The 72,089-nt window shown below is 46.6% G+C and overlaps 1 protein-coding gene across 1 annotated transcript; it reads right to left on the bottom strand.

Moving 5' to 3' along the window:
• Positions 1–2,436: 2,436 nt before the first annotated feature.
• Positions 2,437–42,410, bottom strand: LOC138261187 (transforming growth factor beta activator LRRC32-like). Its single transcript, XM_069209919.1, has 2 exons — positions 42,243–42,410; positions 2,437–18,087 (listed from the first exon to the last, which is right to left on the bottom strand). The coding sequence occupies exons 1-2, from the start codon at positions 42,375–42,377 to the stop codon at positions 16,120–16,122; spliced, it is 2,103 nt and encodes a 700-aa protein (XP_069066020.1). The 5' UTR covers positions 42,378–42,410; the 3' UTR covers positions 2,437–16,119.
• Between the last annotated feature and the right edge of the window lie 29,679 nt (positions 42,411–72,089).

The following is a 72,089-nucleotide window of genomic DNA, read 5'->3' on the forward strand; positions in this document are numbered from 1 at the left end:
AAATAGAAAGGATTATTTCAACACTGGGTGAGAGTTAGTCATCTCATCAGTGTCCAGGCTTGTTTGTGTTTTTTTAGGAGTAGATTGACTTGGTATATCTTAAGGCATCCAAGACCTTTCCCGGATCCAAAGCAATGATGATCAAATTCATCCAGGATGGTGTCAGAAGTGTGGATGGGTTCTGGAATATTTGTGTTGACTGATAGTGGCCATAAGAAATGAGATGATGGTTCTGGAAATAGTTTTTAGGATTTTATGACTGATGGCATCCCAGAAGATTGATTAATTTTGTCTGCTTTCTGTAGACTGGTTTTCAGGTTCTTCCCAAATTAGCTATTTTTCATCTTTTCTTTTCTTCAAAGAAATTGTCCCCCCTATTGATAAGTATTTTGTAAGTAATCACCCTCTTGTTATATAGCATAATGAAGGAGCAACCACGTGCAGGTCTTGCGTCAAAGCTCAGACCCATTGTACAGTATTCTGCAGGGTTATCTAGTCCGTGTTGTTCAGGAACCCCCAGGGAACCTCCATTCATTGCTCCTCTACTAGTCACATATGTTTCAGTGGTGAACAACTTAAAGCTCCACTGGTCACATCCTCCTTGCAACACCTCGGTCTGTGTTGACTAAACATTATCAACTCTTGCCTTGAACAAGAGCAGTTTCTGAAACACCTCAAGGCTAGCCAAGGTTAAATCTCAAGGTTAGCCAAGGTTGAATCTCAAGTTAGCCAAGATTGAATCTGAAAGCTAGCTAAGATTGAATGTCAAGCTAGCCAAGGTCAAATCTCAGGGTTAGCCAATGTTGAATCTCAAATTAGCCAAGCTTGAATCTCAAGCTGGCTAAGGTTAAATCTCAAAATTAGCCAAGGATGAATCTCAAGATATCCAAGATTGAATCTCAAGGTTAGCAAAGGCTGAATCTCAAGGTTAGCCAAGGTTGAATATCAAGTTAACCAAGATTGAATCTCAAGGTTAGCCAAGGTTGAATCCCAAGGTTAGCCATGGTTGAATCTCAAGTTGTCCAAGGTTGAAAATCAAGTTAGCCAAGATTGAATCTCAAGGTTAGCCAAGGTTGAATCTCAAGGTTAGCCAAGGTTGAATCTCAAGTTAGCCAAGGTTGAATCTCAAGGTTAGCCAAGGTTGAATCTCTTCTGAAAATCTAAAGCCAAACCTTTGGACTTTTTCTAATTTCTAATCTCTCCTTATTAGGCCAAATGATTGAAAGTTGTGTTGCCACTGAACATTGCTGTTCTCACAAATTAATAACTAGTGCTTTCCAAACAGTTTTCAGACTAGGCTACCACTACTCAAGTGGTGGTCAAAGCTTTACATTTTATGAACAAAGGGTATCAACGAACGAGTGCCGAAAATAGTTTACCTCCTTCCTCCAACATCATGTTCAGGGGCTGAAGCCAGAAAACCTGTTACTGTGCCTTATGGCGTATGTCACAGCTCAGTCGTCCTCCATCCATCCCCATTTACAAGAATACCAATATTGTAGTTGTAATTGTATTTATATAGCACTTATTTCCTCTGACATTGCATCAAAGCGCTTTTCGGTGAGCAGCACACTATTCTAAAACCAAAAAAGGATTAGTGGTGGATTAATATAGGTAAATATGAGATAATTTGAGTGGTGTTTTTAGTTGGATTGAATAGGATAATGGACGGATAGAAAAGGGAAGAGTCTAGAAAGTGCTATTTGGGAGATCACAGTAGAAATATGAGGTTTGGGATGAGTAAGGGAAGAGATGGAAGAGGGAAAAAATCTAGACATGGATTAGGGAGATCATACTAGTAAAATGAGATTTGGGATGAGTCAAAGGAGGGATACATGAGGGAAGAAATTAGAAAGGGTTGTTTGGGAGGTCATAGTAGTAAAATGAGGTTTGGAGTGATCCAAGAACAGATAGAGGAGGGAAGAGTCTAGAAAGGGTTATTTTGGAGACCATAGTAGTAGAAAGAGGTTTGGATGAATTAGAGAGTGGAGGCAGAGGCTATATTGAAGAGCTATAAGGTGAGACACACAGTAGTGCAAATGATAGAGTCAGAAGGTTTTTTGTTTATTCAACAGTAGGAGTAAGTAATAAATACATAGATACATAAGAACAAACAAATGGTATACATGTATAAGCAAGATAATATATTGAGATTTAAAGTAGTATTTTATAAACTGAGACTTTCAAGTGCTGCTGTGCTTTAAGCTAATTTATTTGCAAATTTCTAGAACTAATATTTTTTAAATTTTACATTTTCCTCAATATTTAAATAGTGAAGCACTTGTGATAAATAAAACAGAGACCCATAAGCATGTATTCAAATAACTGACATGATAACTAGGCAGTGACCTATGTAGATGTTAATATATATATATATATATAAAATATATATATGCATATAAAACCATAAATATTATATACATGTTTTAAGCAGTCCTGAAGAGTACATATTTTAAACCCATAATTATTAGACTTATTTGTACAAAGAAATACGCATATCTAGATACATACACATAATCAAATTATTAATGTTTATATGCACAGGGATATGCTGTACATTAGTGTTGGAGTATGAGTATATCAGATCAAGTCTCTGGATTGTTAATGAATAACAAGAGATCAGTCTTGGTAACATTCGTTTTTTAACAGTGCATATAGGTCCAACAGTTATGTACTATTTCACGTGCATGGAATGATGGCACAACTCTGTCGTACTTGTGTTACTTCTGGCATACATTGAAATGCAAGCCAGAGCAGTAGGTGATGCCAATGCTTGTTGGAGATTGAGGCCTGGTACACGATAGTGTGACTCTCTGGAAGTCACACACTGGACCTGTTGCTCTTAGTGTGGATGGCAAGGGTGAAAAATCTGACTGATCAGTGAGGTTGCAGTTAAGGAAATTCAGAGAGATGGGATCTCTTTGGAGAGAAGGGTTGTTTGGGTTTAACTTTATAAAGGATCTACAAATAGAAATGGAAGTGTTCTGAACTAGGGCTACCATAAGTGTGTTGATGGGTCACTGTGTGTCTGGTGTGTAACTAGTCTAAGCTAGAGGGATGTAGCGCTGTCATATCTCTGGGACAGGCTAAGGAAATAGGAGGTGTTATTGTATTGGTCGTTGCATATCTGAGTCATTGAAAGAAACATAGTGGCAGATTTTCAAGCCCCTTGTGCCCCTGGTGCGTCACTTTTCATGTTGTTCCGGTGGCGCAGAGTGCAGACCCACATCTACGAGGCCACAAAAAGCCACTTTGCGTGGCTTTTCATGGCCTCATAAATTTCTTGTAAGGCAACGTCACTGTGTTGCCTTACACTGCATCAGGAAGGCGTTTCATGGGTGTTGGAGTGGGTGCAGAAAAATACTCACATTTCTCACAAGGGCATCCAGTAGCAACGCCAGCCTGCTTTCAGTATGCCTAAAACATGCTAAGGACGCAAGATGTTACCACGGTAGCTCTTCTTGGCAACATTCACCTTGTCCACTGTGACAATAACATGATGAAAGGAGTAGGACATGGACTGCAAATCCAGGGGAATAAGATCAGGACCTTCTCAGAGAGGTCCAGGCTGTTGTGTATTATGATGACCGAGTCAGTGAAACTCTGGCCACCTTTGTGTGGTGACAACATAAAGAAGCAGCTGAATTACAGTTGAAGATGTCTTTTATTCATGAAATAAGGATCCCACGTCCACACTCCTGTCTCCATGAATTCCAAGCTGCGACTGAATCAAGCCGGGGTTGGAAACCATGGAGGACCTTTGCTGTGCAGGAGAACATGTTAGATGTAACAAGGATCGAGACGGTATCTCGATAACACATTAACTGTAAATACATCAAAAGTAAAGAGGGACAAAACATCAGCACATTACACCACTACACCTGGTGTGAACTGCATGCTATAAGTTTAAATCTTGACAGGTTAGTTGAGTACCACTATACCAGGGCATAGTAATACTGACTTGGTAATTGTAACACTTGCTGCCTGTCCAGAAAATGTTGAAGAGCTTTATGAAACACTACAGATAAACAAGGTATTATTAGAGTATGCAAATACCCTTCTGATGAGCCTTCCGAAAAATGTTTAGCCACACTAATACAAAATGGTGTTAACTTTATTATTCACACTCACAGTTGTGACCACTCTCCGTTGTGTCGCACGTCACTGTTTGAACTCTTCTGCCTCACCTACAAAGCAGTGCACCACTGCATGCCCAGCAGTCTAGCTCACAAGGTCCCTTCCAAAAGTAGAGTCAACAGACTGTACAGCAAAGATGAACCTGGCCTGAACAATCACTCTCTACAAAATGCAACACATTCTCTCACACCCTTTCACAGTGAACGCCAAGAGAATGTCAACTGCCCTTCCTCTACAAGCAGACTGCAACACATCCCTTCTCTCCTTCAGTAAGGGGGTAGAAACATTTATCTTACAGAGGTTCTTATAAGAAATATACACAGTTAATCACCTTTCTTCCAAGCTCATATAAAAACAAGCATTGGGAAAGAAGTGGTTGTAGAGGGGTGTGGCAGAGAATGTTATGTACTGGAGTGGCATAGTGCAGAGTCGAAGAATGGTAAACACTGGCGTGATATAGAGTAGAGTGGACTGGTGTAGATTACATTGGTGTAGAGTGTTGCAGCGTATAGTGGTGTAGTGTGTAGTGGCATTGAGTGCAGCAGCTATTAGTTTGGTTGCGTACAATGCAGCATTGTAGAAGGCAGTAGCATAGATTAGAGTGGTGCATAATAGAGTGCACTAGTGCAGAGTGGAGTGGTGCAGAGTTGAGTAGAGTAGAGTGGTGCAGAGTACAGTGGCACAGAATTGAGCGGCACATGGTAGAGTAGACTAGAGGGGTATAGAGTGTGGTGGCACAAAGTGCAGTGGCGTAGAATGCAGAGTAGAGTAGAGTGGCATACAGTGCAGTGGCATACAGTGGTGCAAAGTAGGGTAGCATAGAGAGGTGCAGAGTACAGTATAGTGTCATAGAGTGGAGTGCTCCATAGATATGAAGGTTAGAGTGCAGTTGCGTAGAGTGGCATAGAGTGTAATGGTGTAGAGTAAAGTGGACTAGAGTGCAGTGGCATAGAGTTCAGTGGTACAGAGTAGATTGGAGTGGCGTACAATAGATTGGTGTACAGTGCAGGGGCATAGAGTTGAGTGTTACAGAGTAAAGTGCATTGGCATAGAGTGTATTGTGGCATAGGGTACAGTGTTACAGAGTGTCGTAGAGTACAGCACCGTAGAGTGGAATTGTGCAGAGTAGATTGCGTGGCCTAGGCTAGAGTGATGTAGAGTGCAGTGGCAAAAGTGCCGTGGTGTAGAGTGGCAAAGAGTGCATTTGCATAGAGTATAGCGTTACAGGGTAGAGTAGAGAGACACAGCATTAAGTGGCATAGAGTACAGTGGGGTAAAGTGGAGTGGTGCAGAGTACAGTGGTGTGGAACGGTGCAAAGTGGAGTGGTGCAGAGTGGAATGCAGTGGTGTCAAGTGAAGCAGAGTAGAGTGGAGTGGCGAAGAGCGGTGTATGCTTGGTATGGTAGAGCACTACGATTACAGACAAAACATTTTCAATTGAAATGACCATTACATTTGCACAGACATACAGTTTTACTAATAATCTATACAGTGCGCAAACACAAATGTGTAGAAATTGATTCACCTAGGGTAATAAATTGTTTGATCATATTAAAAAAAATGTTTCCAACACATTTTCAAAATTAACAAAAAATGTGCTTCATTGTGTTCCTAATTCTGATATTTTCTTTACAGAAAGGGAGCAGTGGAAGGATACTGTAAATGTTTTGGCAAGGGAAGGGCCAAACTCAAGCTGGACTGTACAGCCTAAAACAAATAAAGCCAGCAAATGGAAAACAAGAAAATGTGAGCTACAAACCACATCACCAATGACAAGCAACGGGCAGAATGCATTCCTAGGTCAACTTTCTGAATATCCCCAAGATGTCTTTAGCAAACCAGGCAGATGTGCTGTCTGGTAGGCTGTGACCTAAAAAGGACCAGCAAAGGACTGAAACTCCCTAGGGTCCTGTGTGACAACCTTTTTCTCATGTTAACATTTGGGCAGATCTGGTATGTTTTCTGGTACAGGAAAGCCATATCATGATGCCCCTGGTCAGTGTTCTGCAGGAATATGGTTTGTTGTTCACTAACAGAAGTCTAGGCTCTGTTAGGGTTCTGGTGTCCTCCCAAAGTGGCATCATTTTCACCTTAACAGACTACACTACTCATGCTGAGACTAGGTAACGATTAACGGTTTGTGGCTTCTGATTCCAGAAATGGGTGCAGTAATTTTTACCTGAGCCTCACTGGAGGTGTGGGGGAGGGTGGGCTTAGTAAATGTTTATAGTAGGTCATAACTGGACCTTCTCATGCCCCTTGAGTACATGTTGCATGTGAGCACTTGGATACAAGTGAGATGGGTTATCCAGGTTGGGATACTCCCTGTAGATATGCAGTCCCTGAGGTCAGTGGGTGAGGTAAAGGGTTAGTGAATGACTGCTGACGGGCCCTAGCAAGCAGCATTCTGTCTTCTTGCAATCACTCAAGACTATCCTAGATGCTCAATAGTGTCTGTCCTCCAAGGAGGCCAAGACCTTCAGTGCCTCTGGCTCACTACAGAGGGTTTTTATAAATCTGGGAATAATGTCTGATAAAAATGTTGTTTATTACTCAACAGGGACACCCCTACTGTAGATTGAATAGCAGAAATAGTATGTTCATAAACCTATACTGAGGCAGAAAATGATTAAAACATTCTTCATTCACGCAAAAGTATTACATAATTTGGAATTGTAAAATGCACATAATTCCAAGTAGAAATAAAAATAAGTAACTGACGACATGTTTTGGTCTCCTTACAGTTTATCAGAGTAGTACAGCAGCGCCCAGGTTGAAACAAGGCACCCAGTCAAATCACTTTCATCGTTAAACTGAATACTGTGGCAACATATCAGTTTACAGTGTTTAATTTGTGCTTGTTGTTTTGGGTGGAGAGCACCGGCACTTATTTTTGAGAGCAGGCACTTGTTTTTCTGCATCAAGCATTTACTGCGAGCAAAAGGCACATATGGGAAAGACAGAGGAAGAGAAAAAAGAAAAAGCGTCACAATGGGAGAAAGCAGAAAGCTGCAAAAGTGAGCTGAAGGGACAGGGAGCGGCTGTAAATAGATTGAAGAGGCTGGAGATGGCTTCAGGATTACGCTACCTCAGTTGCAGCAGCCCCGCCTTTGGGCACCGGCACCGTTTTATTTACAAATTAAACACTGACTGTTTACATTTGAATAGCTAGATCAGGCTTTTTCTGCCACTTAGGAGTCGGAGGGACTTTCCTTCTTCAGGTGACCATATGGACTTGCATACAGGATTTGTTTTTGTATTTCAGTTTGAATGAAAGGCACACAATACTGCTGCATGGGTAGTCTTTGGCTAAAGCACCCAGTTATAATGCGACTGCTATAAACTCGGGTCTAACACTGATCTCACACCCTTGTTTTGGATTCATGCAGCATATAGGGTGGGTCATGAGAATTTTTAACTTCTGTTACTTTCAGTTCAGCCAGAGTTGGTTACATTGCTTTTCCAGCTAATTGACCTTGCTACATTTTAGTACATGATATTCAGAGCCCAAGTACCACATACATTGGGTGCATACTTCGGAGACAGTTGAGCTAACTCTCCAGGATATTACTTCATTGCATGGTCTTTCTTTGGGAATGTGTATTGCCCTGTTTTGTGCAATGGTTATCAAGTTGTTATGCTGCTGAGTTAACTTTACTAGTTTGTGCTGTGAGAGCAATAAACGTACTATACCAATTAAATAAACAGAAACTTAAGATGTGCCCCTTGTAATGCCGGCAGCAGCGCTTGAACACTATTGACAGGTGGTGTTGGGCATTTGCTGTCTAACTTATTGTAAATTGGCATCAAGCCCCAGTGCCAGGATGCCCACAGGTTTGGTAGATGGAAGGATATCTCGCCCCATCGCTCAGCAGCACACAGCAAGTTCAAGATCCCAGTACTTTATGGGGTGAACACAAAAGTAAACAACTTAACCTGATACTAGGTAAAGGCCTTTACATTTTATTTAATAAATACCAAATCCAAGTTGCACATTACAGATAGATAAGTAAACAGGTTCTGTGTCAATCCGGCAATTGTTGTCTGAAACAAGGCATATGTGAAAATCTAGAAATCTATTAAAAAAAGAATAAAGCAATAAAGAATAAAAATAGTAGACAATTATTTTTTTACGTTACATTAGGTTATCAATAATAAAAATCGAATGTTCATGATAAAGAGTGTAGTAATGATTAAAATATGGAATGAACTATTACCCTAACCTTAACTCTAACAATTAAACTGAAAATAACCTGCCTCTAAAAATCTAATCATTATTATTACATTTACCCTACCACATCCTTAATACTAACTCTTGCTCCATCCCTAACTACTCCACTAGCCCCAAGACTAACCCTATTTATATCTTACCAAAGCCATCACGTGTTCTTTTTTTGTTCATGGTCACCTCGATATTTTCAGTAATGTTTAAATGTACTTGTTTTTAAATGATCCTAGTTCTTCACTATTCCTTCTCATATACCCTCCTTTTCTATTAATCTTATTACATCGCTTTATTTTGAGGTCTTTCTTTTCACATAATGCCTCAAACCACCCTACATGGCTGGTGCCCACTGACTGTGAAATTTCCGTGGATGGGGAGGTGATGATGTCAGACATGAGGACCACGGGGGGCTCAGTCCAGAACATAGACTAGCGCGTGCAGCTTGGTCTTCGATGATGCAACCCGTGGACGAGAAAGGAGATCGGCATATGTTATTCAACAGAGTGGAGGGAGAATCTAACCGGAAATACTTAAAACGAGGAGGTGCCCAAAACATTGCAAATTTACACCAAATTCGGGACAAAAATTGTGAATGTCTGATGCAGCTTCAAGATAGACTTGAGCAGAACTTTGTAAATGTCAGGTCTCTAAATTCACTCAAGCATAAAACGGTATGGATGGAGAGTACATTGTCTGGGTTGCTACAACGTTTTCTCAAGTTAATGTTTGTGAATCACTACACCAATATTTAGATTAACAAACAGTTTCTAGTGCCTGGCTTGGGAGAGTTGTTCGGTGCACCTTAGAATTCCATTACAGATAGGCACTAATTTAGTAACATTTGCACAGCATCACATCTCGATGTGCCAGAACCATACTGGAGATGTTGAAGTCCAAATGCAGTCCCCTGAGATTTGTTGACAACTGGTTGTCCTATCAGACAGCAACAGAGTATTCTCTGTCTCACCCCAGTGCTATTAGCTTCTTTCACAGTTCTTGGTCACCCAAGTACTTGGCCTTCTAGGAGATTGAGGTCATGAGGTGGTTATCTTCCATGTGGTGCTCTTTGTTCCACACTTCAGCGTTTCAGAGTCAGTAGTGTTCAGCCAACCAGGCCACTGTTGCCCCAACATAGTTTGAAACAAGGAGAGGTCCATCTGAGCATATAGATGCTTTTTCTACTGGAAGATCTGACTATCACCCACCCTGTCCTCTCATGCCTGTACCCACTCATGGGATGAAGGATAGCCTCTTCTACTCTTCCGGTAAACATGATGCTTCTCACTGTAGAAACAAATAAGACAGGCCCAGCGATGGGATAAAGACAAATTCCAATCAGAAATTCAAGGATGTTCTGGAAGAGATAGTATGGCAGACAGCCATCGGGCATGCGAGGAAGCCACAGACACATGTTCCTGGCAGACAGCGATCTGCATGCGAGGAGGCCACAGGCACATGTTCATGGCAGACAGCAATCTGCATGCGAGGAGGCCACAGGCACATGTTCATGGCAGACAGCGATCTGCATGCGAGGAGGCCACAGGCACATGTTCATGGCAGACAGTCATTGGGCAAGCGAGGAGGGCACAGGCACATGTTCAGACAGTCATTGGGCAAGCGAGGAGGGCACAGGCACATGTTCATGGCAGACACCCATCGGGCACATGAGGAGGCCAGAGGCATATGTTCATGGCAGACAGACATTGGGCAAGCGAGGAGGCCAGAGGCACACATTTGTGGCAGACAGCCATTGGGCACGTGAGGAGGTCACAGGCACGCGGTCATGACATGGCAATTGCTAATGAGTGTGTAGTCTTTAAAGGGCAAATTTCATCTATCATTTTTGTAGGCAAATACATCTATACAAACTCACAAATTAACAACTGTCTCTTTTCCACTGGAAATGTGTCAGAGAAAAGCAAGGAGGGAGGAAGGTGATGGATACCAAATGTTGGGAAAAAATTCACCCAAGTTATATTCGAAACTAAAATAAGTTGATCCACGGATGTTGATTCACCAGAGCTCCAGTTATAATGGAAGGTGACATCAAGTGCCCTTTGATCCTCGCTTGACTCAATGAATACACAGGAAGTTCACAACATTTTTAAGCTTGATTATGTGTTATCACAAGAAGATACAGCGCTCAGTTTCTGTAACGCAAGGCATCACTGTAGGTGACATCACAGAAATGGATGATTAAGTATTATGTTGAGTTAACTGAAATACTCTGAAATGTCATTGTAGCACATGAAAATACTCAAAAACAAATAAACGAAGGACTATTAACCCAAACCCTATGGAATTGTTCCTAAAGAATGCCAGAATTAGTGTTCTTAGAAAACATGGCTAAGATACTCATTTTAAGATTACTGCTAGTAAATAGTGTACTAACTTGGTGAATGTGGTTTTTATGTAACACGAAGGTGTCCTAAGAGCGCCATACTCAAGCATCAGATTTTATTACACAAGGTCACACTAGTTTTCAAGTTCGAGGAGATGAAGTCATTTGTCCAGAAACACAGAATGTGAGACTGATGCGAGGACTCAAACCTACGGCCATATGTACAAACACATTTTCCCATAGACACAGAATGGGTAAAACCCTTTGCTACATCTGGCTCCTAGTTCCCTGTTCCAAAGTCAGGATCTCTGGCCGCTAGGCAGTATCTTCTCACCAGGTAGACGGGGCCAGCATCCGCTGCTACATCCTGGGATGACTCATACTAGCAGCAGAGTCAGTTATTCTACCATTGCTGTTGGTGCTCATATCCAGAGGTGGCCCTGATGCTGAACGGGGCCTTGTACAAACAGGAAGGCGCAGATTGGGCCATGTCTTTTATGTGTCAGAAGTGTAACAGCACAGAATGCGCCCACGTTTTAAATCTATATTCACCCTCTCTTAACAAACCTACTATTGCAGAGATGAGACTGAGATGTGGACTGCTTGCGGTTCTGGAGAGGTATCACAAATACCACTAAATTGGTAGACTTATTATAACCAACATATACTTTCACAAAAGTAATATTTCCTGAACATATTTTGCTGGGTGATGAATTGAGCAACCTTGAAACCTCTGTGTTAGAAATGGGGATACTGGTTCCCTAAGCCAGGCAGAACCCATCACTCTAGTCAGGGCAAGTCAAACTACACGACCTAAATTAACCTGTGCTCACCCTCTGATAGACTGACACAGAGCAGGCCGGCATAACTTAGAAGGCAATGTGTAAACTATTTGTGCAACTCACAAAGTAATAACAAGGACACAACAAAAATACTCCACACAGGTTTATAAAAATAGTGTTTATCTGATTGAAATAAATCCAGTTAGTATCTCTCAAGATAGTAACTTTTTAGGTAAATCAAAAAGCAGTGTTTAAAATGGGGCTCATCTTAGAGCCTTTACGTAATTAGTGATTGTGTTAGCTGCGAGGAGTGCAGTGAAAAGGTTTCGGGACCACTTGGTCCGGTCAGAGTAGTTAGGCCAAATGAAAGTGAACTGGCATTAGCTGTGAGGAGCTCAGCAAAATCCTTTAGACCACTCGGGTCTGGCGGTAAAACAAAGAATCTGTACTGCTGGATGGTGGGGCTGCTGGACAGTGAGTTGTACTGCCGCATGGCTCCGCAGCACAGATGGGGTGGAGCAAGCAGCAGGTGCTGTTGGCGGTTTCATGGAGAAAGGCATGTGCACGCTCAGAGTGCCGAGGGTGTCTGACCGACCGGGAGGGACACCTACTTAGGCCAAGACGGGAAGCGCTGTTCTTCCGACGCTCATTCCCAGCAAGGAACGCTCCTCCTCTGGAGCTTGAAAATGGAAGCGCTAATTCCGCTGGCAAGCAGAGAACAACAAGGGCTCACTTGAGTCACTTGGTGTGCGGTGCAGAGGTGGGGCACCGCGCTCACTCTGAAGGTGTGCCGGCCACGCTCCTACAACTCAAAGAGCTAGTCTTGGTCGCAGGAGTGCAGGGCTGAAAGCATGAGGTCTTTGATATCCTTGAGACCTCGAGGTAAAACAAAAGGCAATCCAGAAAGCCCTTGGAGAAACTCTGGAGAGATGATTAGTCCTTGGGGTGCAGAGCAGAGATCAGCAGGGCAGCACCGCAGGGCAGCAGTTCCTGGGAACAGTCAGATCTGTCAGAGTGGCGATTCTGGCACACCACAATCTTTACTCCAGCAGAGGTTCCTTGAGTCCTGAAGTCTACTGATTTAGTGGGTCAAGGGACCAGGTACTTACACTAGAAAGGGCCTTTGATGTGGGGGAGGTCTACAAAGAATTTCTGTAGAGTGCTCTGGTCCCCAGTTCAGCCTCGGCTCCAGACTATCAGTAGGGGGTAATCAGGCTCTTTGTGAGGGCTCTGGTCACTACCCTTTAAGATGTAAGTGTGAGCCCTTCCCAACCTCCTTCCCAGGAAGACCTATGAGTATGTAGATGAATGCAGATGTAATTGTGTATCCTGGGTTGTGGGTGTCTGAAGGGAATGTACAAGTGTAGCTGTCACCTAGCCCAAGTCAGATATGTATTGGAGATAGGCTGCAGGCACACAGGGCAGAGAGTGCAGAGAAAAGTAGCATTTCTAAAATAGTAATAATAAATACGACTTTACCAGTAAAGAGGATTTATTATTAACATTTCAATGGTACTAAACATGATGCAGCTACTCCTCTAAGATAAGGAATTACAGATTAACTATATTACAGGGAATTCTCAATGCTGGTCTATGAGAGGGGCAGGCCTCGCAGTAATGAAAAATGACTTTAGGAGTCATTACTAGGACATTAAAAACTTACAGGTACATGCCTCCCCTTTTGCTTACATGGCACCCGGCCCTATGGGCTACCTAGGGCATACATTAGGGGTGACTTATACTTAAGAAAAGGGGAGTTCTTGGTTTGACAAGAGGTCTTAGATGCCAAGTCGGGGTTGGCAGTGAGACTGCACACATATGCTCTGCAGTGGCAGGCCTGAGACATGTTTACAGAGCTACTTAAGTGGGTGGCACAATCAGTGCTGCATGCCCACTAGTAGCATTTAATGTACAGGTCCTGGGTATATGGTATACCACTTGACAAGGGACTTACAGGTGAATTAAATATATCTATTGTGTATACACCAATGTTACCATGTTTTAGGGGAGAAGCACATGCACTTTAGCGCTGATCAGCAGTGGTGAAGTGTTCAGAGTCCTAAAGTCAACAAAAAGATACAGCAACAAAACAGGAGGTAAAGACGAACAAGTCTGGGGTAGGACCACCATACGTATGCCAGGTCTAATGCTCTATCTTAAAGTGAACCTCAGCTTTAGGTTTACAGCCTTAAAGCATGAACCAAACACACATATAAATTCCTATCCGTCTTGATGATGCTAACACAATTGATGCGGTTTAGTGAACAGCCACACATAAAAAAGTCATAAAACAGACAACTAACTACCTACAGTTTTGTTTTTACAACAGCACTTATTGCTCACACATTTCCAAGGACGCCCTGTTTCTTTCAAAAGTCCCTTTCACCAGAACCACATCACACTACTATAATATAGGCTTCTCTTGGATCTTAGCCAATAATGACCAACAACAGACACCAAAGTCTTGAGGACACCGCAGCCTGTGTACACTGGCACTTTCCTAAGTGGCGAATGTGTCAGATGCCTTACTGCAGAGAGTATCTGGGGGCAACAGACTGCAGGCAGCCCTAGCACTGCTTGATGTGCTAGTAGTTTCTGCCCGTACCCATGGCTGCAGTCTTTGCATGTTGCACCTACTCTAAAAAGAAATACTGGCAGTACTGGTGAATCACTCACAGCTCTGCCATACACCTTACTAATGACCAGCAGCACCCACCCACTGTTCTTTCAGTTCTGGGACACACAGGCAGCTCTGTATTGCTCACGCCTAACATGAAACCACCCCCCAAGCCCTGCTGTCCTGCGAAACTCAGGCCTCACCCTAAAGTGTTTTTCACCATGGCTTATATGCGGGAAACATGCCAGTCTTGCATGAAATTGAAATGTATCACAGACATGTCAGAAGTATGGTGCTTTAAAAATGTAGTGCAGCAGCAAAATTAATATATATAGGAGGAAATAGAAAAACTTAAATATAAACACTCAGTGTTACTGGCATCAATTTAGCCTGCTGTAGCGGGCTATCCCGACCATTAAAGGCCCGCTCCAGCATTAAAAGCCCAAGTGGGCCTTTAATGGCCGGTATAACCCAGCTACGGCCTATGAGGCTAATAATGAGGGCAGAATGTTCTAATTAGTAAAACAAAGACCTCGGAAGCCAGAGCACCAAAGCCTATGTTTTCCAGCTCTTGCTGTGAATGTTCTACAGCTAACAGTGCGCACAGGACCAATGGCTGTGAAAGGGGGCTGAAGTCAGCCCCTGGTTCTCCCATGGCTCAGATAAACTGTTTTATCTTGTTCAGCCTGGCCAGGGAGATCCAGGAGCTGAGCAGCATTCGCGCTCCCTCCTGCCAAGGCTCAGGTGAGTCTGTGAGCTATGATGGGTGGGGGAGGCTCCGGAGCACCACAGCCTCCGCCTTTCGCTCTCCCTTGCCCACGCCATATACTTGGAGAAACAGGGAAAAGAGAAAAACAGAGGCTGTGGACTTGAACATTGAAAGGTTGAGGGCAGCGGGCCTTTATCAGTTTATACAGCCTGCCGCTGCTTCATTCTCTTCAATGGAGCTACCAACATTCCCATGTTCTCATAATGTGGTTCCAAAATCCCTACTTTCTGTAAATTCTGGAAGCGGAAGTCACAGGACCACAACAATAGCTATAGAGACACAATTTGTATTTCTTTCTCCTGTGCAGTCCAATCTGAACAGTGGCATGGCAACGTCGCCATGGGCCGGGGTGCCAACAAAGAAAATGCCCCACCACCCATCTATTGCATGAGTTGTAAAATACAGTTACAATTCGGGTTCAGTGGGCCTCTATGAAACAGGGCACATGGTGCCACTGTACCTGCTGCACTACAGATAGCTAACCCCATCGGGCTCTATATAAAGACTGGGCCCTTCTTTTTGCAAAGGTCATTTTGTAGGTCTAAAGCAGGAGTCTCCAACGTTTTCTGTACTAAGAGCTACATATGTTCAACAAAAGTCATCCTGAGTGACTAACAAATGGGGTTGTTGTTGTAATAGTCACCACGTCGGACAAGGAAACATTAGTGGACGCCTTCTACAAGATTGCCAGTATCAGGGACCTCAGTGCATCAGAAACATTGAAAAAATGCTTCTCGTGGGTGACACATAACAGACCCAGCTGCAGTGCCCGTATCACCAATGCAGACACGCTTGCGGCATTACGCAAGGGTGCCGGCGTTGGCGCTGGCAGCGCACAGTGCGCCAGTGCAAGGAGGGAGCAGAGGTGCACCATTTCTTAGCAGAGATGGGACATTTCTCCTCTGTTTCACACAACGTAGCACAGCAAATTGCCTTGCTTCATTACCCTGCGTCAAACATGAGTAAATCTGCCCCTTGGTACTGTACTAGAGAGGACAGTACTAAGCCAGCCAACAAAATACATTGATTTACTTCATTAATGTAATCTGCACCAGAGGATTCTCTGCCAAAGGAATTACCGCTGTGTTGTAGCATGGTAATGGTAATTCCTATTGCGAAGAATCAATATACTTGAAAGGGAAATCACTTTACCATTGCTCTTATGAGGATTTTGCAGTACCATTAAGAGCTAAATCAGACCCAAATTCTGCATCTGATGACAAGCTACTGTACATTCCTTGCCATGTTCTATAATTTGGTCAGTCTATCTGCTGGACTTCCTTCTACTTTCTTCTCTGTGGATGGCTGATAAGATGAAGAGGCCACTCTGTGGCCCCTGAAACTCAGGGACGTTGATGGCCCCCTTTTTTTCAGATAGAGACCCATGCCACAGAGCAGAACGAGGGGAACCAGTATGGCTACCAAGAGATAGCTAGGACTAACTGGGTGAGGACAGAGCCCCATCTGATTACTGTCCACTCTTGCGAGGTGGACTCCACTCATGCGGTGTGGCACACACTCCACTTCGGCCAGATCAAGCACATTCACTTTTGCTGCCTGAAGGCGCTCCAGCCAGGCAAGATGGCAGCATTTGAGGGGGTTGCCACTAATAAACAGGGACACCAATGTGCCAGACAAGCTTTCTGCCAACTGGTACTGGAACAATTCCAGGCGGTTGTTACGCACGTTCAGCCATTCAAGAGGTGAACACTCAAGGCTGGGTGGCAACAGGTCCATCTGGTTGGCCGACAAGTCCAACACATGCAGTGTCTTGAGGCAGGGGATCCCTATGTCACTGGAGTGTAACTGGTTTCCCCTAAGGGAGAGTGTCTGTAGGGAAAGTTCCAACCCACTAAGTGAGTCCCTGTTCAAGACCAGCCCTTCATTTTCAGAGAAGTCCAATGAGATCAGAGTGGTTTGGTTGAACGTGGTAGGAGGCACTACGCTCATTCCATTGGCACGTAAACTCAGGTGCTTAAGGCTGGATAGGCCAGACAAGGATGTACAGCTGGGATCCTCCCTTTTTGCGTTTCTGTCCACACAAAGCATAATACTGTTCTGAGAAAGATCCATGATCTCAAGTTTTGGAGTAACCTCAAAGAGCCAGCGTGGTACTACTTGTATGTCATTACCTTGGAGATTCAGGTTTCTCAAGGACTCAAGTTTTAGCATATACCACGCCAGCTGCCTGACATCCCCCCGTAGTGATGGCGTGCTGCCAGTCGTGGAGTCGGGGGTGAGATCCTGAAGGCAATTCATAGCCATGTTCAGAATTTGGAGCCTGTTCAAATTACGAAGAAAATGAATCGGGAAGGAAGTCAGCCTGTTCCAGCTGAGGTCTAAGTGCTTTAGTGATGCTAACGCAGTTCTTCTGAGCATGATATAGGACAAGTCATGCCATGAGGTGTCATCGTACCACAGTGCAGTGTCAGAGAGCTCCTCTTCGTCTGCTGGGTTGGGCTCCAGAGCACCCATGCGGTTGCCAGATAAGTTGAGGTGTTGAATGCTGTGTGCTATGGGCAGTGCTGGAAAGCTGCGCAGGCGGTTGTGGCTCAGGTCCAGCACCCGGAGCTCATGGTGTTCTTCAGTCTCACCGGCAACAAAGATCTCCAGCGCATTGGAGCTCAGATTGAGAATCCGCAGCTGTGGGAGACTGAAGCGGGCAATGCAGCGGAGGTGGTTCTTAGCGAGGATCAGCTCATGCAGTTCCACCAAGCTCTCGAAGGTCCCCGCATCTATCTCCAGAACAAAGCTGCTGGTGAGGTTGATGATCCTCAGATGTGGCGCTCCACGGAACAGCTCAAAAGACAGCTTTGGCATCTTGTTCCAGGAGAGGTTAAGCTCTTCTAAAGATGTTGTGTTGGCCAAGTAGGAGGCTGCCATCTCACTGTCCAGGTTGTTTGCTGAGAGGTCCAAAGTTTTCAAGCTGTGCAGTGACCTGAATGCTATGCTGTTCGATAGATGCTCCCTGTCGAGGAAGTTTGACGCCAGGTTGAGGGACTGGAGCTGTGGTGCTGCTCGAAAGGCCTCTGCCTCTATGGTGATCAAGCTGTTGTAGCTGAGAGTCAGGTGCTCCAATGCATGCAGAGTTCCCATGGCCTTGGCACTTAGGGTCCTTACAAAGTTTTGGGAGATGTCAAGAGTCTTCACATCAGTCCACAGGTCATGGGGTAGGTAGTGCAGGTTCTGACCACGGCAGATCACTTTAGTCCTGGTCTGCAAAGAAATGAAGACAAAGAAGAGATAAAGTTCACAGTCCCTGCACCACAGTGAATAAATTAGGCATATGCACCTGCTCACTTTCAGATACATGCTCTTCATGTTAATGGGAATTCCCAAGTAGATGGTTGCATAACCCAACGCATACACACCAGTGCCTATGTGTGACGCTTGCATGCTGCCTGTGTGATACTTTGCATAACTCTTTATTGCAATAGGTTGGACATCAAAAGTGGTGCAATTCTGAGATCTCCCCTGGAGCTGTTATCTTTGCATTCAGGTACCTGTAGTTCTGTTGTTGAATGAGAAATCTCACAACTGCCAGAATTCATTGACTGCATGTCCTACTCACACCTTGCATGGGACAACAGGACAAGGTATCTCTGAGCTTGTTCTCTGTAAGGTCACAAACTACTTCCCTGCATCCTTCTGTGTGGCCTAGGTACCAAATTCATTAGAAAGCAGTGAGGAGGGAACGCTTTGAAGCAAAGCCACTGCCTGAGGTTTTATTTCAACCTACCTTAAGTGTTCCAGGGCATGTGTCAACAGCTCGTGCACTCCGTTTTTCATCTGACACTGTATGGTTTGTTTAGTGTTTCCCATCAGACATATTTAACTGAACAACAATGCAAAGCATACAAGCAAGACCTGATAGTCTAATTCCACTGCACATGGGATAACTCATGACGCTCATGTGCCCCCGTGTGCAGCCTTCTCACATTATTTTACATTCAGGCATTAACTTTTCAGATGTAACCCTAAGTCTAAATCCAAAAGTATGTAATGTCTGCACGGCGGGTGATTAGGTACTCCAGCTTCTATTTGTATCCTTATGCAGACAACATCTCTCCCATCCCCTAATATGACAGCGGGCACTGCTGCTGCTTCAAACCTGGGACTCTGTTACACATAGGGCGCATTGTCTCTGTTTGCACCAGGACACACCTCAGAACAGGTGCACCGAGCGCAAACAAAGAAAATGAGCCATAATACATTGAATGCGCTGCCCCCAGGGAAGCCGTGAACTCGCACTACCCTGGGGGCAGCGCATTCAATTGGAAAACGGAGCGGCTTTGAAGCAGTGGTGCGTGTTTCACTGTGCAGGCGGCAACCCTGCACTTTTAAGGGGGGCTAGAGATCCCCTTGTAGGCGGGTGTCTTGAGTGACTGCACCTGTCTGCAGTGGGATGTGACCCCCTCCAGAGGACTGCCATCAAGGGGCGCACTGTCAGTGTTCCTCCTGACAGCTTCTTTGCTTCTGCGCCCGCGTCTATAATATGGTGCAGGGGTAAAGGCAAAGGGATTCCCTCATTTGCATGAGGCCACGCCCCCATGCACGAGAGAACACCCTCTGGTGATAGTGCTGCCGCTGCATGTGCACCAGCGCTATCTGTATTACAGAAAGAGACGCAGAAGCGTTTGCAGCCCTTTATTTAATACCAAAGTGCCCCGGGCCACACAGTGGGCGCACCTGCCCACTGCACCCCCAGGACATTTTGTATAATAAGGGCCCTGGATGGTAAAAGTCTCAGAGTGGATGGCCCCCAAGAACCTGAAAATGGATTCCGATACATCAGGTGCTTGGCTCCTCTCCCTCCACTTTAGTTTGGGTCACCTGCTGGTGGCCTTCGCAGCAGGGTCTCTTCCCTCACAGACAACAGTGCAAGCAGATCAGGGGTCGCATTACAGAATACGGCACACTCTCATTGGTTGCGCTGGGCGCACCTTTCAATAGGTGTGCTTGGCGCAAACAAGGAGAGGGCGCCATATTATATTGAATTTGGTACCCCTCAGGGCAGCTGTGAACTTGTGCTGCCTCGGGACAGTGCATTAAAAAGAAATACGGAGCAGCTGTTTAGAACCTTCGTCGTGTTTCTCTGTGCAAGCGGTGCCCCGTCTGCACTTTTAAGGGGTATTAGAGATCCGCTTGCAGGTGGGTGCAGTGAGTAACTGCAACCTCCTGCAAGGGGATGTCTGAGGAGCCCATTGGACCCCATTCACCCCCCACTAGAGGGCTGCCATCAGAAGGCGCATTTTAAGCGCAGTACCTTTGTGTGGAGCACTTACAGTCCACTGTTAAAGGCATGTTTGCCTCTGCCAAGAGTCAGTAATACGGCGCAAGCGTTAGAGGCTAAATGATTCCCTCCCTTGCATGAGGCCACGCCCCCATTCAAATGATTGAACGCCCTCCAAGTATAGTGCTATATGTGCACCAGCACTATCTGTATTACAGAAGGGGCCGCACAAACACAATACAGCCCCTGGTCTACTCTTTGAGTCTTCACTTTCCTTTAAACCTCCAATTCATAGAGTTGCTTCAACCCATGTCCATCATTTGAGGACCCTCAAAAAGATCCTTTAAATTCTCTGTATTACTGAAGGAGGGCTTGGCCTTCAAGGTACCCTATCCCCCAGGCTACACTAGATAAAGGCAACCGCGTTCACTCAAGTCTCCCTGACGTCTTCTTAAAGCCCCTACTAGTGGTTCACAATGCTGCAGTCTTTGCTCTTCTGTTTGCCCCCCCCCCGAATGTCTCCCATGTCAGGCACACCTGGATTGGTGGGAATTTCTTTTTACACCTTGCTGTTCAGTTGAATGAGGTCCCACTTAGTGTCTGATTTTGATTTCCTACTGATCACCTTCATGTCCGCAAAGTGCTGAAAACTCACTCATTTGCCCTTCCATGGCTATGACTGAGTACCAGTGTAAGCATGCAGTTTATAATCAGGAGACATAAGATGTCAGCGGCCTTGCCATCTTTGAGCCACAGTCGCTTTATTAGATGGAACTTGCTGAAAGGGTGAAGTAAATGCCCTGTGTGTGTGCTGTGCGGAGAGATGCACCAGCCTTCCACCAGCTTCCCTCCAGAGGTTAACCACAGTCCAGCTGCCAGCATCACCACATCCTGCTTCAGAAAGGCTCCAAAGGAGGAGGCCATATCCCGGTAAGGGGACCACCTCTGTAGACATTGCATTGTCATCCTCACGCACTTCCTGTTCTCACCACAGTGTGGTATAAACTGCATCTCTATCTCCGACCAGATGTCGGAGAGCAGAGGCCCTAACCCAACACAAACTCTAGATATGGACATCCAGTCACCAAAATAGCAGAGGTAGCAGAAGCCACATCTCATAGCCTTTGACCTCCGAATGACATCACAGAATTGACACCATATCCCAACCTTAACCCCTCAAAACCCTCCCATTTGCAGCTGAGAAGTTAAGAGAACAGCAAGGAGTGGAAACCACAGGAACTAAACAAGGTGTAGCGGCCAGGTGTAGTAAGGGCAATGCCAGGAGTAGGTTAGCACCTACTATACCTGGTGGACACTATGGGGGTCATTCCGACCCTGGCGGTCCATGACCGCCAGGGCCGGGGACCGCGGAAGCACCGCCAACAGGCTGTTGGTGCTTCCTGGGCCATTCTGACTGCGGCGGTAAAGCCGCGGTCAGAAAAGGGCAACCAGCGGTTTCCCGCCGGTTTACCCCTGGCCCAGGGAATCCTCCAGGGCGGCGCTGCTTGCAGCGCCGCCATGGGGATTCCGACCCCCTTCCCGCCATCCTGTTTCTGGCGGTTTTTACCGCCAGGAACAGGATGGCGGGAACGGGTGTCGTGGGGCCCCTGGGGGCCCCTGACCTGCCCATGCCACTGGCATGGGCAGTGCAGGGGCCCCCTAACAGGGCCCCATAAAGATTTTCAGTGTCTGCTTTGCAGACACTGAAAATCGCGACGGGTGCCACTGCACCCGTCGCACCCCTACAACTCCGCCGGCTCCATTCGGAGCCGGCTTCATTGTTGAGGGGGGTTTCCCGCTGGGCCGGCGGGCGGCCTTCTGGCGGTCGCCCGCCGGTCCAGCGGGAAAGCCAGAATGGCCTCCGCGGTCTTTTGACCGCGGTGCGGTCATTCGGCGGTTCCCTCCAGGCGGGCGGCTCCCGCCTCCCGCCGGGGTCAGAATGACCCCCTATATCTCTACCTATGCCTGCCTTGCTGAATGAAGGGTGCCAACTCAGTGGCTTGTTATTGGCTGGTATCTTTTGAACTGTAGCCCTAGGGTAAAGGAATGATTTACACCACATGCATACATAGATAGGGGCAGATTTACTAACACCGACACAAAGAGAGTTTCCGTGAGGTTTACGATACATTTGGTCTGGAGTAGTGCACGGCTGATGTTTCATTAGGAAATCAACAGGAGTCTTTTCAGCGCTGATCTAATATTTCTTTATTCAAGAGGTAAGGAAGATACCCATACCCAGCTATTGCCGCACGTAGGAGCTATTAAACCCATCACAACAGGATAAGGAGGGCATGAACAGAGTTAAACCATAATACGCAACCTTGTTTTTCTTTGGTCCTGAGGAAGCCTAAATTTAACATGGCTGAAACACGTTGACCTTTATAATTTAAAGGAGTCTGTGTGGATAAAATGAACATTGGAGTGATTCATTTTCAATGCAAGGAGCGAGTAAATGACTGAAGAACCTACTCCCTGCTATTTTGGACTACTGCTAGGTGGATTATAAACTAAATAAGTAGATAAATACATACATCTTTAAAGACGTACATTGAGGGACAGTGCTAAACAAACACATCTGTTTTGCATTTTTTCCATTTGTACATTGTTTAAATATGTATATAGTTATGTGAAACTAAACTAGAAAATGTAACATGTATCTTTCTATTGGTCATTGAAAATAAATGACATTTAACCTGGAGGAGACCGTGATCTACTCCGGCAGACAATAACTGATAATGTCATTGTTAAAGAATACTCGAGGTTTTGATCCTTCCCATCATTCTCGAGTCGGTCTTTAACACTTGAATCAGTGAGTGAGAGAGGCAGAGTGCCATGTGCTATTCATCGAAGTCTGGAGAGAACTTGTTAGTTAAGTTTGTGAACAGAAAAATTAGGAGATTCCCAAATATCTTAGATTCCCACCAGCTGCCTCATATCGAGAGAAATACTGTGAATGCCTGGAGCATCTTCAAGGCGGACTTGAGCAAAACTTTGAAAATTTCAGATCTCTAAACTTGCTCAAGGCAGAGTACTTTGCCTGGTTTGAATGCAAAGTTCTTCCAAGTTAATGTTTGTGAACTGACACACCGATACTCAGGTTAAGAAATGTTTGCTAGTGACTGACTAGGGAGAGAGGTGTTCACAGCACATGACAATTTCACTATATAGATTGGCACTAATTCACTAAAACGTGGACTAGAGATTCAGAAGGCTGAAAGCTTAGGAGAGGCTCAAATCACATGGAATCCACTGAGGTTGGCTGGTGACTGAAGATCACCGGTGGTTGCAGCATCAAACACTAACCAGCACCTAGGCACCACTTACTGTACTACTGAGGTACATAGAATTGTCGCACATTGTTCGACATAACTCGAAGGAGGATAACAGAACGTGCTTACCTCCCCCCCACGCACTCCTCTTCCATCTGACGTCGTAATTTTAGCAGGTTTGATTGACGCACCCGTGCTCACAGGAGCTCCTCAAACCTCCAAACCTACTTCATATACCCTGCCCTGACCGAAGCAGTTCTTACAAATCTGCATGATGAAAAGCATTCTCCCCTTAGACAAACTCACCCTCAGAAATGCCTTCTATGTCAAACACGGTTTGCAAAGTCTGTTACTCCTTGGATTACTTAGATCTGCAGCCCACTGTACGTTTATTGGGGCGAAACGTTCTCTTTCTTTAAGTGCACCTCTTCACGTCCCATTACTAGGGCAGTCGCGAGAGGAGGGATCAGGGCGCGTAATCCCCAGACCATACTCTTGGTTGAAACCTTGTGCTCCTGCTGCAAAAATAATGTATTTGCTTGAAAGCAAACCTGCCTGTTTTTTAAGGAGGAGGCTACTAATCAAGGCCACACCACTGGATGTCACAGATGCAAGCACTGATGCTTTCTATTTTCCCTGGAGGATGCTTTGTTCGTAATACTTGGAAGGACGTTGACATGGGCCATGCAATGAGTTCTTGCATGCCGCCTTACTCTGCACTCAACTCATATCCCGTTGTCCACTATCTCCTCCACCATTTTCACTTCCTTTATGTTTCTTTACATGGAGATGACCCACCTAAAAAAAAGCTTAACACTCATCTAGCCTTTCCTCCCTCCTCCTCGCTTCCCATGATTCTCTTTCCACTGCACGTTACTGTGTAACAGACATCTATGCCAAACGTCCTGCTGCTGATAGGTTTCTCCAAGTGAGGAATAGGTACATGGTTGAAGAGAAAGGAACAGAAAGCCATGGATCTATAGATCTTTAGAGGGTTCCCATCCTGGTACTGGATGTGTGAGGACAGTGCTCACTTGAAATAAACAGATTACTTACCTTCAATAACTCTCTTCTGGTGGACACTCGATCTAACCACAGATTCCTCACCTTTAGAATATCCTTAGGTGCTAGACTGGTTCCAGGGAATTCTTCAGTATGCACCTGTGCACCAGTAGAGGTTCCCATGTGGCTCCAAGGTGACACTGTGCTGCCCCAAATATATGAGCGGAACTGCATATAACTGAAGCTCCTGCTTGTTGATGTCAGTTTCTTGTAACTTTCTCCTCCTGGGTCTTCAGATGCAGAGCACAGAGCACATTTTCGGTGACAGTGTGCTGATCTTCTAACTTGGGATGTTTTAAGATGTTAAGGAGGTCACTCCAGAAACCAGGGTGGTGGGAGGGCAGTGAGACTGCGGGGAGATAGAATATCCACCAGAAAGAGCGCTACAAAATGTAAACCACTTGTTCTTCTGATGGATACTTCTAAAAAGAGACTCCTTACCTGTAGGAGTGATATCATAGCAGAACGTCTCAAACATCAAGGGTTTTGGGGGGTGGACTTAGGACAAAATGTCCTGCAGAACCGAGCAGGCAAAGTGACCCGCCTGCCACATCTGACTGTCAAGGCAGTAGTGTTTTGTGAACGTATGCACCAACACCCTCGCCGCAGCCTGGCAGATATCTAGAACAAGTACCCCTCTTGCTAAAGCAGCTTTCGCCCCTGTGGAATGGGCCCATAGTACTTCAGTTGGCTGCTTCATGGTCGATTTGTAGCAGATTTTGATGTAGAGCACTATCCATCTTGACAAGGTCTACCTTGCCTTTTCTTGCCCCGGAAAATCCCATAAACAGCTGCTCATCCTTGTGATGGTTCTATAGGTAGTCATTGTGACAGCCAAGCATCATCTTACGTTCTAGCAGATAGAGTCTCTTTTCCTCTTTCGAGAGTGAGGAGGGGCAAAAAAGCCTGGCACAGGGGTTGAGTGGCCAACATGTAATGAGTCACAACCTTTGGTAGGAAAGCCACCTGGGTCCTCTGTGCCAATTTGTCCGGAAAGAGGGTGGCATCCCTACACTGGTTGCACCAAAAGCATCTGAAATTCACTCATGAGGCGTGCTGATGGGATCACAATGAGGAAGACAGTTTAAGTGTCTATAGCCATGTTATGTTATGCTATGTTGTTATGTTATGTTGTGTCATGTTATGCAGATTTGTGGCACGCACTATCACCGGGGAGGGTATCCTGGTATCCTCACACTGAGCAGGTGTGAATTTAGCTACATCTAGTGGCTACTGGGACTACCTGAAAAGCCAGGTCTTTGGCTTCTTGCAGAATTCAAGAAGTGAGGAGAAGCCTCTTATGTGTAGGGACAGGTCCTTACATGCTTTAGAAGTGTTGTAGGAGAAGGCTCAACCACCAGATCTCCATATGTGAGAGATGTGTGCAAATAGGAGTCTGGTTGAGCAAAGGTGCCTGGAAGGTTTGTGGAAGCAGGTGCAATTGTTGAGATATGCTGGGCCAGTGTAATGTAGTGCTTTGAACATGTGGATGAGCAGATTGAATTGTGTTTGTTTGTGAAATGGGTGCCAGTGGAGCTCCTTCAGGTGTGGTGTGATGTGAGTGTGGCGTGGGAGGTTGAGAGTAATTCTAGCCGCCGTGTTCTGGCCTGCAGCCTTCTGCTGAGCTTTTTGTTGATCCTGGCAGAGAGGGTGTTCTTGTATTCCAGCTTGCTTTTGACCAGGGCGTGATTGAGGGTTTTCTGGGTGATGATTGGAAGCCATTTGAAAATCTTCCTCAGCATCTTTAGGATATGGGGGCATGAGACTGTGATGACATTGACTTGGGTGGTCATATTGCATTAGCTGTCGATGATGATCCTGAGGTTCTTTGTGTATGTCGGTCCTCGATCTGTTGGCCACCAGGTGGAGTCCCACGGTGATCTGCTGTTTCTGAAAATCACAATTTCAGTATTCAGCTTTAGACAGTTGGTCTTCATCCGGTGGGCAATTTCAGTCATGTAGGCATTGAACTTGATCCGGGTCCTGGTTCCTGACTGACTTTGTCCTTCCAATAAGGGAGGAGCATATTCCTCAGAGCAGTGGTTCCCAACCTTTTGATTTCTGTGGACCCCCACTTTAACATTAATGGAACCCAGGAACCCCCACTCAATCATCATGGGAATCTGGGGACCCCCGCCTGAGTCATTACTGGAAGCTGCGGACCTAATTTGTCAATATTTGTTCATATTTTTTTATTTTCTAGGCTCTCATGGACCCCCTGAGAAAGCTTTGCGGACCCCCAGGGGTCCCCGGACCACAGGTTGGGAACCACTGCCTCAGAGTACATGTCCTTGCATTACAAGGTCGTATAGGTGTTGGATAAGGATGGGGTGGGAGTCTGTGTCAAATGCTGCAGAGAGGTCCAGGAGGATGTTATTTGTGACGGTAATAAGGGCAGTTTTAATGCTCTGGGTGGGTCTGAAACTAGACTGAGTGGTATTGAAGAGTTGATGGTGGTTGAGGTTTTCAATGAGGGTCTGTTGATAATTTTCTGTAAGACTTTGGACAGGAATGGTAGCATGGAGATTGGTTGCCAAGCATTGAAGGGTCCGCTCTGGGTTTCTTCAGCAAAGGGTGGACAGTAGCAGGAGTCCAAGCATATGGGAAGATCACCAAAGGGGTGGAAGCATTCAGAATGGGTGTGAGCATGACACAGAAGCAGTCCTCTGGAGTGGGCGTGTTGAGGGCAGGGTTTCTCTAGGGCCCCTGCATGGATGGACTTCATGGTGGCTGCAGTTTCTTCTAGGGTGATGACAAGCCTTGTGGTTAGCATTGATTGAACATCTGTTCAGAGGCTCAAAGGACATGCCCATGAGAAATGTCAAGACCAAATTGAGATCCCATTGAGGCATAACAAATAGTTTGGGGCGGAAAACGAGTCAACCTTTTACAAAAGGCATCACAACTAGTGACTTAAACAAAGACAGATGGAGAGACACAGAAACGCTGAGAGGGCTCACAAATCACCCTTCACCGTGCCCACCACAAGGCCTTGCAGGACAAAAGAAAGAACAAACAAAAGAACATAAAACATTTAGAGTTGTAAAAGGTTAGCATGTTGGACACCACATCAGGCAAATGATTTGTCTTGAACACCAGCATAAATCCCCTTCATCACGTCCGACTACAAACTACCTCCGTCAGCAACTCACTCACTCTCTTAGCTTCCATGCATGGAAGCATAAGATGTGAAGACTCTGATTGATCCTTCCATGTTGCTGGGACATGAAGTCCTCTCGAAGCAGAAGCTTCATCGCAGGACAAATACTCAGGAACTCTGGGTGTAGGATGCAGCCGGCAAGCAGCATTCTGTCCATACTTCATCAATGGCCCCCGAGAGGCGCCAGCATTCACATGGTGGTAAGATCCACAGGGAAGAGCACCAGAAGGGGCGTAGCATGGTCAGCAAACGTGGGGGCGGGTCCAGTTCAGGTTTTTCGGACAATCCGTCTGGCATAGCGTTATATGAGAAGCAAAGCATTAAGGGATGCTTAAGGGCCAGTTGAGAGGGAAAGGAGTGCGGATTCTGAGGGGAATGTAAAACACAGGGCCATATTTACAAGGCAATGAAAAGCCACACAAGGTGGCTTTGCATGGCCTAGTGAATATGGGCAGTCACACGGCACCACCGGAGCATCAAAAAAGTTGACACTCAGGTGGCGCTAAGCGCTTGTAAATATGTCCCACAGCATGTTGTCAAAATAACCATGTTTTAAGACCTTTAAAATAGAGACAAGTGTGTATGTGTGTATCTTTGTCTGAAAGACTATTTAAAATTCCCAGATTAAATCTGACAGACACCTTACCATACCCGACTGAGAGCTCCTGTACTCAACTATGTATTAAATAATACATTTATGTGGGGGGGTGTAAACCCCACCCCGGAAGCGAAGCCCTTGAACACCAGCTTCAAATAGGCAAAACAGGCACTGAGAAGTTAGTCTATGCAGGGAATTGTTATTGGGAGAAAATGAGGAACAAACAGTTCACATTCCCAAAAAATATTTCCCCCAATGGCAAAAGAGTTCCCTCTTTTGCACCACGCTGCCAAGTAATTGAGACACTCTTTAAAACACTGCCACGGTCTAACAGCAGGGAACTACTTTGTGTGTACATGTGTTCCCTGTGATTGACCTGAATGCTGTCACTCATGGTGAGGTTAGCCAATGGCTGTAGTGGGCATCTTGTTTGTGTTTGTAGAGAGCTGACCCATTTCAGTGTACTCTAATGGACGGTTGAAAAATGTGAATGACACAATAAAGACCAATCAATGAAGGGGGCTGGCTAAAAGCCCCAATAAGTATATTATACATGTTACTTTAGTAAAATCAAAAGGTCTTAGTTAATGTCAGACTGTTGGACCTGGCCCTTTTTGTGGGTTCATCCCCACACTTTTTGCCTCCTTCCTCCTAATTTTTCTGACCGTTTGCTGTTGGCTCTAGGACTCTGAGCATTTTATTACTGCTGCTGAGTGCTAAAGTGCAGGTGCTCTCCCTTCTAAAGTTGGTATGATTGGCTTACTCCTAATTGGCACATTTAATTTACCTGTAAGACCCTTGTACAGTGGTATCCATATACCCAGGGCCTTTAAATTAAATGCCACTAGTGGGCCTGCAGCGCTGCTTGCGCCACCCACTGAAGTAGCCTTTCAAACCTGTCTCAGGCCTGCTAGCGCAGGGCCTGCATGCACAGTTTGCTGCAACAGGGTCCTGGCATCTATATTTACTTCCCAGGCCCAGAACTCCCTTTTTACTACATGTAAGTCACCCCTAAGTTAGGCCCTAGCTAGCCCTATGGGCAGGGTGCTATGTATGTAGAAGGCAGGGCATGTACGTGGTTGCGTGGCCTGTCCTGGTAGTGACAAACAGCCTAACTTGGTGTCTCACTGCTGTGAGTGCTGCCTTCTCATAGGATTGCATTGGAAATGCCCTGTCATATGTTTAGGAGGTAATGTCTGCTTTATGAGGGGTAGCGTAGGCATGTTTGGTATGGTTGTAATGGTAGTGAGAAATGTTGCTTACTTGTGTAGGTGGATTTTTTATTACCATTATAGAAATCCCACTTCTAGAAGGTAAGCGTTTCTCTGTGCTTATGACTGGTGTTTTGCAGCTTGACTCCAATCCACGACTAGGCAGAGTGACAGCTGGGCTTTGTGCATACTTTTCAGACACCCTGTACACAGGGAGGGTGGAGGTGTCACAGAGATGTAAATGTAAATTAGCACTTGTATAGCGCACTACTCACCCGTTAGGGTCTCAAGGCGCTGTACTCATACCGCTATGGAACCCCTCCTGGCTTTTCCCTGTGAGGCGCCCACTCCTGAGCACCCCCAGGGTGAAGCCAGGCATCCAAGCGCTGTTGGGGCCGTTGTGGAGATTAAGCAAGCTATTGCCTAGAGTTGCAGAGTGGGACCCATGAATTAGATAAGGCACTGAGGCGAGAATTATCTGGTCAAGGGGAATTGAGCCCAAGACCTGCCGAAGCGGGACTTGAACCCTGGTCTTGAGCCAGATCTCTTCTTCAGGGTCTGCCGCTCTAACCATTGAGCCACACTTCTCACACAGATGCATCTGCATACTGAATGGTCTTCCTTCGCTGAGTGAAGGGGAGGGGAGGCACTCCTGCATTTGTAAAGGATGTGCCCTGGCCTCACACAAAGAGCTCGTTTACCTCCAACTGATGTCTGGAGCCTGTGCTGGAGGAGAGACGGGACACTCCTAGAACCAGCTGTAACTGGTTGGAACCTCCTCTACCCCTCTTGGCATAAGTACAGGGGATTTTACCTCACAAAGAGAGACCTAGAAACACTTTTTTATCATGCTTGGAATCGGACACAGAATGCTGCTGGACGGACTCACTAGGATCCGCCTTGGCCTGCTGCTGCTGTGCTGACCTGTGACCTGCTGGGTCACTAGGAGGACCTGCCACTGCCTGCATCCCCTTTGTGCTGTCCTGTTGCTGGGCCCTGCCGCCCTTTGCTCCACCTTTGTGTCCCCAGGGGCTGGGTGCTGTGGCCCCTGCCCCTTCCATTTGCCTGCTTGAAGTGCATGATGAGCGCTTCATTTTTATTGCATAGCGCCTTGAAAAGCACTTTCTTTTGTATAAATACAGCCCCTGGAGAAGTGCTTTCCTTTTGAGACACATTATGTCAAAAGAGTGCGCTGCCTTGTTGCCGTAGCGCCTTGGGAAGCGCTTCTCCGAGGGAGGAGATCACCACCACGACCTCAGCATTCCTTGTTTCAAATTACATCGGAAGCGCGCTGTGCCGTGCCCCAGGGGCACCAAGAAATGAAGCCTGGAACAAGCACGCTCCTAGCGTTGCCCCTGGGGTGAAGGGAGAAGCGCACTACAGAGAGCGACCCGGGAGCACTATCCGGCCCTGACTGTTGTCAGGTCTCACCGCCGCTGCCCGGGAGCAGGAGACGCACTCACGCACCAGATTGGGTGCAGGCAAGTGGACAGTAGCGGCCCAGGAAGGAGGGAGACCTCACTGGGGGTCCGTCTGGATCCCAGGGTGGCCGTGATACCAGGACGCGGGGGAGGTGAGGGTAAGTCCCCTCTTTCCCAGTCGCTGCCAGAGGAGCGTGACGCTCCAATTGAATTTGCATTATTTTTTCTGTTGTTCCCCCCAGGAGGGCTGGTCATGGCCCCTGGGGTGTGCAGGGACAGTGAGTGCCCTGGTTTGGGCGCGGGCCCCAGGAGTGGCGGCCCCTACATAAGAACAGAAGGGGTATGTGCTGCCCCTCTCCCCTTCCCCAATCACCAGGTGCCCCCCGTTTTGCCACCAAGGAGCGCTGGGGGCCCTGCTTTGCCCTAAAGTGAATAAGAGAAGGATCCCGTTACGGGCCATATGTTTTCTGATATTCTTTTTGGGGCATTCATGTTGGTTTCATGAGGGTGTGTTTGCTAGGGTGATATGTTTTCTGCCTATGACTTGCCATCTGTTGCTAATGTTCCTGTTATGGGCATTTATGCTAATATGTTCTTATGACTTGCCATGTGTTTTCTGATGTTCCTGGTATGGGCATTTATGAGGATCTTATGATGTGCATTATTGTAGTAATGTTTTCCTGACTACTCCAGAATGACCAGTAACATATGTGTTTTATGTGACTACTGCTGGCTTTTGAAGAGTAACAGTACTGTGTAACGTTCTGGCATCTGTTGGGTAGCAGGGTATTACTGACATTCTGTGTTTGGTCTAATGATGTTGTGTACAATACAGTTTATTTTTATATAACTTGGTGCTGTGTTTCCTTTGTGGTGGGGATAATTCGTCACGTGTGCCGTGCACATTGCCTCTGGGATAGGCCTGACTGCCCGTGCCGAGCTACCAAGGGGGTGAGCAGGGGTTATCTTGGACAAGTAACTCCCTCGCGCTGACTAGAGTGGGTGGGTTCTGCCTGGCTGAGGTGCATACCCTAGCCAACCAGAAACCGCATTTCTAACACAGACCAAAAATGAAAAATAGAGCCCTGCAGCCATTCATCCTTCCCGATCAGTGAAGTGGGCAACAATAACGCACATTATGTGAGTTCGTACAGACATTAGAGTTAGTGGTGGGCACCCTATGCCTACATATTGATAGTACTGTGGCTGCACCCTAACTTGAGCTTCCAACAGGACAAGTAATGCATGGCTCGTGCCTATTGGTTAAAGACTGACTCATCCGGGAAGAATGTTCTGAAAAGCACCTGTGATCTCAGACCAGCTGATCTCCAAACAAGAATAATCACCGAAAACCGCGGCTGCCAGGGGGCTTCTGCACGGAACCTACTCGGGAACCCTGCAGTCATGACTGTGTACGCTACCCAGTGGCGTAACAAAGGCCCCCGCGGTGCGGCGGCCCCCTCAGCACACGGAACACTGTGCACGGCGGCAGGTCCCTGACTGGGTCCGAGGGGGAGGGGACATCCTCCAGGTACTTTTCAGAGAGTGGGGGTGGGTGCTTCAAGTTTCGTTACGCCACTGAGTACTTCCAGGCATGGACCGTGCTAGAAATGGAAAACATTTACCCTGCAGTGTGGAGTCGAGAGATTGGGGCGGGGGGGGGGGGGGGAGGTAGGCACGATGGGAACTGGAGTGAATGAATAGTTACTCAATGCATTGTTATTATTTATGTTACAAACTCTGCCCCAAAGGAAGTGTGTTTATAAACTTCTGCTGACTCATTAACTGATCATGAACAGAGTCCTTTGTAAACCACCTTGGGTGGCCAAAACACCCGCTGCAGGGATCTTGGTGCATGCAGCGTGTTTCAGGGTACTATGCTGGTAATTCCCGCGCTTACGCTTTTGCTGGCGAAATTTGCGTGCGCTCGCTGACCACAGTTTGGACCATAAAATAGTTCAGATGGTTAGTGCACCTGCTCCAGAGCAGAACGTGCACGAGCATTGTATATACGATAGCTCAGTGGGTTAATGTGCGGACGCCAATGCCCGTGTCCAGGTGTCGCCATGTATAACCGGCACACGATGGGAATCATTTGCAAGGGGGGCCTCGGAGCCAGGTTTGGATCCAAGAAGAGCGACTGGAACCAGAATTCCAACTTTTCCAACACAGATCACAGAGATGTACACTAGCAATACCAAAGAGAGTGCCAGTCCCTATCTGGTGTAAGTATTCCCTGTGTCCAGTGGATGTTACCGAGCAGGCCTTTTCCACACCACATTGAGTCCCACACGTGCCCCAGGCCTTCGCCTGTTAGTTATGTATTCTATTGTAATAGTATTTATATAGCGCTTACTACCCTTGACGAGGCTTTTCGGCGAGTAGCACGCTACTCCGGAACCCAAAAGGAATTAGTGGTGGATTAGTATAAGGAAATATGAGTACAGTTTTAGTATTATTATGAGTTAATTTGAGCCGCGGATATGTGAGTTTGTTAGTTGGATTGGCTGGAGTAATGGAGGGGTGCAGCGCTCCCGCTGGAAGGCAGATTCCTTCAGCCCTCCTTCCTGTGAAGACGCCCCTGTGCTACTTCTGTGCATCCCCAGCAATCCCTGCTGCCTCTTTTGCTGTACACCCTGGTGCCTTCATGTACCTCTACGAATGCTGCCCGTCGTCTCTTCCTCTGTGCTACAGATTCCATCCCCTCCCTGCACAAGATGGTGCTTGACACTGACCTGCAGCCACCTGTGCATCGCTGTCTAATCGCCATTCACAGCTCGCGCTTCACATTAGCGCAGCCTGGTGCGCCGCGTAGAGCTATAAACCACAGGACAGTTAGCACCTTTGACAAAACCAGCGCCCATATTTATGAAAAAGTGACACATCAGAGCCGGTACACCACTTTTTCTGCGCCCCTCTACCGGCACTTAAGGACACCATGGTTGCGCCGTATTTATAATACAGCGCACCATGGCGGTCATTAGCACAATAGCATCAAAATTGTTGACGCTACTGTGTCGCTTTTCTACACTAGCCTCAACATTTTTGACGCTGGTGGGGCAAAGTGCAAGGAGGCCCGTAGGTTTCTATAGCTGCATCATTTTAACGCCTGCTCTGAACAGGCGTTAAAAATGAAGCCAAAAATTGTGCCTTTTTTCGGGCCTCCTAGCGCCAAAACCTCCCCCTCTTTCATACATTATGCCTGGCGCTGGCATAATGTGGCACAAGGGGTTACAAAGTGGCGCAATGCATGCTTTGCACCACTTTGTACATATGGCGCGGGGAAAAGGCCACCTTAGTGGAAACAAAATGATACTAAGGCAGCACTAAGGTTGTGCACGGGCTCCTAAATATGCCCACAAATCTGGCAGCTCTCCACAACGTTTTGAGTGATAACACTCCACTTACCTGCACAAATGTCCGCACAACACTTCACAGCAACACGGCACAACCAGATGTTTGTGGCTTTTTCGGTCAATATATAGCATTTAGTTCAACAACATATTAGATCCTCGCTCTATCACGTTAAGATCCAAGTTTAGCACCTTCCTGTTATACATATATGTCTTTACAGGCTTTCAAGATTTTGACTCTCTTTTCAACTTATCTGCATATCCAGTCATAGAGGGGGAGCTGCACTGATATACCAGGACACCATACATCCTAGACTTCACTTCTGTGATGGGCGTGTGGCCACTAGTAGTAATCCTTTGCAGCCTGAGGCAGGGAGAGGTTTGCACTTTGGCTCATCTGTTTTCTGTACATGAGTGAAACTTGAACTTTTTGTTATAATTATCATGTTTCTCTCCTCTAACTGCCCCCTTTTTGCATGTTAATCAATCAAGTATGGAAAACAAATATAGAATACATAATGATAACCACGCCTGCTCAAATATATTCACAGTATTTAATCTGACTGATGTTGTCTGTTCTAAACTAATTGTTACCAAGCACAGTTTCACAGAATGACAATAAGGGCCTAATTTATACTTTTTTAGCACCACATTTGCATTAATTTTGATGCAAAAGCAGCGCAAACTTACAAAATTCAATTATATTTTCTAAGTTTGTGCCACTTTGGCATCAAAAAATGACACAAATGTGGCGCTAAAAAAGTATAAATCAGGCCCTAAGTGAGTGGGCATCAGGCCTGTTTGAGCTAATTGTTTATTCTGAAAGATTCAACAATGACCGGATGTTGTTATGCACATTAGAAGCAGAGTGTGAAGTGCTAAAGAGGAACTTTGTACCCAGAGACCGAGAAGACATAGGCCATGCATCACGTCACCAGCTTGTGCTGAAGGTTAACAAGAGGCGTGTTCAGCCATCACTACAGAGTGTCTATCAGTGTTTTGCCCAGAGCAGATGAGAATAGAAAACTGTGCTATTGTATTGAACAGTAGAAGTTACTGTTACTGTTATTGTTCTAAGCAGATGTGAGAGTGCGAACCATCTTTGAAACTCGAATTAGGTGCCCTTTTGGTGGTGCTGAATTTAGCTTAGTAAGGCAAACTTATGAAGGTGGGATTGATATAAAGTTAAACAGACCATAGTTTGCAATATTTTCTGATGTTCAATTTACTTGTAGATGTTGCAACTACTATTCTGTTTGTCTTTATAATAGGATAGGATTTTGTTTATAAAAATAAATCTTTAAAATATATCCATTGCTTCCTAGTGTTCTTGAGTGTGCCTTTCCAAAATGAAAGATGGTTTGGATTCCGCTGAATATCCCTGTGATATTTTATATAACTGATGGATAGCTGAATCGCTTAAGTACTCGGCAATGGGATGCGGAGTGGCAGCAGTCTAACTGGCTTTATGAGTAGTGGTGCTACACTGTCAAAGTCCTTAGTGTCAGGGGGTCTAGAGAGCCTGTCCAGGGGCTGTTTGAGAGGATTAAGAACAAGTATCAATATGCTGTCTTAGCTGTCACTGTTATGTGTTTGACGGAAGCCTAAATTGCTTATACCAGTTGGGTACTATGTTCGTTTGTAAGGATGAATCACTGCTGGTGCTCTTTGTTCTGTATGTGCATGTCAGAATGCATGCATTGTTGCTGCTTATGCAGTTGTGTGTTTAATACTTATAATTTGTTTTTATTTAGCGCTTCAAATCGCAATTCTTCCATTTCTAAGCACTGTAAATGACAGATGTTACTATTATCCCTGTATGGTACTCAAATTGTGACCTCTGAAGGATGGAACGATTAGCCTTGCTACCACTTGAACCCGTGATCTCCATCACCTCATATGGCAGCAGTGAGCACTCAACTCACTGAAGCACTGCAAGGGTTCAAGAACCTGGCGCTGCTGCTAGAATGCTGTACGCTGTCTGCGTGTTAAGAATAGACTGGGCTGCTTCATACTACTGTTGTAACCACTGGAAACAGCAATGTTTCCTTACTTGCTCTGGCCCTTCACAAACTTGCTTGTGAAGATATACAAAGAGTATACCATTAGCATAGCTTTCAAATAATTTTTTTGATCCGGCATAAACTTAGCTTTAGTTTTCTTCCCAGCCTCATGTAATTAAATACATTCCTAAATAAATAATATTATATACATACTTACATAAAGGGGCTTTGGGACAGCAGTCTTCATCCTTTGGTCTAATCAAGGGTCATACATATTCTGCTACCGTCCACTACAGCGTACAGTATGTGTCTTACAAAGTAAGATACAGCAGTTTTTCTGATCACATCGTTCTACTTGTCTAAAAGAGTTACACTTAAGTGCCAGAGCTAATGGCCAACTCTTTACTTTGCAAATGCTTTTTCTATCCATTCTATATGATTTCTTAAGTTTTTTAGTCATCCTTCTATGCTTAAATGTTACCTTCAAGTTAGAATAATTTAAAGCCAACAGTATTTGTGCCAAAATCATATTTTTCTTTGATGTACATTAAAACTAATGGTTTTTTTTTAATAAAGTCCAACATCCTATTCAAACACCTGTTTACTAGGAAGCAAATGAGAAGTTAAACTCCAAGCTTATTGTCGCCAAATTTAGATGGAAGTATGTTTTTTTCTTCTTTCTATTTTCTTTCGAATGCGTGCAATTGTCTTTTTAAAATAACCATCAGCTTGCTAAGGCCAGACCTATTGCCTTTGCCAAGGCATATTTAATTTGCATCCTAGTACTTGTTGTCCTGCATTTATAGTGAGGGCATACAACATTACAACTAACACAATGTAAACAGAAAACATGCAACTTCACAAACACACTAAACATTCAGGATCTTTATGCAGCTGTGACCTCACATTGGGTGCAGCCCCACTGACTGACATTGCCAGTGCTTTGTCCTTGGGGGGAACAGGAAGCACATTTGCTGATAGACGATGGAGTTATCTGTTCTCCAGGACCTTCTCTGCCCCCCTAGCAGGTTGTGAACTCTCCTATCTGCCTCCCTGATGCACAGCTCTCCCTGCAGGGCCTTCTGTGTGCACAAGTAATTCTCTAGTTCAGAGCAGTGACTAGCCTGCTGTAAGCACTGCAATCCCTGCCCCCTTCACCTTCCCTAAATCTCCTCCTAGCTCTTTCACCCCAGTACCAAGTGGAAGGAGAACGGAAGGGTGGGAACTGGGAAGGAAGGATATGGAAAGTGGCTGGATCAAAAAAACATATAACTGGGCAGTTTTCACTGACACCAGATCAGAGGGTGACTGCTGAATTATCTGTGAGCCCTAAGGATGCTGGGCCCAGGCATGGTCCTAGCTCCGGAATTCTACAAGTCAGCCCTGTACAGCTATATAATAATAATATTATATCTGATAATGCAACCCGGTCATAACTACGCATGACCATTACCACAAGTCCTTTACCACATGCCTTTACCACACACGCCTTTACCACGCATGCCTTTACAACGAACTTCATTCTAAAGGCATGAAGGGTAAAGGCATATGGGTAGGGGTTTTTGAGTGGTGAGGGTTTTTAGAATTTAGGATGCTTATGGGTTTTTGTATAGTAAGGCCTTTTCAGGGTTAGGGTGGGCCTGGGTTTTTGGGTGACAAGTGTATATTTAGGGTTTAGGGTGGGTATGGGTTTTTAGGTGGTAAGGGTATTTTATAGGGTTTAGTGTGGGTATAGGTTTTTGAGTAACAAGGTGATTTTATATATATATGAATTATACTCACCAAATAAAGTTTTACTACATATATGACTTTACGAACCATGCCTTTACAACAGCATTTCCGTGCTAAAGACGCATGCATTGTAATGACAGCGTTGTACAGGCATGCGTTGTAATTGCATGTGTTGTTCAGTCACACAATCTACAGATACTTGCAATAACCTTTTCATGTATGTTCGGAGGTATTTTATTCCTTACATTTATTAATGATGTCACCTTTTCTCTCAAAGCACTCGAAGATCTTTCAATGGCAAGATTTCTTAGGGTTGCATGAATGTGGAATACATGCAGAATCTGTACTGTAAACATAAGCTTGTGATATGTTGCAAACACATTTCAGCAGTGTTCTGTCTTAGGAGGCAGACAGAGGGTTCTCACTGTGCTGAGCTCCAGCAATGTTTTAACTAAACACAATGTGTATGTAGATCAGTGCTTCATTTGTGCTTGTTGTTTCCGGTGATGAGCACCAGCACTCATTTTTCTGCATCAGGCATTTACTGTGAGCAAAAGTCGCATATGGGATGACGGAGGAAGAGAAAAACGAAAAAGCGTCCCAAAGGGAGAAAGCAGAGAGCTGCAAGAGTGAGCTGAAGGGGCAGGCAGTGGCTGTAAATGGATTACAGAGGCCCAAAATGGCTTCGGGATTACGCTGCCTCGGTAATCTGTGCTTGCACATTTAATTGAAGCAGCCGCGAGTTTTAGAGGAGAGCTGTGGGCACCGGCACATTTTTATTTACAAATTAAGCACTGATGTAGATGCCTTCTGATGGTTCAATCTAATTTCCAGCCAATCAAAAGACATAAGAGGGCCAAAGAGCTAGTTTTCTTTTAAACTATGTGTACGGAAGTTTCACACCATAAACTGACTCTGGCAGAAAGCACTGCGAGCAGGAGAGTTCTGATGTAATTCTCCTATTACATGTGAGTACTGGTGGGCCACTTAGACTGTAATAAAAAAAAATGAGTCAATTGTTTTAGGATTTCAGGCTCCCATACATGATAATAGTAATGTGTCTTCAGTCTTCCATGTGCTACGTACCTGCAGTAACGAAATATGTTCTGATTTTTTCTGACATTTATTCCTGAAAATGGAAATACCGTGCCCTGTGAACCCACGAGCTGGGAGCAGGGGGAAGCAAACGAAGGATGCAGTTATGGGGGGGGGGGGCACCCTGGAAAGAAGAGTCACTGTCAGGCAGCCTATGCAATACTTACAAACTCTACCCTCAAAGAAATTGCCAGTATGGAAAAATGTGGTAGTAAAGTTAATCTGATTTACACAATGGACACAAAACTCACATCTCAACATGGTTTAGAGGGCTAAAGGATCTGCTTTTGAGAGCTGTGTGTACCCAACAAGTTTCAGGGTGATATACTAGCACACACTGGTATGTTGAGTCACATGGATAAAAGACTTTCCAGAGATCCCTGCTAACCGATGTGAAGCATCATACTATAGCTCAAGGGGTTAAGGTGCCTGCTGCAGAGTACTGCATCCAACGTGTAGCTCCAGATTGCTATGTTATGCAGGCTGGCTCAGTGGGTTCATGTTTCGTAGCAGAGATCCTGATGTAATCTGCGTGTCGCAAGCTGCTATCCAGTAATGCGCCTGCTGCAAGCAGCTCCATAGAACTGCAAGACAGGTTTGAACCGATCTCAGGTTTTAACTCAATCTTACATTTTTCTAAGCTGACTAAAAAGGGATCCATTGGTAGTTATTTATTATTATCATGTGTTGTTGTTATATCTTGTTATTAATTGCACAAAATCAGCGTGTATGTGTGCTACATATAAATTGTTAATAGAAAAGTAGACCTGTTTATGTTGGAATGACACCGACAAAAGCCAACATTCACAACAAAGACTGTACTCAAGGTATGATATTCTATTCAGCCTTCAATCGGCATAAATTTCCAGCTCCTTCCTCGAAAGTTTAAGGAGTGATCAGTCAAGCAGGGACCGAGAAAAAGAGGGCCCCAAAACGTGTTTTTTCCATGCATTTTTCCATAGGAAAATTGAACAGCAATAGCCCAAAAACAGCTGAATGGAATAATACCAAATTTTAAAAAACTAATGTTTTATGGGGAATTGTGTGGAACTGTCGGTCCACAGTGGGCTCCATCGCAGTCCCTTGGAGAATTGCAGTGGATCCGCAGATTAGTGGTGCTAACAAATTTAAAAAAGGGTGTTGGGTGTCTGTGGGGAGGTGGGTGCAGCAGCTGCACTCAATGCCATGCAGCATGTGCCCAATGGCCACGTGTGGCGGGGTTGGGCATCAGTGGGCTTTGGGTATAGGGCCTGCTGCGGCCAACCCCACATTGTGCATAGCAATAGACAATTTACTTTACGTTAAAAAAATAGAAATTCACTGAAAAAAACAAAGGTTAAAAAGATGTTGTAGTTAGGAAGAATATCTTACCCAACAATAAACAAAACTTGAATTTTTAAACAAACTAAACCACTGAAATTCACTAGTTATATTTATTTGAAGTTACTATAACTTGTGCCCTAAAGTAACTATAACTCACGCCCTCGCAGTGCACTGCTAACTTCCGTACATATTACATCACTGATGACATGTTCAGTGACTGCATTGATAATATCCCTAATGACACCTGAAACTACATCATTGACACCAGCACTGGCGCGGGCACAAGATATAATTACTTTAGGAAAGGTTATATTTTAACTGACATTTTCACTGAACTACAACGTCCCTGTAACCTTTAGTCTTTTCAATTAGTATATATATATATATATATATACTACTGTTTAAATGGACATATAATTGCAATATATTTTGCTGCTCTTCTGTATTTTTGCAGCCATTCGTAATTCTGTGCTGCCTGTGACCCTCTCGTGACCCTGCACTGCCTGCCACCCATCCATAACCATACACTGGGGGTCATTCTGACCCCCGCGGGCGGCGGTGGCTGCCCGCGTGGAGGGAGCCGCCATATGGCCGCTCCGCGGTCGAAAGACCGCGGAGGCCATTCTGGCTTTCCCGCTGGGCTGGCGGGCGACCGCCAGAAGGCCGCCCGCCAGCCCAGCGGGAAACCCCTCCCCACGAGGAAGCCGGCTCCGAATGGAGCCGGCGGAGTGGGTATGTGCGACGGGTGCAGTGGCACCCGTTGCGTATTTCAGTGTCTGCATAGCAGACACTGAAATACAAAGTGGGGCCCTCTTACGGGGGCCCCTGCAGTGCCCATGCCATTGGCATGGGCACTGCAGGGGCCCCCAGGGGCCCCGCGGCACCCCCTACCGCCATCCTGTTCCTGGCGGGAGACCCGCCAGGAACAGGATGGCGGTAGGGGGTGTCAGAATCCCCATGGCGGCGGAGCACGCTCCACCGCCATGGGGGATTCACAAGGGCAGCGGAAATCCGGCGGGAGACCGCCGGTTTTCCTTGTCTGACCGCGGCCAAACCGCCGCGGTCAGAATGCCCTGCGGGGCACCGCCAGCCTGTTGGCGGTGCTCCCGCATCCCCGGCCCCGGCGGTAAGGAACCGCCGGGGTCAGAATCAGGGCCACTGTCTCCCACCCATCCCTGACCCTGCGGCTTCTGCCACCCATAAACAACCCTACACTGCCTTCCATTCACTTCACAATACCTTTCCCAACTAAATAACCCCGCAGCATGCCACCCATGACAAGGGCAAAGCTGCCTTCCACCCATTCATGAACAAAAACCCACACTGTCCGCCGCCCATCACCTGAAAATAGGGCAAGGCTGATTTACACCCATTCACGAGTCTAGACTGAATTACACCCAATTATAACAGGTCCCTCTTTGAAAGCCCTTCTCTGCCCAACACCCTATGGCATGGCCGGTGTGGCTAGGCCCTAATACAAGTAGGGAAAATGGACCCACAATCTGTGGTCTGGTAGCAAAAAAGAAACATAACGAGAGTGCCCCACTGTTACTGCACCTGCTGCACTATTGATAGCTGTGCCACTGGCTCCACCTGTTAAAGCCTCAGCAAAGCGGCCAAGTTTCCCAGGTCCATGCGTGGTGTGCTGCTCCAGTCCGGTTTTTCCCTTTGAATTCTGGGACTTGTAGTCCTGTTTTATAATGAAAAAAACAAAGCCTACAATTCCCAGAGTTCAAATTAATAAAACTGGACTGCAGCAGCACATCACGCATGAACCTGGGGAACTTTTCAGGACTGACCCAGCCCAGCACTCACACTGCCCTCTCCGGACCTAGGATCCAGCAATGGGCCTGGTGATAGCCTTCCAGGTGCACTGGCAGAGAAGGCGGGTGAGGGACATGATCCTTACCTGCTGACACGCTGCCCCAGGCTCTGTGCTCGGCTGCAGGTAGATCCCAGCAGACCCACCGAGGAGCAGGCACTGAAGCCAGGAGAGCAGCAGCCTTGGCGGTGGCTGGCCGAGTGTGGCTGGCAGAAGGCGCATGGCAGGCCGCAGGACCAGAGAGAGATGCCCTTCCCGCTGCCCGCTCCGGCTGTCCAGGACTGCCAGGAGCAGAGTCTTATAAGGAGACAGGGAGTCAGAGGCAGCGCCATGATTGGCAGTGGCCCCCACCTAAAGGAAGTGAGAGTGCTCTGGGCACAGAGATATCTGAGACAAGGGGAAGCACAGGCTGCCATGGAGAAAGAGAGAGTACACGAGCCCCGGTAAGGCACACACGGGGCGAGAGGGACAGCAGGGCACGAAAGAATGCTTCTGTGCACTGCGACCGCTCTGTTCTGTTTGAAGAAGAGCTCTCCCCGGACCTTGATCAGAGAGTAGCAACCAGTGCTAAATTTGTAAATAAAAACGTGCCGGTGCCCAAAGCCCTCCTCTTAAACACGCGGCTGCTGCAATTAAATGTGTGAACACGGAATACTGAGGCAGCGTAATCCTGAAGCCATCTCAGGCCTCCTCAATCGATTTACAGCCACTCCCTGCCCCTTCAGCTCACTCTTGCAGCTTTCTGCTTTCTCCCATTGTGATGCTTTTTCGTTTTTGTCTTCCTCCGTCTTTCCCATATGTGTCTTTTGCTCGCAGCAAATGCTTAAGGCAGAGGAATAAGCGCCGGCCCTTAAACATAAGTGCCGGTGCCCACCACTGGAAACAAGAACAAATTAAGCACTGGTAGCAACCTATCCAGGGCGAAAAGCCCCTCCTCAACCCACTAGGAGCTTCTCCCTATTACTCAACTAAAACCAAACATGATGGAACTGGGAGAGTTCCGATGGGGTTTGTACAAAGCTGCATGTTATGCTATGTTGTATATAGTGTATAGCACCCATCTCACCCGGGAGGGTAACCTGACACTGAAGCAGGAGACGTATGGGCCGAGCCAGGGCCGGAACTAGGTAAACAGCCAGGTCTTCAGCTTCTTGCAGAATTCAGGCACTGAGGAGGCGGCGCTGATGTGCAGGGGCTTTAGGAGTGAGGTCGGAGAAGACACGACCAGCGAATCTGGATCTGCATATGAAGTGGGGTGGGGGGAGTGCAGTGCTTAATTTGTGCTTGTTGCTTCCAGTGCGGGGCACCGGCACTTATTTTTGAGGGCCGACGCTTAATTTTCTGCTTCAAGCATTTATTGCGAGCAAAAGGCACATATGAGAAAGACGGAGGAAAACAAAAACGAAAAAGGGTCCCAATGGGAGAAAGCAGAAAGCAGCAAGAGTGAGCTGAAAGGGCAGGGAGTGGCTTTAAATGGATTGAAGAAGCCCGAGATGGCTTTGGGATTACGTTGCCTCAGTATTCCGTGTTTGTACATTTAATTGCAACAGCCGCATGTTTAAGAGGAGGGCTTTGGGCACCGGCACGTTTTTATGTACAAGTTAAGCACTGAGGGAGTGCAAGTAGAAGTCCGGCTAAGTGAAAGTTTATGCGGTTGCTGAGGTATGTGGGGCCGGTGTTGTGTGAGGCTTTATATGTGAGCCTGAGGTGCTTCGAAAGTGCTTGTTTATGGACTGGGAACCAGTGCCCCTCTTTGTGGTGCGGGGTGATGGGAGTGCAGGGTGGGAGGTTGAGGGTGAGCCTGGCTGCTGAGCTCTGAATGGTCTGGAGTCTTCTGGTCTGTTCAGCATTGACCAGCATAGAGTGTATTGCTGAAACCACTGAAGTCAGGATAAATGCAACATATTTTGGAGAATTCCCCATACACAGAAAAGAATAATTCACATGACCACTAGATAGCGCCATGAATATACTGACTTAGGTCACCATAAGGAAGTGTAGCCCTTAAATGCAGGGGTTCAAAAAAAGTGTCACTCCTTCCCATGAGCCACCTGAAGGTCCCTGTAAAAAGAATACTAATAAGAGGGAAGGTGGAGGAGAAGGGGTCGGGGGATGAGTGACCATATGAGAATAAAAGAAAGCAGCAGACACAAGTAAGAGGATTTGTTGGAAACCCACTCAATTGCCACAAGAGCAACTTGGAACAAAAAACTAATGTCACCCCTTGACAGGACATGGATAAATAAAGTGGTTGAAGAGATAAAGGGGTGTATTTACAAGCCCCTAGCGCTGCTAGTGCATCACTTTTTCTGATGCTCTGGTGGTGCTGTGCACTGCGCCATATTTACAAGGCGGCGCTAAGCCACTTTTTGTGGCTTAGCGCCACCTTGTAAATACGGCCTTTTAACACACAGCACTTTGCGTAGAAGGGGCGTGCAATGGGTGGTGCTGTAGGTGTGCCACAGCAGCACCCATTGCATTTTGACGCTGCCCCAGATTTACGAGATTTGGTAAACCTCAGGCAGCGCCAAAATCTAACGCCACCCCAGGGGTGGCGCAACAAGGAAAAATGCTTTCATTGCGCCTCGTTTTTTGCTCTACGTGTGCTGCATTCTGCAGCAGACATAGAAGGGGCAAATCACCACTAAAGATTGCTTTTGTGCAGAAAGGTGTCTCTTCCGCACAAAAACAATCTACCCCGCAACGCAGCCATCCTTGCACCACGGAGGACGAGTGGCTACGTTGGCAGCTAGTTTCATTCCCAGCACAGGGAAAAACACAGGAAAGCGCCATATTCTTTTAAATACAGCGCATCCCTACGTTATAGAAGTGATGCAGCACGGAACTACCAATTATGGCGCAGTGCTTGCGCTGTGCCACTTCTAGTAAATATGCCCCATAGTATCTGAGCACTCCTCGAAAAACCACTGAATTTCCAGATTAATCGCATTTACATATTAAAAACAAAGGAGAAAGGCAATTTTGAAAACGCATTCTATGAATTGGTTTGTATAAAACGTTAAATGCCATACTTCTTGAAACGTTCAGTGGACAAGTTTAGAAGAAATGGTTTCTTGTGTATGAATTCATTTTACTGTGACATCATAATATATGAGGCACATAGTTTTAGAAAAGTGGCTTATTGTTGCCACATGCTTACCTTTTTTACTGCTTATCGTAACATAGTCATGTACGTGCAATCTGCCTAACATTTATTACAGGTATTCATTCACAAGTGGAAGTGTACAGGTATTGTGTTAATAATACTACAACAGACGTCTAAAGAAATTAGTAAATACTGTATGCCATTCAATCGGTTAATCCAACACCACCGTTTCTGGATTCGCCAGGTAACCCAACAATTTCCTGGAAGCAATGGTATGATCCATTTGGGATGCATTTAGGAGCCATTGGTGCGTCACAATTCAAACCAGAAAGAAAAGCATTTTTTCCTGAAAATCTTTTTATTAAACCATTGCTCAGTACGATGCATTAGAAACTTATACATTCAACGAATATACTTTGGTCAAAAGTGATAGTTTTCAGAGGGGAAGTTGTGTCTGAATGGAAGACCAAATCATATAATGGGAACCCTATTAAAATCATACATATCTAACACTAACAGGTCTCAGGAAACTGTGGAAGATTCCTACCGGCCCTCATCTAGCCCCCAGCCCATCCCCAGGTTACCTTCACAATCCTCTATAAGTACCCCAGTGTGACCATATCTTGTCAAATTTTCACGGCCATCCCCAGCTCTGACAGACAACCTGTTCCGCATGATGTTACCAATCCATGTTTTCCTCCCAGGTGTGACCGTCCAGTAGCCTGGATGCTCCCCAGGCTCGTGCTATGTCTCTTTTGGTCACCCCCGCCGCCAGCATCAGCCAAATCTTCTGATGTCTTGGCCATGTCACCTCCCCTGGTATGTGTAACACCAACCACCGGGCCTCCTGTGGGATCGTGAGGCCTGTGACTTTGGCCATGATATGGACCACTTTTCCCTAAAACTGTTGGATTCCAGGGCAGTCCCATAGTACGTGAAGAAATGGCCCCACCCTGCCGCACCCTGTTCTACACATGTCGTAATACTGTGCCCCATGCAATACAGGAGGGATCTGGAATAATAGGACCTGTGAAGGATTCTCAGTTGGATGAGGTGGAATCTAGCACAGATTGCCACTTCTCTTGGGCTCTGGAGGGCTTCCTGCCAATTGTCTTCCTCTCTCTTGCCTAGTCACCTTCCATGCCTCACTAAAGGAATGCCAGGGGTCGGGGGAATTATTCATTAGTTTCCTGTAGATTAGGGAGATCTCTTTCTCTGGCATAGGGTCCAATAGTAAACAGTCCTCTAACGGGGTGGATTCGGGAAGTTGGTCCCCCACATGAAGATTCCTCTTCAGCGCATGACCCAATTGGATATATTTGAAACTTTCAGAGGCTCCCATTTTATTCTCTTTCTGTAGGTCCTCTAGAGGAATTAGCGCCCCACCCCTCCAGATGTCTCCAAGACTGTAGATACCAAGAAATCCCCACCAACGGAAACCCTTCAGAGTACGAAGCCCATTTAGTTGGTCACCAAACCAGAGTGGAGTCATGGCCGTCAGTTTGTCACTGTAGGAGGCTGGACTGGCTTGTAGTGAGTACCAAGGGGTACTTGCACCTTGCACCAGGCCCAGTTATCCCTTATTAGTGTATAGGGTGTCTAGCAGCTTAGGCTGATAGATAATGGTAGCTTAGCAGAGCAGCTTAGGCTGAACTAGGAGACGTGTGAAGCTACTACAGTACCACTTAGTGTCATATGCACAATATCATAAGAAAACACAATACACAGTTATACTAAAAATAAAGGTACTTTATTTTTATGACAATATGCCAAAGTATCTTAGAGTGTACCCTCAGTGAGAGGATAGGAAATATACACAAGATATATATACACAATAGCAAAAATATGCAGTATAGTCTTAGAAAACAGTGCAAACAATGTATAGTTACAATAGGATGCAATGGGGAAACATAGGGATAGGGGCAACACAAACCATATACTCCAAAAGTGGAATGTGAACCACGAATGGACCCCAAACCTATGTGACCTTGTAGAGGGTCGCTGGGACTATTAGAAAATAGTGAGAGTTAGAAAAATAACCCTCCCCAAGACCCTGAAAAGTGAGTGCAAAGTGCACTAAAGTTCCCCTAAGGACAAAGAAGTCGTGTTAGAGGAATAATGCAGGAAAGACACAAACCAGCAATGCAACAACTGTGGATTTCCAATCTAGGGTACCTGTGGAACAAGGGGACCAAGTCCAAAAGTCACAAGCAAGTCGGAGATGGGCAGATGCCCAGGAAATGCCAGCTGCGGGTGCAAAGAAGCTTCTACTGGACAGAAGAAGCTGAGGTTTCTGCAGGAACGAAAAGGGCTAGAGACTTCCCCTTTGGTGGACGGATTCCTCTCGCCGTGGAGAGTCGTGCAGAAGTGTTTTCCCGCCGAAAGAACGCCAACAAGCCTTGCTAGCTTCAAATTGTGCGGTTAACGTTTTTGGACACTGCTGAGGCCCAGGAGGGACCAGGAGGTCGCAAATTGGACCAGCAGAGAGAGGGGACGTCGAGCAAGACAAGGAGCCCTCTCTGAAGCCGGTAGCACCCGGAGAAGTGCCAGAAACAGGCACTACGAGGATGCGTGAAACGGTGCTCGCCGAAGTTGCACAAAGGAGTCCCACGTCGCCGGAGACCAACTTAGAAAGTCGTGCAATGCAGGTTAGAGTGCCGTGGACCCAGGCTTGGCTGTGCACAAAGGATTTCCGCCGGAAGTGCACAGGGGCCGGAGTAGCTGCAAAGTCGCGATTCCCAGCAATGCAGCCCAGCGAGGTGTGGCAAGGACTTACCTCCACCAAACTTGGACTGAAGAGTCACTGGACTGTGGGGGTCACTTGGACAGAGTCGCTGGATTCGAGGGACCTCGCTCGTCGTGCTGAGAGGAGACCCAAGGGACCGGTAATGCAGCTTTTTGGTGCCTGTGGTTGCAGGGGGAAGATTCCGTCGACCCACGGGAGATTTCTTCGGAGCTTCTGGTGCAGAGAGGAGGCAGACTACCCCCACAGCATGCACAAGCAGGAAAACAGTCGAGAAGGCGGCAGGATCAGCGTTACAGAGTTGCAGTAGTCGTCTTTGCTACTATGTTGCAGGTTTGCAGGCTTCCAGCGCGGTCAGCAGTCGATTCCTTATCAGAAGGTGAAGAGAGAGATGCAGAGGAACTCGGATGAGCTCTTGCATTCGTTATCTGAAGTTTCCCCAGAGACAGAGACCCTAAATAGCCAGAAAAGAGGGTTTGGCTACCTAGGAGAGAGGATAGGCTAGCAACACCTGAAGGAGCCTATCACAAGGAGTCTCTGACGTCACCTGGTGGCACTGGCCGCTCAGAGCAGTCCAGTGTGCCAGCAGCACCTCTGTTTCCAAGATGGCAGAGGTCTGGAGCACACTGGAGGAGCTCTGGACACCTCCCAGGGGAGGTGCAGGTCAGGGGAGTGGTCACTCCCCTTTCCTTTGTCCAGTTTCGCGCCAGAGCAGGGGCTAAGGGGTCCCTGAACCGGTGTAGACTGGCTTATGCAGAATTGGGCACCTCTGTGCCCAACAAAGCATTTCCAGAGGCTGGGGGAGGCTACTCCTCCCCTGCCTTCACACCATTTTCCAAAGGGAGAGGGTGTCACACCCTCTCTCAGAGGAAGTTCTTTGTTCTGCCATCCTGGGCCAAGCCTGGCTGGACCCCAGGAGGGCAGATGCCTGTCTGAGGGGTTGGCAGCAGCAGCAGCTGCAGTGAAACCCCAGGAAGGGCAGTTTGGCAGTACCAGGGTCTGTGCTACAGACCACTGGGATCATGGAATTGTACCAACAATGCCAGGATGGCATAGAGGGGGCAATTCCATGATCATAGACATGTTACATGGCCATATTCGGAGTTACCATTGTGAAGCTACATATAGGTAGTGACCTATATGTAGTGCACGCGTGTAATGGTGTCCCCGCACTCACAAAGTTCAGGGAATTGGCTCTGAACAATGTGGGGGCACCTTGGGTAGTGCCAGGGTGCCCTCACACTAAGTAACTTTGCACCTAACCTTTACCAGGTAAAGGTTAGACATATAGGTGACTTATAAGTTACTTAAGTGCAGTGTAAAATGGCTGTGAAATAACGTGGACGTTATTTCACTCAGGCTGCAGTGGCAGGCCTGTGTAAGAATTGTCAGAGCTCCCTATGGGTGGCAAAAGAAATGCTGCAGCCCATAGGGATCTCCTGGAACCCCAATACCCTGGGTACCTCAGTACCATATACAAGGGAATTATAAGGGTGTTCCAGTAAGCCAATGTAAATTGGTAAAATTGGTCACTAGCCTGTCAGTGACAATTTGAAATAAATGAGAGAGCATAACCACTGAGGTTCTGGTTAGCAGAGCCTCAGTGAGACAGTTAGGCACCACACAGGGAACACATACATATAGGCCACAAACTTATGAGCACTGGGGTCCTGACTAGCAGGGTCCCAGTGACACATAAAAAACATACTGAAAACATAGGGTTTTCACTATGAGCACTGGGCCCTGGCTAGCAGGATCCCAGTGAGACAGTGAAAACACCCTGACATACACTCACAAACAGGCCAAAAGTGGGGGTAACAAGGCTAGAAAGAGGCTACTTTCTCACAGTCACCCCATCCCAAGAATTTGGTGGCCTACTCCATGCTCTCACTGCTTTCTGTTTGTGGGGGGGAATAAGTCCTCCCCCTTCCTGAAGTATAACACTGAGGGGTACCCACCATCTTCCTTCGCCTCCCTGTCGATCCTATAAGCGGGCTCCTCCATATTGACGAATACCCATTCACTAACTGAGATTAGTTGGGCCGCCCACTAGTACATCTGTATGTTAGGGACTGCTATACCTCAGTCTAATACACCCCTCTGCAGCTTACCAAGGGATATTGGGGGGCTACCTCCATTCTACAAGAGCTTGCGTATCTCGCCATTGATCTTTGTGAGGAAGTCTGGGGGCACCCTAAATTGAAGTACGTATATCAGGCGGGGCAGGGTCATCATTTTAAAAAGGTTGGCTCTGCCCATCAAGGACAGAGGGAGCCTCCACCAGTGTGCAACACCTGCGCAGAGCCAATCTATTTGCGTACATCGGTTCTTTCTGAGGAACTCTGCTGAGTTTCTTGTCACATAAATTCCCAAATAGGGAAATCCCTCGCTAGTCACCGGATCCACACACCTTGTCAGTAGGGAAACTTCTTTGCTGGTTAAAGGAAAGATTTGGGGATTTCGCCCAATTTATCTGAAAGGCAGAGTAGGTTCCAAAAAGATGGAAAATATGGAACAATCTATCTATGGAGTGGTGAGGTTTTGTGACATATAGGAGGACATTGTCAGCATACAGAGCTATCTGGGCCTCCCACTAACCCCCCTTGGGTATCCCTCATACAAGGCGGGTCTTGACGTGCACATGTGGCAAATGGCTCCAGTGGAAGGGCAAGTAGCCACGGTGATAGAGCGCAGCCCTGTCTAGTGCCCCTGTTGAGTATAAAGGAAAAGGAAATCACCCCATTGACTCTAACCCTCGCCTGTGGGCAACTATATAATAGTTGAACCCAAGCACAAAACTGGGTGCCAAAGCCCAACTTGGCAAGAACTGCATGTAGGTACAGCCATTCAATACTGTCAAGGGCCATCCTGCCATCCAGCAAGAGTACTGCTGCTTCCTCTGCTCCTGGGGTCCCTGTTGCATGCAAGATCCCATACAGGCGTCTCAAAATTAATTTAGTACTCTTGTGTGGTAGGAAGCCAGTTTGATCCCGATTGATCAACTTGGCCATGTGGGGTCGCAGTCTATTCACCAGAATGTTTGCCAATACCTTAGCCTCTAGATTCAATAGGGTTATGGGTTAGTATGAACTGCAGGATGTAGGGGACCTGCCTTGTTTATGTAGGACAACTATGGTAGCCAGCAGTTTATCTGCTGGAAGAATCCACTCTGCCCTAGCTGCTTGGAACATTGCCAGCATGTGCGGTGTCACAATATTCGACATGCATTTGAAGAGCTCCACCAGAAGACCATTAGGACCTACTGCTTTCCCAGATGGGATTTCATCAATGGCCGTTTGTACTTCTTCCAACGTCAGATCCTGATCTAGCTGCCCCTGTTCAGCACTAGACAGTTTTACCAGCAGGAAGTCCAGAAGGAGCTCAATGCAGTCCGCATGTGTATTGGTCGTCAGTGAAGAATATATGCGTTCATAGTAGGTGGCAAAGGCCCCGGCTATTGCCTCACTCGCAGTGTCGTGTAACCGCCTTATCACATATCTCTGCAACCCAGTTCCTGCTTCTATCCCTTTTTTCTAGCCATGCCAACAACTTATTTGATTTGCCCCCCAACTTCATATATACGTCTTTGCGTAGCCAGCACATGGGCCTGTGCCTTATTGGTCACTAAGTCTTTCATTTCTTATTGTTTAAGTCGGAGTCCTTGGCATTGGCGCGGGTTTGCCACACCCCCTTGTAGTGTGTCAGTCTCTAGTTTAGAGATTTCTTTCTCCACCACATCATATTTACAACAACGCTCTTTTTTTAAGCCCCCTATTAATGCCTGAGCATGTCGCTGAACTACTGTCTTAAAAGCGTCCCAGAGTGTACTGGCGGAGGCCACAGTCCCCAAAGTTTCAGACAAGTATCGCTCTGCACCTTCTCATATCTTTTCTGGGAAGCTTTTCTCCTTTAAATACCATGGGTCTATTCTAGGCATTAGCGTTGTGTCTCTGATGGCTCCTATCAATGTAACCTCCATGGGGAAATGATCAGAGATGCCTCGTGCCAGATGTGTCACTCCCCGAAAATAACCTACCTCTGGGTGATAGGTAAATAGATAATCCAGACCTAAGAAACTTTTATGGGATGCGGATAGGAAAGTGTATTGTCTCTCACATTGGATTGTGTCAGTCCCATTGAGTCTGCAAAGGACCTCAGTGTGCTAACTCCTGCGCCCTCCCCAGTGTGAGTCAGTCTGTCATACTTCGGGTCTAAGGTATCGTTCATGTCCCCCCCTATATTAGAATCCCTGGGAGCAATTGCAACAGCAGAGTGGAACCTATACAGAGCAAAGATTGAGAGTCTGTCCATGCCAGGTTCCGGACTGAGCCACAAACCTACCCAGTGGATCAGTCCACGTTGGGCCAGGAATAAAATGTGCAGCTTTTCTTAGTAAGATTCCCGACCCTCTGGAGACAGAAGTGAAGCCGGCTTGCGCCAACATAGAGTAGCCCATTCGATCCAGGGCCTTATGATGGTTGATGATTGATGATTGCCTTTCAGACAGGTTTCCTGCACAAAGACTCAATCCAGTGCATGCCTCCTGAAATATTGCAGGACCAGAGTGTGTTTAATGTTATTGCTCAGGCCATTGACGTTCCACGTCATGACAGCTAGTAGTAAATACCTAGTGTTCGACATGCTGAGTCCAGTACTGCCGTGGCCTGTGGGTATAAACCCCAGTAGACTGACCTCCCTCATGTCGCTCCCTCCCAAGGCTTCTCTTCTCTCCCTTATTGCAGTTTTCCTGAGCCAACTTTAAAGAAACTTCAAAGGTTCCTAAATAACGAAACCTCCATGTCCCCCAAAGATCCCCCCGTCCCTGCTACCCTGCTTAGTAGGCCTAGAACTGTCCACCCCCTAACTTGCAGAGTGCCTGTCGCCAAAACTGTAACATTAAGTGTGTAAAGGGTTGGCTGTCTCCACCCAGATGTGCTAATTGATGTCAGAATGCATCTCTTCTTTTCATTAAGGCCAGCTTGCCTAACGTAAGCATCCTGCCCATTACCATCATCTTGCGTAAACCCCGCTTGGGCCTATAGGAACTATGAAATCTGTCTCGGTTTTGTGTGTCATCCTGGCCGATAGGAGTCTTGTCTGTTTTCTCACTCTTGCCAATCCCCCCCTCCGGTGCACCATTAATTCTGTTCCTGTTGCACCCCAGGTGGTCCAGTCCATTGACCAGAAAGCTGCCCAGTACTAGGGCTCGCCCCCTTCCATCTCTTCGGTGGTGGGGTGTTCCTGGATTGGTTTGATGGGGCCATCCATCCACTGGTTCCCAGTGCGTCCAGTCTTCCCTCTCTTTCTGTCCCATTGCCCTACAGGACGCCAGCCTTTGATCGAGTCCCATGCTTATACTGGTGTGGTAAAGTACCAGGATTCGCCCTCTGCTAGTACACGAAGCTTGGCTGAGAAGAGCATCATGTATTTAAGTTTCTTAGCTCGCAGAATTTTCTTAACTTCATCGAAGCTGTGGCGTTGCTTCTGGACCTGAAGTGTATAGTCCGAGAAGAACCCTAATGATGGCATTTTCACAGTGCGAGCTGCCTGTAGAATGGTGTCGCGATGTTTATAGATTCTGGCAATAATTGTCCTTAGGAGGGCCTGCAGACCTCAGCGGTGTAATCGGCGCCCGATAAACACTTTCAGCTGAGAAGTTTGATAATCGCTTTGGGCAGAGGGTATTAAGAATAAGGTCTCCAAAAAAAAAGGCCACACTAGGCCCTTCAGCCGCCTCTGGGACTCCGACCACGCTAATATTGTTCCTTCTTGCGTGGCCTTTCTGGTCTTCCAGATTGGCAGCCATTAATGTTTGTTGCTTGCTGAGATACTGCACCTGCTCTTCCAATCTCTTGGAGGTCGACCTGAGTGCCTGAATGTTAGTCGCGGCGGTGGACACCTTAGTGGCCATTTTCTGGAGGTCTGCACGCAGGAAGGAGATATCTGCCATTACAGCATCTAATTTGGGTTCCAGAGTGTTCTTGAATTCTGAGATTGCCACCATTATAATGCCTAGAGAAGGTTCTGCTGCCTCTGGTCTGGCTGATTCTGGCCCTATTGGTGTGGGACCTGTTTAGTTATTGCATATTTGTCCATTTTGTTGGATTATATGGGGCCTTGGCTTTTCGGTTCCACCATGTTATGTGGTAGAGAAGATGTCGCCTGAAGGGGTGGGGGGAAATTCCAGGTGGCACCAGCCCCCTCACTTGTTCGCAGTCAGTTCCCCTCACCTCCTATGCAAATCTCTGTCTCTACAGTGATCAGTGCCGCTTCCCTCAGTCTCCCATCTCTCCGAATCTCCTCTGAATCCTCTGGTGTTGACTGGTCCCCACAATGGGTCTGTCACGGAGATGGAGGTCATTTTGTTTGAGTGGGGCTCTTCATCCCCCCCACCCGTTCTGGCGGTTATAAATAAGGGGGGTTTATAATGTGGTCTGGTCCTTTTGAGGAATGGTGCACCTATATCGGGCGCCTCCAGTACGGGCCCGGGTGAGGCCCGCTCTTCTCAGTATTATTAGGTTGTAGAATTTCAGACTCCCCCCCCTTATGGCCGGCTGCCCCTCATACTCATGGTAAGTCACGGGTGGCAGAAGGTGGGGGCAGGGGCGCAATGTGCCTCCGAGTCCTTCTCCCTCCAATTTTGGTCCCCGATCCAAGCTCCGCTCCTCCTCTGTTGCAGACGGCAGCTCCACTTGGGGGACCACCAGCCGCAGCACAGCTGCCCACACCGGCTCGCTCCAGCAGGCGGCCACCATTCGCCCGGCCCTCTCACACCACAATCTAAGGGGCCAGGCCGGTCAGCACAATTCGATATCTGGCCTAGCATAGTGGTACTTTGTCATACGTTTTTTAAAAGGGCACAGACACAAAGTGAAAATGTAGACACATATATAGGTACAGCGTGAGTTTGGTGCTTACACTGATCAGTTAATTAGAGATCAGTTTATAGGCCACTGTTGCGACAAACATACGCAACAAAAGTTGCTTCACTGTGGGTAACCTGTTGTTAGAAGAGGTCATTAAGGTGGCTAAAAGTATTGGATTGGCACAAGTGTCATTGGAGGAATCAGGTGTATCTACAACTATAAAATCAAGTGTTAATGTTATACAGACTAATGTGCATGATAGGAAAGGCCTAAAAAATAATGAGAAGAATTTCTTCAAACACACAAATATTTGTTTTACATGTGGCAATAACCCCCATGGTAGTGGAGGTAAAGGGTGCCAGCTAGGAATGTCACATGCAGAAATGGGAAATTTCGCAAATGCTTGCCAGAGCACTCAGGTAAATGGACCCAAAGTGGGATGTGTTGCAGAGGAGAGCCTTACTGAAAAAGAAGAGCAGCAGTTAATGGAATACTTCCAAAATATGATTTTGGTTGTGTCAGATGATGTGGTGGTAACTGGTGATCCTAACAAGTGTGTTGATCCATACAATGATGTCAGGGTGGGAGATAAGTCTTTATATTTGTTGGTGGACTCGGGGACGAGAATTACTATGATAAAATCCAAGTGGTTTCATGGAACATGGATAGACAGGAAGTTATTCTCCCCTGATAGAGCTCCTGTTTCGTACAAAGGAAAGACAATTGAGTTAGAGTTTTTTTTTGAAGATGTGATAGAGTTCACGGGAAGTAAAATACGAGGTAAAATATATGTTGCAGTGAAGGGTCTCAACATATTGGGATGGTTTCATCAGGGGGTTTTGGGTTTGTTTCTCAAACCTGGAACGCGTGAGCTAGTACTGGTCATCAGGGATGAGTCAACATCAGATCCTTTAGAGGTTGAATTCCAAAATGTTTTCTCATCTAAACTAGGAAGAATTTGCGAATTTATACATAGGATAAAAGTTAAATAGGGAGTAATCCCAGCCAAGCACACATTAAGAGCAGTACCATTTAGTCTAAAAAATGACTTGCAGAAAGAATTAGCTAGTTTGGAAAGTAAAGGTATTATTGAACCCATTAAATCCAGTTTGTGGTTGTCACCAATGATAGTAGCCCGTAAATGCAATGGTGACATGAGGCTTTGTGTCGGCCTTAGGAGTTTGTACAAGGAGATTTGGGTCCATACCCATCCATTACCTAGAATAGGTGATTTATTCAAAGAGGGTGGTGGAGCAGAATGTTTTTCTAAGAGAGATCTAGCCTCTGCCTACCATCAAGTGGTTCTAGAGGTATCGTCTAGGCATTACACCACTTTCAAGTCACCTTTCGACACGTATCAGTTCACTGGCATGCCATTCAGTTTGGTCTCCACGGCCTCTGTGTTCCAACATATCATGCAACATCTCTTAGGGAACATACATGGAGTCCTGGTCTTCCAGGATGTCATCCTGATAAATGCAAAGCATTTGGAGGAGCATGACAAAGTACTTAAATCTGTTCTGTAGATTTCTGATGAAAAATGAGTGGTGGTAAAAAAAGAAAAACGTGAGTTTTGGAAGAGACAAATTGAATTCCTGGGTCATAGTGTGTCTAGGGAAGGTGTTTTCCCGAGACCAGGACTTGTGAAGGCAGTAGTTGAATGTCCCAACCCTGAAAACAAAGATGACATACACTCATTCATAGGGATGTGTGAAGGTTATGCAAGATTTATCTGTGGTTATGCCACAATAATGAAGAATATAACCAATATGTTAAAAGAATTGTGCCTTTTGTCTGGGACGAAGCTTGTCAGGTTACATTTGAAACGGTGAAATCAGAATTGATTAACGCGAAGGCATTGCATTCATATGACCCTGGTTTTCCATGCATTATTACAGTAGACCCCAGTAAATATGGTTTAGGCTCAGTCCTCACCCAAAATACTACAAAAGGAGTAGTCACATTGAGCTACGCATCTAGGGTGCTTCAGGAACTGGTACTGAACTACTCAGTAATAGAAAAAGTTATTAGCTTGGTATTTGGCTATCGAGAAGTTCAAAATGTATGTATGGGGTAGAAGGGTTATGCTACAAAATGACCACAAACCACTGGTGCACATTTTGAATGGTGAAAAGAATAAATATGCCATGCCGCACATTGCTCATCCTACCACTAAACTATTAAAGTATGAATTTGATAGTAAGTACATACCAGGCAAGGAAAATGTAATAGCTGATATGTTATTGAGATTGCCTGTGTACAATGTTAAAGATGGGAATCTTGATGATGACACAGAAAGTTGTTTTGTGGCGTGTGTCGATGTTGGAGACATTAAGGCATGTTCGGAGGCTGAATGGGAGAGTGAGTGCAAGTCAAGAAGATATTGTGATGATACTAGTCAAAGAACACATTGTGAATGGTTGGCCAAGGGAAAAAGAATTGTGTTCAGAGGTACAACCGTTTTTTAAAGTTTCCAAATGAACATTCCACCACCAGCAATTCGCTCAAGTCTTTGACAAAAAGAAGAGTCCGGGCCTTTTATTAGTGGCCATCAATGAACAGAGATATTGATGAAATAGTGAAAGCATGTATAGTGTGTTGTCTTGCAGAAAAAGGATTGAAAGTAACAATCCCTCCATTACAACCTATTCAGTTAACAGATAGACCATTGGTCAAAGTAGGTATTGATATGATTGGTCCTTTTAACTTTCTACTCCACAATCAACGTTATGCATTTGTATTAATGGATTACTACAGCAAATTGCCAAAAGTATGTTTAATTTCAGCACCACCTGCATTGTTTTCGAAGAACGTTTCTACGAGAGAAGGGTTCCCTGAAAATATTATCTCAGACAATGGGGTTCAATTTGTGAATACAGAAATGGAAATGTTTTTGAAAGAATCAGGTGTGAAACATCTCAGGAGTTCTCTCTATCATCCACAATCCAATAAATTGGTAGAGAGAATGACAGGGTTGTAACAGATTGCATCAAATGGGCTAAGACCAACAATTATTAGGTGGATTGGGCAGTAAAATGCATGTTGTGGTTCTATCAAACGACACTGCACTCAGTCACAAAGGTGTCAACATTTGTGCTACTCAGAGGTAGACAACCCTCTTCAGTACTTTATCCTGCATGGTTGGTTAGATCCATAGGGAGCAAAGCTAATATACATGTTGATCAAGAAGCTATGCTCAGGAAAGTAGGTAAAGCTCAAAGCAAACAAAATATCATGTATGATTTCAGAAAATGTGTAAAATCTCATTCAGTGCAAGTGGGAGACAAAGTACGTATTAAGAAACCTGTAAAAAAAAAAGGGGGGAATGTCAGATATGGAGAACCTGTGATGGTGGAAAATGTGTGCGGTAATGTCGTAAGAGTTAAGGGTGGTCAGAGGTGGAATGTTGATAAAGTGGTCAAAGTAATTGAGAAGGACTGTAGAAAATCGCATAACAAAGATGTAGAGGCACCAAACAGTCCACAGGAAAACAATTTAGTGACAGTGCAAAAGGAAAATGTTAGCAAGGAAAATAATCAGCTCTGGAGGTCTACTCGGAAGACGTTTGTACTTTGGAAATATAGAAAACTGTGTTTTAAATATTCATTTGGATATCCACTTTGGGTATCAGTCATTTATGTAGGTAATGTGTCAGGTTTATAGTAATAGTTATACAGTGAATAATTTTTGTGTGGCCTACGTTGATCTTTCTATTCCATTATACTTTGTGTTAAGTTTTTATTTAGTTGTTACGTTATGTTGTTTTAAAAAAAAGAGATGTTATGTTATGGTCTGGCTTATGTATGGGCTAATGGAATGTAGTGATGAAACGCTGCGGTTGTGGTTGCGTTTGAGCATTCGAAGGTTGGCAGTTAGAGTGCTCCTGAGGCAACTATGCAGTGGTGGTTTTTGTATGTACTTTACATGACAATAAAAATATACTTATACGCCGAGCTACCTGCAGGTTATATACCACAACACATTGTCCTGAATCTCCTTGCAGACTCCTGTCGGACAAGACAGAGATCCTCATGATTGGCTCCACCCCTTCTGCCTGGAATGACTCCTGGTGGCCCTCCGCACTGGATAAAGCCCCCGGCCCCACGAACCATATGCGCAACCTGGGCATCATCCTGGACTCCACTCTATCGATGACCCGGCAAGTTAACGCCATCTCCTCATCTAGCTTCCGCACCCTCCGTCTCCTGTGGAAGATCTTCAAATGGAATTCCCCCGACACGAGGAAGATAGTCAGCCACGCACTCATCACCAGCAAACTGGACTACGGCAACACACTATATGCTGGCATTTACAAGAAACTCAATCAAGACTACAACGAGTTGAAAATGCAGCAGCCAGACTCGTCATGGACATCCCCCGACACAGCCAAATCTCCTCCCACCTCAGAGACCTACACTGGCTCCCAGTCAACAAGCGCATCACATGCAAACTCCTGATCCACACCTTCAAGGCACTGCACAACATAGGACCAGCATACCTCAACCACCACCTCACCTTCTACATACCCAACAGATGTCTCTGTTCCTCCAAGCTCACCCTTGCAGCCGCCCCACCAGGTTCAGAAAAGTACAGCAGGAGGAAGATCCTTCTCCTACCTAGCAGCCCAGACATGGAACACACTATCCCTCAAGCTCAGGCAGACTGCATCAGTGAAGCAGTTCAGGAAGGACCTCAAGACTCGCTCTTCGACTGAGCAGCACACCTTCTTTCAGCGCCTTGAGACCCTATGAGTGATTAGCCGCGCTTTACAAATCCTTGACTGATTGATTGATTGAGGGTGACGCAAAACCTTTGATAAATCTGGCCCTAAGTGCCTATTGTCACACTGCAATAAGGGGGTAAAACACCATTCCTGTATAGTGCTGCAAAATTTGGGACTCGCAGCTAAATGACAGTGTATTCAATGGCTGTTGTGAGAGTGTCTCAAAAATGTAACCAGTGCTCCTAAAAGGTGATACGCATTTCCAAATAATATACTTTATGTGTGGGTGAGCGAAATTGCAAAGTTGACTTATGCCAACTGTGTGAATTTTTTTGTAAACATTTATTCATTTCCCAAATTTAGCAAAATTACAAAAGTGGGTGAAAAAAATCAGCAAAAATGTTTTTTCCAGGCAGGATTCTCTTGCAAAAAATGTTTCAGCAAGAAATATTGTATGAGAAGCAATTTCCTTGCGTGATATTTTTCCTCACAGGCAGGGAATACAAAAATAGCAACTTTTGCATTTTCATGAAACTGTGAACTTTGTCAATTTCACCAAACTTCCTCAACAAAATTATAACCAAATTATAATATAGCACACCCCTACATTTATAGCCCGAGAAATACTGTGTCCCAAGAATGTAATGCATGTGTTCTATAAGGTTCTGTATTATTTATTTATTAGTTGCGCATTTGTAACACAAATGTTAAATTATTTCATTCATTTAATCTTTTTGGTAATAACCTGGACCTGGCCCCCAACGGACTTCGGAGCTCTGAACGTAGTAGGCATTAGTAGCATTTTTAGGAGAAGAAATAGTAATTATACACACTGGCATCTATATTTCTGCACTTATGGTACCTGTCACATGAAAAAAACTCAAAATTGCATCCAAGAAAAGAAGAAGCAGATTCCCCACTTCACGAATACCCCAGGCACCAGCCTGGACCAGGACAGATCAGACCTCTCAGGGAAGTTGTGGTGAAACGGAGAATACCCTTTTGTCTGGTTAGCAATAAGTTTCACACACACATATGCAGAGAAAGCGATGCAGAAGAGTTTTCAATGTATTTATTGAAAAGACTGCAATCTACAATAAAATACATGTGCTGCAATGATTAGCATAATGAACAGCAATAAAAGCAGAATTGAGAAGATGAGAGTTGTGAATATGAAATCCCCCACCATTTTACAATAAACATTAGATATAAAATTCCAAACCAAGAAAGCCTAATTCTCTATCCTAGTGAGAGATAGGTATGATAAACCTAATCTGCCAGTACGATGTCGATGAGAAGCGCCCCCCAACCCTCGTAACCTTGGAATGAGGTCTCTAGGTCAGACTCCATGGTGACACAAAGGCTGAGTTCTGCAGCACAGTGACGTGCAGCATAGATGGCATCTGGAAGGAACCCATCTAATGACCTTGTCCGTGTTAGGTGTATTTATTCAGGTCATGTGGTATCCCTGGCGCAGGTATGTTCCTAAACAACTGACAATGTGGCAGACTTGTGTCAGCAGTTGCATAAACAATCCCTAACAAGTGTTCACGATGTTCCTATCACATGTAAGTGAGAAAGGGACATGATGACAATACCTACGTGTATCACTGATAGTGATGCTGATAATGACGCCTTCTCAGAATAGCACTGATAACGAAAATCAAAACATTGCTTATAAAGTGGAAGCTATGATAAAAGGTGAAAGAAATAATAAAATAAATGGAATAAGACGGAGCATACTAAGTAGGTGAAGGGTCATTAGGTGACGAGGCAACTGCTACGGGCTAAGCTGACTCATGTGTCCCAGTGGGGAATTAAAATGGATTCACCCCAAAAGCTGATCATATGCTCCGACCTTGTTTGATGAAAATAGTAGGAAACAGCTCAGCAATGGTCCAGCCCGTACAGCCACTCCTTTTCCTTGTAAGGATGAGAACTGGGAAAGAAATGTGTGTAGAGTGATAAAGGCAGGCATCATTGCTGTAACAAAGGATGGACAAATGCAGAGAACCAATTTGTCTAGACAGAAGACAGTAAATGGTGGTTTTAACAACGGCCTGAAACACACCATTCCTAGGGGGTCTATGTAATTGCTAACAGAAAGACAGATTTTAGAGTTGGAAGAACAATTGTTCATTGGTTTGAACGGTTATGCCACAATAAAGTTAGTATGAGGTTTAAGTCCCACTACGAACTTCAAACAGAGTGGGCTGAAATATAAACAATACACCTTTTATGAAATGTGCGACTAAAGGAGCTCTGAACAATGACAGCTGATAAAGAAGGCACAACAATACTGATAGAGCAGTCTAATATTGTTTGACAGTAGAAACCATTAAGCCATGTTGAGCAAGGGAAAGCACAGCGTGCAGGATGTCAGACCAGTGGGCCATGAAAGGGTTCACACCCTATGGTGGCCACCTAGCATGGAGGCAAATTTTGGAGCCACAAGTATAACTTGGGACCAGTCGTTCTTGATCTTCTTGAGAACTCTGGGTAGAAGTGGTATGGACGGAAAGGCATACAGGAGGCCTGAGCTCCACTAGAGATGAAAAGCGTCACTGAGCGAGTGTCGCCTTTGAAATTCCAGCGTGCAAAACTGCTAACATTTGCACATTCTGTGTAGAGGCGATCCAATCTAACCAAGGTTCTCCCCACGCTTAAGGAGACCTTGGGCCACCTCTTGATGGAGACGCCATTCGTGATCGACCAGCCATTTGCAGCTGAGATGTTAGCTCTGGCGTTCAGAGAGCCCGTCAGCGTTCGAACCACCAGGGAAATGCCCTGATGTTCCAGCCATGCCCAGAGGCACAAAGTCTCCTGACAAAGGGTCCACTATGCAACCATGCCCTGCTAGTTGCACTACCACACAGCGGTGGTGTCTGTGAACACCTGCACTACTTTTTCTTTGAGAGAGTGAAGGAATGCTTTCAATGCCAGTGTGATCACCCTGAGCTCCAAAAGATTGATATGGAGCCCCGACCCCACTGGAGACCAGATGCCTCTGATCGCCATTTGTCCCATGTGGCTGCCCCATCCTAGGAGTGACACATCTGTCACTACTTTCAGATCTGGTTGGGGGAAGGGAGAGGGATCTGCCTCTGACCCAATCGCAGTTCAAGAGCCATCACTGCAGATCTTGTGCAATTCTCTCTGAGATCTGGACCATGTCGGAGAGATTCCCCTGATGCTGCACCCACTGGAACTTCAGGTCCTGCTGCAGAGCCTGCATATGCCATAAGGCATGTGTCACCAGCAGGATGCTGGAGGGCATGAGGCCCAGCAGCCTCAGAGTCATTCTCACCGAATTCCAGGATAAAAACTGAAACATCTGTATCAAAGCCTGAATATCCTGGACATGCCGCTTGGGAGGAGGATAAGCCCAAAATTGCACCATGTCTAGAACAGTGCAGATGAAAGGGAGCGGTGTGAAATCGGCATGTTTTAGTGAATCCCAGTGAAGGCAGGAGGTCCGCTGTAGTTCACAGGTGGGAGGCAACAGCCTGGGCCGAGCCCGTCTTCAACAGCCAGTTGTCGAGGTAGGGGAAGACTGAAACCCCTGCGCAGATGAGCTGCGACTCCCGCCATCACCTTGGTGAACACCCGAGGGGCCCTGGTACTTCTCCTTCCTGTGGAAGAGATTGAGGGACTGAAGGTCTAGGATGGGACGAAGGCCCTTATCCTTTTTGGGCACCAGGAAGTAGGAGGAGTAACAACCACAACCTACTTCTGGCACATGGACCCTCTCTATGGCTCCCTTGGCCGAGAGAAGATAACTTTCTCACAAAAAAGTGCCAGGTGATCCTCTGTCATCCAATCATAGGAGGGTGGCATGGATGGAGAGGTAGTCTCGAAGGGGCAGGAGTAGCCCCTTCGGACTATTTGCAAAACCCACCTGTCTGATGTGATGGACTGCCAGCGGGGCAGGTAATGACGAATCATACCTCCGACTGATCCCTGGTGGGAAGCGTCAGACTAGGAAGGTTCGGAGGCTGCTGCAGAAGGGGTGGGGGTGATGGACTGGCTAGACCGGCTGGCTCCCTGATCCACGAGGACGTTGGATCCCACGTCCCCGGCCACGCAGAGGCTGGGCAACATGCGCAGGATGGTGGCTGGAGGGAAATGGACGTGGTTGGAAGCACCTTTTAAAGCCATGAAAGATGCAAAAAGCAGACTGAGGGGGGTGAGGAGCAGCTGCGAGGCCCAAGGTCCTGGCCGTAGCTCGGGACTCCTTAAAGCGCTCGAGCACCGAGTCTGCTTTGTCTCCAAAACACAGGTGCCATCAAAGGGCATGTCCATAAGGGTGGATTGGACAGCCCCCGAGAAGCCAGACATCCTCAACCAAGCGTGACGCCTTATGGCCATCATCGATGCAACCGACCTGCCTAGTGAGTCAGTCGTATCCAGCCCACATCGCATTGTGTACTTCGCTGCATCTCTCTCTTCAGCAACAGCTTGAGAAAGAATGGTCCGGGCCTCCTCTGGGACCTGTGGTAGCACCTGTGCAACCGTGTCCCAAAAAGTATGGGTGTAACGGCCCAAAATGCATGTGGTGTTCACAGGTAACAATGCCAGCTGGAGGAAGAAAACATCTTCTTCCCAGCTGATCCAACCTATTGGATTCCCTATTCGGGGGTGCGGAGGGGAATGCACCCGGGGACGTGGAGGCTTGGATAACCAAGCTCTCAGGGGTTGGATATTGCATTAGGAACACTTTGGCACGGGTCTATGGCGGGGTGACAGTCCTGTTCACAGGAACCCCTGTGCTAGGTTTGGACCAGGTCCCCAGCAGGACATCCGTGAGGGCTTCATTAAAGGGCAAAAGGGGATCAGATGCGGAAGCCCCAGACTGAAGCACCACTGTCAGGAGGTTAGTCCTGACTGCCACTGAAGGCAGCTCGAGGCCTTGGACCTCGGCCGCTCTTCTCACCACCATTGAGTAGGACTCTCCCTCCTCCATAGCCATGGTAGGGGGCTAAAGCATGAAAGTATCAGGAGAAGTGTCCAGACCACTGGTTTAACCCAGTTCCATCCGACAGTCCATGGGATCCTCCAGCTGGTATTCAAAAGGGTCCAGCTTCCCCCCCCCCCAAGCGTCACCATATCCCAAGCCAAGGAAATAAGGTTCAGGATCTGACCTAGGGAGCAAATCCCTATCGAAGTCAGAATCAGCATCACATGACGTCGGTCAGTCTCTGTGTTGAAATCAGCAATGAGGATGGGGTTGACGTCGACCAGGGGCACGGGCGGTATCAGGAGCGTCAATATCTGAACCGTTGTCAGAGAAGGTCGAGGGGGTACGACCGATGCCAGTTCAGATCCAGGAACAGATCCATGGGTGCCCCCTAGAGCCGAGGCCGAAGCCATCAGCACGTAACCTGAGGGTGCCCCTGCCAACTCCACAGGGCCAGTAGGTGCTCCTGCAGAGTCGGACTGCCCAAATATGACGTGCATAGGCTCATAAAACACACTGAGTTGGGCAGGGGTCACTCCGGCTCCCTGAAACTCAGGGAGACACGGAGTCCAACCAGACACAGGCTCTGAGGATGGAGGCCCCGACGATAACATTCCTTTTCCCTCATCGCGCCGGCTGACGGACGGGGTGAAGTCGAAGGACGCTTGTTCTGTTTCAATTTCTTTTTGTGCCTCGACTTACCCGACCGTCCTGAGGACTTGGAGTAGTACAATAAAGAATGGGAGAACAGGATCTTCCTCTCAACTGAGATTGTGAGCAATGTGAAGCCGAGCGCTGGGAGGCAATGGGCTTTAGGGACCACTTCCTAAAAGCTTTCGGTTTCATGGCCCAGCACTCGGAGCATGACTTCAGCTCATGGTCATGCTCCAGACACCACAAGCACACGAGGTGAGGATCTGTCATAGACAGCACCCGCTGACATGCTCTGCAGGGTTTGAACCCAGTCTTACGTGACGACATCCCCGACGCACCATGAGTGTCAACACTCAAAGACTCCTTGACAAAACACTAAAAAAGACCAGTCAAAAAGTAACTGAGGGGTAGCTCCTCTTTGGATCTGCGCTGGCTGGCGTGGAAAGAAAAGAACCAATGTCAATGTGCTGGGGTGGCGCTTATATAGGTCCTGTGACGTCATATCTAGCATGCTTGATGCCAACGACGGAGGTCAAGCTGGCCGACGCCACCTGATGAACCGTAGGGGTACTTCTCATGAAAAATCTTCGGATCCAGATGCTTAAATGAAATTCTAAGGTAAGGAACCTTCAACTAGAAGTCTCTATCAGATACATATATTATACATATTTATATTAGAACTATAAGAAACCCCACCTATATAATACCTGGGTTATAATTACAAGGGAGCATGTAGATAAATTAAATATATTTCGATTGGCTCCAGCTAGGTCAAGTGTTGTCCAGGTAGAGGTTAGACGACAACTCAGAAGGTAAGTAGTGGCATGAGAAAACAGGCTGAGAAATTAAAGGATGCATTAATATTTTTTTTTGCCTTTTTTACTGCCAAAATCCTTACTGAGTGAGAGCCTCTGAAGACAATGCCATGTTTTCAGAGAACATCCAAAGAACCTAAGGTAGTTGGAATCAGTACACTGGAATGTTGAGCGCTCCATTGAAGACAATAGAGTATCTCCGGGCTTCTAATGGCTAGTAGAAGCCTGGAGCTCCAACATTCCAATGTGTGTCTTTTACAGCAATTGCTGTAAATAAAGGCCTCATGGAGCCCAGGGGGATTTTAACCCTCTCGGGCTCCATGAGGCCCTTGTTTACTAATTAGAACAATGGAATGTTGGGAGCTCCATTGAAGACAATGGAGTGCTCCGGGATTCTAATGGCTGATAAAAGCAGGCCTCTCGGAGCCCGGGGGGAGTTCAGTCCTCTTGTGCTCCATGAGGCCTTTCTTTTATGTATTAGAACATTCTGCCCTCTTGTGGAGAAATGTTCTAATAGCCTTATGGCCCACCGTAGCTGGGCTATACAATACATTAAAGTCCCACTCCCTTGTTAAAGGTCCTTGCCTTCAGCTCGGGCCTTTAGCGCTGAAGCGGGCCTTTAATGGCGGGTATAACTGTAGGAAAGTACCATCTTGCCTGGCATGTTACCCCCATATTTCACTGTATATATGTTGTTTTAGTTGTATGTGTCACTGGGACCCTGCCAGCCAGGGCCCCAGTGCTCATAAGTGTGCCCTGTATGTGTTACCTGTGTTATGACTAACTGTCTCACTGAGGCTCTGCTAATCAGAACCTCAGTGGTTATGCTCTCTCATTTCTTTCAAATTGTCACTAACAGGCTAGTGACCAATTTTACCAATTCACATTGGCATACTGGAACACCCTTATAATTCCCTAGTATATGGTACTGAGGTACCCAGGGTATTGGGGTTCCAGGAGATCCCTATGGGCTGCAGCATTTATTTTGCCACCCATAGGGAGCTCTGACAATTCTTACACAGGCCTGCCACTGCAGCCTGAGTGAAATAACGTCCACGTTATTTCACAGCCATTTTACACTGCACTTAAGTAACTTATAAGTCACCTATATGTCTAACCTTTACCTGGTAAAGGTTGGGTGCTAAGTTACTTAGTGTGTGGGCACCCTGGCACTAGCCAAGGTGCCCCCACATTGTTCAGGGCCAATTCCCCGGACTTTGTGAGTGCGGGGACACCATTACACGCGTGCACTACATATAGGTCACTACCTATGTGTAGCTTCACAATGGTAACTCCGAATATGGCCATGTAACATGTCTATGATCATGGAATTGCCCCCTCTATGCCATCCTGGCATTGTTGGCACAATCCCATGATCCCACGGGTCTCTAGCACAGACCCTGGTACTGCCAAACTGCCTTTCCCGGGGTTTCACTGCAGCTGCTGCTGCTGCCAACCCCTCAGACAGGTTTCTGCCCTCCTGGGGTCCAGCCAGGCTTGGCCCAGGAAGGCAGAACAAAGGACTTCCTCAGAGAGAGGGTGTTACACCCTCTCCCTTTGGAAAATGGTGTTAAAGCAGGGGAGGAGTAGCCTCCCCCAGCCTCTGGAAATGCTTTAATGGGCACACATGGTGCCCATTTCTGCATAAGCCAGTCTACACCAGTTCAGGGACCCCTCAGCCCTGCTCTGGCGCGAAACTGGACAAAGGAAAGGGGAGTGACCACTCCCCTGACCTGCACCTCCCCTGGGAGGTGCCCAGAGCTCCTCCAGTGTGCTCCAGACCTCTGCCATCTTGGAAACAGAGGTGCTGCTGGCACACTGGACTGCTCTGAGTGGCCAGGGCCAGCAGGTGACGTCAGAGACTCCTTCTGATAGGCTCCTTCAGGTGTTGCTAGCCTATCTTCTCTCCTAAGTAGGCAAACCCTCTTTTCTGGCTATTTAGGGTCTCTGCTTTGGGGATTTCCTTAGATAACGAATGCAAGAGCTCATCAGAGTTCCTCTGCAACTCTCTCTTCACCTTCTGCCAAGGAATCGACTGCTGACCGCGCTGGAAGCCTGCAAAACTGCAACAAAGTAGCGAAGACGACTAGTGCAACTCTGTAATGCTGATCCTGCTGCCTTCTCGACTGCTTTCCTGGTGGTGCATGCTGTGGGGGTAGTCTGCCTCCTCTCTGCACTAAAAGCTCTGAAGAAATCTCCCGTGGGTCGACGGAATCTTCCCCCTGCTACCGCAGGCACCAAAGAACTGCATCACTGGTCCCCTGGGTCTCCTCTCAGCACGACGAGCGAGGTCCCTTGAATCCAGCAACTCTGTCCAAGTGACTCCCACAGTCCAGTGGCTCTTCAGTCCAAGTTTGGTGGAGGTAAGTCCTTGCATCCCCACGCCAGGCTGCATTGCTGGGAACCGCGTCTTTTGCAGCTACTCCGGCCTCTGTGCACTTCCGGCGGAAATCCTTTGTGCACAGCCAAGCCTGGGTCCACGGCACTCTAACCTGCATTGCACGACCTCCTGAGTTGTCCTCCGGCGGCGTGGGACTCCTTTGTGTAACTTCGGGTGAGCACCATTTCACTCCTCTTCGTAGTGCCTGTTTCGGCACTTCTGCGGGTGCTGCCTGCTTCTGAGAGGGCTCTTTGCACTGCTGGGTACCCCCTCTGCCCCTGACACAATTGGCGACATCCTGGTCCCTCCTGGGCCACAGCAGCATCCAAAACCCTTAACCACATGACTTGCAGCTAGCAAGGCTTGTTTGCGGTCTTTCTTCAGGAAAACACTTCTGCACGACTTTCCATGGCGTGGGACATCCATCCTCCAAAGGGGAAGTTTCTAGCCCTTGTCGTTCCTGCAGAATCCTCAGCTTCTACTGCCTAGTAGCAGCTTCTTTGCACCCACAGCTGGCATTTCCTGGGCATCTGCCCACTCTCGACTTGGTCGTGACTTTTGGACTTGGTCCCCTTGTTCCACAGGTACCCTCGTCTGGAAATCCATCGTTGTTGCATAGCTGGTTTTGGTCTTTCCTGCAGAATTCCCCTATCACGACTTCTGTGCTCTTTGGGGAACTTTAGTGCACTTTGCACTCACTTTTCCGGGTCTTGGGGTGGGCTATTTTTCTAACCCTCACTGTTTTCTTACAGTCCCAGCGACCCTTTACAAGGTCACATAGGTTTGGGGTCCATTCATGGTTCGCATTCCACTTTTGGAGTATATGGTTTGTGTTGCCCCTATCCCTATGTGTCCCCATTGCATCCTATTGTAACTATACATTGTTTGCACTGTTTTCTAATACTATACTGCATATTTTTGGTATTGTGTACATATATCTTGTGTATATTTGCTATCCTCATACTGAGGGTACTCACTGAGATACTTTTGGCATATTGTCATAAAAATAAAGTACCTTTATTTTTAGTATATCTGTGTATTGTGTTTTCTTATGATATTGTGCATATGACACTAGTGGTACTGTAGGAGCTTCACTCAACTCCTAGTTCAGCCTAAGCTGCTCTGCTAAGCTACCATTATCTATCAGCCTAAGCTGCTAGACACCCTATACACTAATAAGGGATACCTGGGCCTGGTGCAAGGTGTAAGTACCCCTTGGTACTCACTACAAGCTAGTCCAGCCTCCTACAATAGCCTATTAAGGCAGGCTATAGGGGTATACTAGAACGTTCTGCCCGCAACGGACAGAATGTTCTAATAGGCTTATAGCCCGCCGTAGCCAGGCTATACTGGCCATAAAAGGGCCCGCTCCCTCGCCAAAGGCCTTCTTCTTCGGCTCGGGCAATTACTGCTGAAGCTGGCCTTTAATGGCCGGTGCAGCCTGCTACGGCAGGCTATAAGGCTATATTATCAGCCCCAAAAAACACCTCCAATCTAAAGCCACTGTCTTCAGAATAAACAACTCAACGGTCTCAGTAGAAATGTACACATAAGGGATCAGAGTCAGAAAGGGCTCAGACTTTCTTATAGTCACCTACAAGGGTGCCTGAGAAATAACAGGCAAATAATAGTGAACAATCCGGATAATAGTGGGGCGTAAGAGCAGATGCTGAGCTCGAAGAGTCACCTAGATTCCAAGCTGACTATTTATCAGGAAATTGAAGAATGCATCATCATGAAGGGGCTGGTCCCTACTCCTTAGAACAATGGGGGTGACTGGTGACAGGCTAGTGATGTTTGTGGTGTGACCCAGATAGGTGGGTATTCCCTCCATAAAACTCCATTTTATCATAAGGCTACATGAGGAGGGGAGATGGGGTTAGCAATAAGCCTCCAGCAACTACCATTTCCTCACTTGTGCATAAAGGTTCATGGGACTTGGGGGGGGAGTGAAGGCGCTGTGAAGGTGAAGGAAGCGGTGATGTATGTGTGACAGACTTTGAGACTGACTGTGGGCATCCCTACTTCAACATGTGCAATAGATGAAAAACCAACTCATGAACCCAGCTTAAGCAGCGGCCCAGGGCAATGGGATGGGGTGGCGCATAAGAAGGGAAGGCCTGGTCTGGGTAGGTCACCCACATGAGGTTGCGGGTGGGCGAGAGCCAGGACAGTGATCACTTGCTTCTACAGTCTTTAAATATTTGAGAAGCCTATTCAGGAGAACAATGGACATTAGGAATTTGATTATGGGTGATACGGTTATTGTGAAACCTGCAGAAAAAGGAGGAATAGTGGTTCTTTGGCCCATTTTGAAGAAGCCATAAACATCAAAATGACAAAGATTGCTATGAACTTAGTCCTAGAAAAGAGTATTTGGGGGTTAACAGAAATATTTTCCTGAGCTGCACCAATGGCTGAAGGGAGGGCGTTTGGAGCAGGATTTTTTTCTGAAAATGTTTTTATTGACTTTTCTCCAAACAAACGGAGAGCAAGAAAGAGAAAGTCAGGACAGGCATGCCCCACTAAATAAAAACAGCATTTCAAGGATGCATAGTAACCACAGGGTCATTTCCATTCTTAGCCAAGGTTGTGTATCGTGGGCCAGCCCTGAGATGGCCTCCCTCTCCCATACTGTCTGAAATCGTTGCTCATCGCGGAGAGGGCCACAGTTAAACGACAGATAAAGACATCAGAACAAAAACCAAGAAACGCGAACAGAAACCCAGACTCATCTCGTGGCTGGTCATGACATCTTTCTGCGTCCAAATGCACATTAATGTGGCCTAAAACGCAGAGAAGCCAGCTTTCCAAAGGGGATTGTGGGGGAGGTGATGGGGGGCAGGAAGAGGAGAAACCCATACAGCATACGCCCATGGAGCCTCCCCAGAAGTACCCCCACCAGGCGGCTCTCCGACCAGGAGAGAGGAAGCTGCAGGTCAGTGCCACTTAGACCCACCTACCCTCTCTTTCCAAGTCCTACACATCAGCGGGGTCGGGGGCCGGAGGCCCACCCTCCTCTTCTGCTAAAAAGGCCTCTAGTATCTCTAGCCAGAGACTGGCCAGGGGTTGCCGACGCACTCCTCGTCTCTCCTCATCTCTCACCGCTGCAGTCTCTGACCTGGCCCTCAAATCCAATGATGATCGCCAGACAGTGTGCGGAGGACCCTCCTGTGATCACCAATGGAGCACTATTTCCCGTTTCTCCAGGACCATTGATACATCCATAAGTCGGTTTCCTACTTTACATAGCCTATTCCGTGCGTAAACACCCGAGAGACAGATCTCCACGGTATCGAGGCTCCGTCTGTACAATGTGCGCTCCATATCAGCGGCCACTAGGTGCCAGAACGCTTGACCATAGGGCAGTCCCAAACCATATGTATGAACCTAGGCCCTGATTTATACTTTTTGGTGCAAAACTGCACTAACGCAGTTTTGTACCAAAACATTTAGCACCGGCTTGCACCATTTCTGTGCACCAGCCGGGCACCATATTTATGGAATGGTGCAAGCCGGTGCAAAGGGTAGGCTAGCGTAAAAAAAAATGTCGTTAGTCAGGTGGGGCGGGCAGTATGGAAGAAGGTGGTTTTGCACCAAAAAATGACGTTAGGCAGTTTAGAGAAAAAAAACATGACTCTAACTTGCCTAGAGTCATTTTGTGACACAAAACCATTGATACCACATGAC

The sequence above is a fragment of the Pleurodeles waltl genome, chromosome 2_1 (genome assembly GCF_031143425.1).
Source record: "Pleurodeles waltl isolate 20211129_DDA chromosome 2_1, aPleWal1.hap1.20221129, whole genome shotgun sequence".
Taxonomy (NCBI): domain Eukaryota; kingdom Metazoa; phylum Chordata; class Amphibia; order Caudata; family Salamandridae; genus Pleurodeles; species Pleurodeles waltl.

What these genes read in the sequence shown, in the direction of transcription:
- LOC138261187 (XM_069209919.1), bottom strand. Translation starts at nt 42,377, where the DNA reads ATGCGCCTTCTGCCAGCCACACTCGGCCAGCCACCGCCAAGGCTGCTG. An exon ending in CTGGGGCAGCGTGTCAGCAG is followed by an intron (nt 18,088 to 42,242) that starts GTAAGGATCATG and finishes ATTTCTTTGCAG; the next exon opens with ACCAGGACTAAAGTGATCTG.